Genomic DNA, 72,089 nt, shown 5'->3' on the forward strand with positions numbered 1-72,089 from the left:
TTGTTGTTCTCTTATTTCGTGGCCAGTGTCTGACAGAGGCTTGTCACACTTATTGTCATGTCCCTTTAACCCCAGCTGGGCAACTCCATTATTCCCCCTCCATTGTAATGGTAATGCTGTGTTATCTGTGCAAGGGACAAATATGCAGGGGACAATGGGGATGTAGACATGCATTCAATTTATGCATCCATAATTGCTTTTGATGATGTAGATAATTATGTTGCACTCCGGAGAGTTTTTGCACCAGCCAATGTATAGAAAAACCTTTAAACCTTTGCATTTCCTAATTAAATACCACCATGTACAGTAAATACACTTACAAATATTCTTGAGCTTTAAAACGCTATTTCAATATAATATTTTCAAAACACTGAAAGGAAGTGCATATTCATCCCTATGATACAGTTCATTATGCAACTGCAAATATTAACATATTTTTACCATAATGCTTCCGTTTGAGGAATGTATGGAAGATGATTACTGTAGGGCCGCATTTAAAACCATTTTGAGATCCGACCAAAAGGGACTTTTTTTTGTTCTGAGAAATAAAAGCCATAAAACTCAATACATTTGGACTTTTGGTCAAAACAATGTTTACATGTGGCTTTTATCCTATTCCGTATAAACTTATATAAGGACAAATGTGAACAGTTTTTCTAATAGATGAATTGTTCACCAACTCACATTTTTAAGTAATTGTGATTTAAGGTTTGATTTCTAAACATCAGAACACTATGATATCATTCACAAATCACTGTTATTGAGACTCAAAAATAGTCTTTAAAGTTTATATATTTGTGATAGGTCACTCAAGGCTTAAAACCAATTACCTATAAATAACATAATGCAGATCTTTTAAATACAAATATATATATATATATATATATATATATATATATGCCGTATAATACCGATGATAATCTGATGTCAAAATGTAAATCTTCTTCCCCTTTTCCCTGCTGCCAGTTTCAAACTCGCCATAGAGTGTCTGATTGAAGTTGTTGGAGCAGGTTGCATCCAAAGACCCCCCAATGATTAAAGGGTCACTAAGTCCAGCATCTCCTTCCTTATCCTCTAATCATAGCCTATATAAAACAATCTTAGCACCACTTAACCTGAGCAGGGCTTTGATATGGCTTGGCATGCTCTGTCTCTATTAATCAATCAGCTTCAGGCCTCCATGAGTGCTGCGATGCAAATGTGTGTTAGTGTAGCTGAGGGTCCCATTTCCTTTTTTAGTATCAGCCAGGCCATGCTTGCCTTAAAACACACGACTAATACGGTCAATTGAAGAACATCAGTTTATTGAAGAATTCACAAGGTACCCCTGTGAAACACTAAACATTACCAAATATTCAAATGAGCTTCCAGCTGGCAAAGAATGAATTGACTTGCAGATACATACAACTGTGTGTTTGAGGGTTTATAATCAAATAAGCTTTGCTCTGTTTCTGTGTTCGGCAACATCTTCAGTGAAAATCATCCCGATGTCTCAGTCTGTCAAATCTGTCCCTTCCCCCCCCCCCGTTTTATTGTCAGTGAAGAGGTGCAGGATGATGATACTGACAACACAATTTAGGCAGCAGAACAAACTTGGCTCTTTTGTTTTCCGGTGACAGCTGTGTGCGCTCGCTAATACAGATTTAAATGTTGAGGGAAATTATGAATATGAGAAATTCAATATCGTTCACCTCTGTTGTCAGACAAAAAAACAGGCTTTGATAGTGTCTCACAATCTTTGACAATATAATGTTTCTGGCAGTGTGATGATTAAAAGGAAAATTACGTGTCATGCATCAGCAATGACAGAATGTAACAAAGTACATTTCCCCAAGCGCTGTACTTAAAGGAATAGTTCCACATCTTGAAAGATATGCTTGTTCGCTAACATCTGGAACAATTTGGGACCCTTTTGGACCAGACAATCAGTGGACAACCCTCTGAGCTAGCTACCCATTAGCTGCTACAGTAAATGCTCCAAAGCTAGCTTGTCTGCCTAATGTTTGTAGCTGGTGCTGTGAGAAAAACTCTTTGAAGGAATAATCAACCGAAAAACCTATCATTTGTGCATCAATGACTCACCCCATGTTGCCTTGAATTCATGTAGAAACTCGTTTTTTCTTGCAAGCTGCCTCGATTCGCGATGAATCTGAAAACAGAGAAAGCTCTTGATAAATTAAAGTTATTGGGGTTGTGTTTAACAAAACCAAAATGTAAAATACCTTTGACAAACACTCACACATCTAATGCACGGAGTCACTTTACCAAACACATGCATTTGCACTAAAGCCGTACTATTTCAATAACTCTAATATAAACGCATCTCATACTGCAGTCATGCTACTTGTCTGTGTGAGTCCAAATGAGTTTGTAAGAGTCATTGAGATTCAAATTGATTATAAATACATACATTTCATAAGTAATGTTTAAGTTACATTTTGATATGGACGTTCACCTGTAACCCAGTATATTTACAGTGTAGAATGGCTACTTTAAAAAAATACTTTGCCCAGAACTGTCCATATCATCTGGGCTTGTGGCAATAGATCAAAAGTGAAACATACTGAAAGACTGTGTTCATGTTCAATGGACAATGGTTCTCCTAACATCAGCCAAAGTTTAATATTTTAACATTTTTCGTGCCATTAAACTCAGCAGTTTCCGTGTTGCTCGTTTCCTTTTCAGCCTTGAATGTGCATGTAATGGTTCTACCGAGGGTCGGTTTCATTGTGAGAAACGAGCCACGTTCCACTCTGCGCTCTGAATCTGTAGGCCTTCAGCGAGGAGGAGCGTGTAATGTCCCTCCCTGCTGCTGGGTACAGTCAGGCAGCTGCATCCAATAGCTGCTCCATCGTCTGAGGCTGGCTGGACTGCTTATGAGAGGAACATAAACTACCACGCAATATCCCATTGTCTCTGGCCACTTAGTTCCTCTCATTGTTAGAGGTTATTTTGCCCTTACAAGGGGCAGAAGGTTTTCAGTGTCAGCGGCGGGTGATTAATGACTCGCTGTGGCTCCCTCCTGCTGAAAAGTGCACACTCAGTCTAGACTTAGATTTCCCCAACCGACCAGCTTCTTAGCAAGGAAAACATCCATACACCAGTTGAGGAATTTCTAAATCCCAAAGAGACCTTTGTCGCCCTGAACTTGCTTAACACTTTTGCTCCTCTGACAAAAAAAAAAAGAAGATGTAATTGATTTTTAAGTGGAAAGTCACATTTACATCACTGCATTCCCTCATGGTTAATCAAGTCTAATTAGCTGGAGAAGTGGAGATGTGACGTGTTTGGAATCAGAAGGTGCTCTATGAATTGGTTTTCTTTTACCGTTTATTTCTAAAGTTGCATGACAGCTGAAGAGAAGAGAAGTGCATGGTGTCAGGAACAAACAAAACATTTTTATATACTGTATAGTGGTTGAAAATGAAACACCCACAGCCTCCTGGTTGGCAACTATGACAATCCCTCAAATCTCTTCGTATTTTGAGCAAAGACCAAAGGAAACACTCCTGAATAAAGAAAGAAGCATTCCTCTCATATGAGGCATATTAAAAACCAGAGGAAAATAATGAATACATTTGGTGTTGGGGCGTTTCACAAGTATGCCATGTCCTCCTCTTATGGAAACCATGCAGGAAGCCACCTTTGTTTCCTGACCTTTACCATCAAACACTATTCTTGTTTCCAAATCCCTCTGAGTGCTAGAAACAGCCAGACTCTGCTGGGGCCTATATGACTCAAATTATATCATTTGTCCAATTTGCTATTGTTTCATCCATGTCAGGATAATTTGCTTTGGGTTTCTCTGTAATGTCTGGGGTTTTGTCTACTCCCCCTGAGAGACCTGCTATACAGTGTGTGCCCTAGATAGACTGTTTATCAAGTGCCCTGTGTTCTGTCAAGTTGACTTTCCAACCATGATGCACAGATAAAATGTACAGCTTCATTTCGCCCGGTAATCTCAGGAGGAATGAGCCTGTGACCGCGGCAAGAGCCTGTTTACCTGGGGTATTAATTGGGTCAGAGTTAAAAGCGTGGCGGAGACGGTCTCGCCGAGGATAAAGACGAGGCAGTCATCATTACTCAACACCTACTGTATAATGACAGCTTCATCTCTCCCCCAGCAGCCATCCTCCCTCCTAATTAATCTCATCATCTCTGCTAACAGTTGGACAGTCAGCAGCTAAACAGATTCAACATATGTTACCACCACTACTACCACTCTGAAACCATTTCTCCTGCAAAGTGAATATATGTCTTCCACACACGCCTGCCAAGATTAGATCTGTTCACGTCTATTCTGCAAAAAACCTCCTGATCTATTCCCTTAAAGTGTGTTCATGGAATGTCATTCGTTTCTGCACTCAATTGATTCATCAAAGTATTTAATTTTTTTTTGCCGCGTAAAAAAGAGCTTGAGGCTTCATAATCAGTGTCAGATTTTGACAACTGGTGGCAGCACGCTCATTAATCAACTTGTGAACTCGGTCATTTTCAGTCTCCTGGGTTCAGTAGGCACAGACAGCAGTTTACAGACAGCGACCACCGAACGCAGCGGACTCTCTGACAGCTCCGTCTGGCTCCTCCAGATCACACACACAGCCTTTCCTGTGACGACTGCGTCCGATTCACAGGAAACCGGGAGAAAACAGTGCCATTATTAATATTGAAGTGTTGAAGCATCATCTTCTGCCTCATCTTTTTTTGAAGGCAGGGTGTCATGCTTCTCAAATTAATTGCTTGCTCGCCAAATGTATCTTTGCACATTATCTTGTTCTATCTTTTGATTGCATGTGCTTAATCCTTATCATAATTGGAGTTGCACACTGCCACTGGGCCAGTCATGTCTCATACCAAATTAGGCTTAAGATTGTTTACTGAAAGTGGATGCCGCTCACTTTAGCGATGAATTTAATATCACTGAAACCAATACGCTATTGCATTAAAGATTACGAATGAGAATAAATATCTTGATAAAGTGACATTTAGTGAGGCGATCTATTGTTCCATTTTTTTCTTTCTGACAGGAGATGTGTCCAAGCAGTCCAGGCTTTTAGTATATTTGACACGTTCTTGATAGCACATGATGATTCAAAAACCAAACAAACGAGTCCACTCAACCATCAGAGTACCAGCGCTGGAAGTGTTGTAAGTCTCAGGCAGAGCACAAAGAGCAATGATAATGATAACCATGAATGGGCTACAGGGGTAATAGAGCACCACCTCTATTTCTGAAGGTGTTGTTTTCACACAAGTTGAAAGATGTTAGCACATTGTAAAGGCAGCGAAAGAACAAGACAGCTCCCGTAGTCATTAGCAAAGCTCTAAGATGCATTAATTCAATCAAATGCCCTTTGTTCCATACTATATTCTCACCTGAAGGTACATGTACATGTCTATTTGCTAGTACGCGAGGGAATTGTTGTAGAAATGTGGCCAAATAGAAAAAAGATATACAGTACATGTCAAAAATCTATTTATTGGGGTCTTTAGCCACATCTCCTTTATTTGTCCAACATTTAGTTTATACATTTGTGCTAAATAGATATTAAAAAATGATATTTTGCACACTGTAATAACTAATAGCAACAAGCATTTTAATGGCTGAAAAATGTATTTGAAAACCAATTTTTCCAACCGCCTGTTTTCCCACAAAACAAAACTAACCTGGCTTACTCTTATGATGACAGCAAAGGCCTGTCCCACACTACTCTATCTTTGATTGGCCCAACATATCCTCCAACAAAGACAAATGTTCAAGCCAATCACTGGCTGAGTAGGGTGGGTCACCACAAAGTGCATGGATGGTGTTTTCGGGTTAACAGACTGTAAAATAAATATGCTGGTAGTTTAATTGGAAATGTTTCAAACTATTCGAGTTTTGGATCAAAGATCAATGGGCCTGAACATGTATTTCCTCAATTAGATTCTTCCTATTATGATTAACGAGATCCTACTGTACATGATCACAATATTTTCTTCCAGAATTTGAAGAGTTTATTTATTTTACACGAGGCATTCCTATGTGAGTTCATGTGAATTGACCTGTCCTCAAAAATGTCCCTGTGTTCAGTCCCCTGCCTGTACTGTATATGTGAACGCATGTGTTAGCAGCACATCTCCTTCAGCTACAGTACCGATATGAAGTGTGAATATAGTTTTCATGAGTAAGTAAGTTTGGCCACGAGATGAACTATATTGGATTGAAAAACACACACTTAGCTCCTCTGAGACTTTCCTGTTTATTTTGGCAAAACAAGAGCAGCAAAGAAGAACAGCGATGAAGTAAAGTGAGCAGTTTAACAAGTAAAGAGAAAAAACGCTGATAATATAAGCATTTATATTAGAGCTTTTACTCTGCTGTTGAAGCACTTGCAGGCACTATTGGCTTTTTACTATGCAAACTTCCTCCATGCAGCTTTCATGATCTCATGAACTTTAGTTATGGTGTGTGCACCTTCTCATTGATCTCGATGAATGGTGTTTTGAATTGAAAGCCTCACAGAGGGTTAGTGCCATGTGTCCAGCTGTTGGTCCAGTCTTAAGGCAGTATTGCAGGTTCTTGAGAAAGGTATTTCTTTATCCTCCTCTGTCTCTATGGAGGCATATTGGCAGACGCTGTTTGCTCTGTTAATTACATTTCCTCTTTGCAGCAAATGAGGTCATATTCCACCATTGGTGTAATGTCTCTCTCATGTACAACAAAGGGAATGCAGAGAGTCCAGGAATCTTTACTGAAACAATCAAATACACCACTGTTTGTCTGCGGATCTATATTTTTGAGGAGCATTGCTATGGCGAAATGTGATGCTTCTGCTTGTGGTTTTTATTGCTTCAATTTTACAGACAGTTGGGATTAATGTCATGTCTCTATAGCTCCCAGGAAAAAAATTGGCAATATTGTACGAGCCTTTCCCATTATTCTGAGGCCATACAGGATGAAATCATTTGTTCTTAACTCCGCTTGCAATATTGTTAAGATTGTAACGGCTCGCCATTTAAAATGTCGTTTATCATGATTCATGTCATATTGACTTACTTAGAGATGATCTCCAGGGTAGCTGTTTGTGCCAGGATCATTTTTCTGAGCTATAAATAAGTATACGTTTTATCTTATTGAACATTTTCTTTAGAGATAGGTGCGATTCTGAATGACATATGTGTCTTATAAACCAGGGAAAGTGTGTTCACGAGCACATTTAACAGATATGAGCAGGGTTAAGAAAAGACATTGCTGAGTGTTGTATTTGTTTACACTGCCATCATAACTAAATACCACAGTAAAAGAAACCTTTTTGTACAGAGAAAGAAAGTTTATTTTTTCTAATTGGAAATGGTCGCTTCCAGTGAATGAGTTGGGCTGCAAAGATAAGTTAAGTAAAAGTGGCCATCCAATTAAACAGCCAGGGACATTTCCATTTTGATATCCATTTTCTTTCTTTAGCCATGTCTCTTTTGTTAAGAAACACTCAAGCTGAAATGAAATCAAAGGTTTGTATTTACCTGCTCTCATACAAATCCAGTCCCCTGTATTATTCAGATATGACAATGTAATTTTTGTTAACAATTATTCTCTGAGTGGCTGCCTGTTTTAATTACTTCAAAATGTAGCATGACCGAAAACTATTTGAGATGGCCTAAAAAAGCTTAGACGTCCAGCAAGTATAAACAAAATGAAATAAAAAATGTTTGGAGTTTCAACCAATCAGATTAAATATTATCATAGTTTAAATGGTGTATAAAATTGTTTCTATAACGTTTGGGAAATATTTCTCAGTGATATGTGTGCAGGACTGTCCTAGTTATGGAGCATCTGTGTTCATGTTGTTGTCCAATAATTTACACATTGTTAAAGTAACATATCTAATCTGTGTATATGTTTTACATCATCTGTATAAACAATGCAGCATTTAAAGAAAGGGCCATTATGTCCTTTGCTGCACTGATACATCTCTGACACCAGTGGCAGTGCACCGGTACACAGGCTAGTTCATTAATATGCATTTACATAACAATGTCCCGACTGGAGACTAGTGATGCATATGTGACGGGTGTAGTGGCATTGTTCAGTGGCATTATAAAACAACAAAGGGACTGACAGGGGCAAAACAAATAAGAAAGCCAAGACAATGTCTATTTAGTGTCTGTGAACAAAAGCACAGGAAAAAAAAGACATTTGCACAGGAGAAACACCATGTATGTTTATAGATGCATTTGGACTGATACAAAATAGTATTTGCACAGGATAAATGAGCAAAACAAAATAGTTTACTCCATCTAAATCTAAATCTTATACCTGAAGAATTTGGGACACAATTTATTTTCGTGTAACTGGATGGATCCATAAAAGGCATTTACAAACACATAAAGATATCAAGTTTTGATATAGAGGGCCGAGAACCACCACTAGAACCAAAGTAAAAGGCAAAGGCACACAAACCAAAACAAAAATACAAATGAATGAATCCAGATTCTTTCAAGACTGAGTGACACCATGTTTGACTGACTACACCATCATTGAGTTTCTTAAATGTGCCACAGTACGTCTAAGGAGACTTCAGAACCAAATCCATAATTTCTGCAATAACGTGAAACAAGAGAAGATTTCCCAGAGCCTGTAATCTGTGATGTCATATTGATGTGCCCCTCCATAGAGAATGAAGTTGAACAAATGCCAAAAGGTCACAGAGGGAGCAGCCAGGATAATTTTCTGGTGATCAGAATACATATTATACCATTGGAAAATACAACCACACTGAGCTGTGGCCCATTCATTGAGCCACCCTCAGGCAGCTCTTTGTTTTCTGTCCAAGAGATGTTCAAGTTCAGTATGCTGGATGCACTTTTCATCTCTGATATTGATCGGTTTACATCCAAATGTTACGCAGTTTTTAGTTTTCCAAAATGAAGGACAAGTTCTCCAATTCAAGTACCTTAGGCTGCAAATTCTCTGATGACAACACGGTAGATACGGTAGTTAAAAGAGTTGCTCTGACCTTATACACAGTGTCATTTACCATTTTAAGGCACAGTATGTTCTCATTTAGTTTTCATTGTTTTTATTTTTACTATGCACACATTTAAAATGCTCCATATTTTCCTAATTGAAATTAAAGATTGTATCTGGGAAAAAGCCAAATGCAAATAGAATAGGGTGAAAGGTGAGGATAATATGGGCCCACAGCTGGAGAGGGACCATAAAAATCTTAGCAGGGTGTATGAATTAATTAAGCCGGGCCCAGAGCAATATCCTTTCAAGGATCCCCGAATTCCTAGCTATGGCCCTGCATGATATATGACACTTTAATGAGTAAAGGGAATAGACATATTTTTGCAAATCAACCCAGAGTTGCGCAGCAGCGTGCCAGAGGAGTTCTTGCGTTAGTTTTTAGATGCAATTATTAACCACAACCTATAAAACACAATTCATTAAATTAGGCTGGATTTTTAATTGAATGAGACCTTACTGACTTGAAAAATCATTATTGTCAGTTGCTTGAGTAGTGCAGAGTTGTTGTCTAAAACTACCAAATTTTTGTTTTACTGTTTTTGTGTCTTGGGGCAGACTATTGTAGTAAAATCAGCAATAAGCTACTTCTACAAGTCTGCACGCACGCAAGGCTCTTGGGGCTATGCTTGTGCTCACTGTGAGTCTCCTATCAGCAATGAATGAAGTGTGCTATGCGTCATCTAAATGTTACTTCAGTTTGTCCTGTGGATGAAAACTCATTTTAAATGTAGTCCTAAGTCAAAATCCTTTTTACAGCAGTCAAAAACTGCCAGCATAATCCTTTATGTTGAACTTCATCAATCTCTCAAATCATTGCTTTTTAAAAACCTGAAATGTCTTAAAGAGGACATATTATGCTCAATTTCAGGTTCATATTTGTATTGTGTGCTTCGTGTGACATGTTAACATGCTTAAATGTTCAAAAAGGTCTTTATTTCAGCTGCTTTTCACCCTCTGTCTGAAACCAGAGCCCAGTCTGCTCTGACTGGTGGGATGGTCAGACTGTTATGATTGGTCAACTGCTTAGAGATCTCCCGCCCCTAAGCCTATCATGTACAATGTGTTGGAGCGCTAGCCAATAGAAGCTTCAGTGTTACATAGTGATGTCATGGAGTCCAATCGAGGAATTTCAGGCAAGGGGGGGAGTGTTTGGGAGAGAAACTCCCTCTGGAGGGAACTTTGGGATTTTGGTCCATGCAGACCATTTACATGCACCAAAACCTATTCAACACACTACAGGAAAGAGAAAACTCCAATAAGCATAATAGGGCCCCTTTTATACAAAAATGATCTGAGGGAGATATATAAATTTCAAAAAGAGATCGGATGCAATACTAAGTTAAACACATTAGGCTACAATTAGAAGTTATAATGCCATGTGTAATTAAGTGATTAAATTCCCAATATTAATACCTCACATATTGTTTACTGTTTGTGCTATCATAACATACAAAGTATATTTATATTTAAATATAAGGAACAAAAACCTGCAACAGTTGAATATCTTGTCTGTCATTGGTGAGCATGTTTTTTTGGTTTAGTGTGTTTTCGGGCAGGCTGACACTAAGAACACATGGAAGATTAAAGTGGCCGATAGGAAGTCTCTATTAAATTTGCATTAACACATTGTGTAAATCTGCTGATGATTGCCTCTCAGAGACCCCGCGGTTCGGCGTGCCATCCCCTGCTTCTGTACACTGGCCAGATGGCCACTTCAGAATGAGATTGACACAGTGTTTTAAACTGATTTCATGCTAAGTCTCAGGAGAGGGAGACAGACCATCCGCTCTGTTGGGAATCGGGATTACAAAATAGCCAATTAAAAAGGAAAGTGTTGAAATCTTGGCCTGATAAGGTGGAGATTAAATCGGTTATAGTTTATTAGGCAAAATTACTTATTAGAAACTATTCCTCTCCAAACAGATTTCCATTACCAGCACAACTCCTTTTTATCTGCACTCCTTTATCTGATGGCTGCACTCTGTAATTATGAATCCTCCAAATAGCAATTATGACACCAATTGGACAGCATTTCCTCGAACATTTCATTTACTCTCCATTATGGCTTAGATTTACCCAACATCTTGAAAATACTTCTCGGTAGAGAACAGCTGGGCCTGACCTCGCTTCTCCCTTCAAAAACATCATTTAAATTATCATGAAAATAAATGAAGAAAAAAGGAATCTCATTTCATTTGTTGCTATTGAACCTTAAAAGGAAAAATCATGTCAGATTTCTGTCCTTGTTTCCGCTGCATCCATCATGGGCCCACCCGGTGCCATGTGTAATTACTGCTAGAGAATGGCTGAGCAGATGCGAGGGCTGTGGGTGAGCCTGAACCAGGAGACTGGTCCCAGTGTCCCTGGATAACTGGTGCTCGCTCTGCTACGGAGGCATCTGTGCAGCACCTGTGGACGTAGCAGCGCCCCACCTGCTACCAAACATCAGCTGTCCTGTTTTTCCACCCAAGCCCCAGGCCTCCCCTTCAGCCTCTCCCCTAGGTCATCCAGGTCCATGAGAAAGCCCTTTCTAAGCTTTTCTCACCTTCCACTAGTTCCTCCACATTAAAGAGCTCCTGGGCTAGTCTGAGGTTGATCTGCTACCTGGAACATCCTCTGACCTCCACGCTGCTCCGCCTGCCTCCTTAAACATTGTCAATCTCACACCTGAGAGCTCAGCAGCTATTGGCGCTCTATTATACCTTCCCTCTTTACTCTAACCAAACACCAAGCTCATATCTGAAGGCAGCCGCTGGATCCCTTCATTCTCTTCTAAGGACCTGGAATAGTCGCTGAATCAGATTGATATAGATTGAAATCTTACCCTGCCTATTGTGAACAACCATTTGTATTCATGAAATCAAAGTATTTACCTCTGAGATGAGCATCTACTATGTATCTGTACATATACTGGAAGCTGAAGTGTTGATAACATGAAGCAATAATACCCGATCGCATTTCCATCTCACCTTTCATCTATGAATCTTAAAGCCCTATCCTTTTGTGTGGAGATAACCAATCCTCTGCAATGCAATACACACCACAGTAATTGCAGCGGGTAGATGTGGATTCATTAATTTCTTAGAAAATTACAACAATGCGGTCCTGACTGAATTTAATACCTGTAAACGCTACGGCACATATATGTTTTTTTTATCATCTACTTAGCATGGCTTGCATGCTAGCTGCTTAAAATCATTTCCTTTATACTGAAGAGGCTTATTCAACACTATTTTGGGGATGGAAGCGTTTGAATTTTTTAATTGGCTTTGGTGAAAGACATTTATTGTAGTAAAATAGGAGGAATATATATTTTGATCTTATTGTTGACATTTGTGGTGATCAAGGTTGAACTAAAAAAAATGTTAATGATAAAAAAATGTAAAAGGAGGGCCTCTGTATAGCTCAGATGGTAGAGCCCATATACCCATGCGGAAGACCCCGGTTTGAATCCAGTAATTTACCGTGTGTCATCCCCTTCCCCTTTCAACGATGTCACTTAACAACAATGTCACTTAAATAAAGGTTGTGCAATAAAAAAAAACTACTAAAAAAGTAACATGTTAAAATTTGGCCAACCAATCTGGTGAAATGGCAGCAATGCATTAAATCTAATAAAGAATCACAATATTTTTGACACTTTAGTAGCCTCAGTGCTTTTGAGTCTGACTAGTTACTGTTGGCAGGCCTTTAAAGTTACAGTGCATGCAGTCCATCAGGCTGTTGGCCACACTGTTTTAATCTGTTGTTGCCATATCCAGAAGAAAAAAATGCTTCAGCTGTTCAATCAAATCAACAAAATGGCGTAATGAAAAACTGGCATTGTTTCATTGTACCATCTATGGCATAATAGCATATGTGATGCTGCTGCCTCTGGTCATTTTCATATGCATGCTCATATGTTACTCTATACAGAGAAAATAAAGAGGGGGGGGACTTCAGCTGTTGGAGCTCTCAGTGCAGATATTGCACAAAGCTTTGTGATAAGGGATATTGGGAGACCCTATTTGATTTCATTAGATGGAAAATTAGATGAAAGTCCGCATCTCAGAGGACACTTAGCAGTGCCTCTGGCAAATTGACAGACATAATGCTGTTTGATTTGCAACCAAAACTGAACAGCTGAGGGTTTGGTTAAACAAATAATATTCTCCTTATTGATAAAGAAAACATGAAGAGGAAGATCACATTATAGAAAACAAGCATGGCATAATATTTTATATGCATCTGCGGTATAATGTTTACGAGGCATTTACCAGAATAAAGCGTGTATGACTGTATGACATAAAGATGTTTTTAAAGCACGCCTAAGCGCACTTGATATTCTGTCCATTTAAAAAATGTAGATATCAAAAGTGTGGCCGTGTTCTTTCTGAGGATCTATAATGACTTAATAACTTTTTAAAACATTTTTCAGTCGTAAAGCTATCTTACAAGGACTTTTCATACATGACCTCTAAAATGATCGGACATTAAAAAGATTAATGAACACTTTTGCATGAATAATACAAATTCAATAAGATTCCGTACTTATCGGTGCACTGAAACAATCATTGCGGCTATTCCTGTTCTCCAAATCACTTTGATGTAGTCAATTCTTAAACTAATGGCCCATCCTATGCATAGTGGCCTTTTGATGAGGACAATTGTGGCTTTTTGCACAATTACAGATCACATTTGCCAGCCCCGGCGCACAGATTTGTTTTCACATGGTGTTCTGGGCTGAGTGGCTGTCAGGGTCTTCTTTATTCATCCGTAGCTGACAATCATACTTTATTGAGAATGGAAAAGTGACGGCTAATTGATTTTACAGTGATACCGATGGAGAGACAATGAATGTGCCATCAATTCAATCCGCTATTTAATGGTTCCAATTTAGTCTGTAAATGCTCACTAAACTAATTTCACTGGGTGCAGCAATCTGAAAAGCTATCATATCTCTAATCTCCTCCTATATATTCATAAGGAAAAGGGAATTTAGTCAATTCCAAGGTGTGGAGATGATCTGTTAGCGCAGTGTAAATGTTTAGAACGCGGCAATTGAGTTCATTTATAAGGATATGAAAAGTTTTATTGGCAGGGTCAGTGGAGTGGAACTGTTGGATAATAGGCAGTTACCGAGAAGTGTTTGAAGGCTATGAAGCATAGAGATGTAGGGAATAAAATGCCGGGACATACCGTAATCGGAAGCTAAACTGAAATTCTGAAACGGCACGGCTGTTAGATTCCCACTGATAAAAGGTTCAGTGGCAGAGGCCATTGCTATTCAACCATCTATTTATTTTCCTCTGTGCAAGCTCTTCAATTTTGGCTAAAAGTGGGAAGCAGTGAGCCGCATATGCCAATGTGGTGTGAGATGGTGATGTGGATGCAATGGGCTCTATTTTTCCATCAGAGCGTTTCCCATACCCAATCATCATCGGATATGGCTTTGCCTCACAAAGAGAACAGGATGTTAATATGACTATTCTCTCAATAAAGGGAAAATACACAGAAGTCTTTTTAAAGATGAGTTCATTCAATTCACGACACAATTCACTGCCTATCATTGTGGCCCCAATACTTCTTTCTCTTCGTCTGTCATTTCCCTTTGTTTTAGCCCCATCTCCCTATTTATTTCTCCCTCTTGGCCTTACATGAACAAATGCACACCATGCATACAAACATATCATCTCTCCCTGCTACCCTCCTCCTTTTCTCCAAGGTCTTGCCTTTGTTACATCCCTGCTTTGTTTATAGGTTGCATGCATTTAAGGTCATACAGGTTTTTAAAAATGCAGTTTCCTCTGTGTGGTATGTCATGTCACCTGGATAGTTGTCAGCTGGGACGTCTCTGATCACATCTCGTCACTATGGAGAGATCCCATCCGCAACCCCCTAGAGGGTCCCGCTCTGCTCTGAGCAAAGACCATTCCCATCCCGCTGCTGTTTGTTTACGAGCTGCCGTTTAGACACCCATTTAGGCTATTTGAGCAGTAATGCATGTTAGACTAAATAGAAGGAATCAGGGTTACAGAATTTGCTTGTTATCCAAAATGTAATCCTAAAATGAGATCCCCACTTTGACAAAATCTGCAATGATAATTTGAAATCATAAATGTTAATAAAGTGGTGAAGACATGTAGAGTGATGTCCCGGTGGATGTGCACAGCGCGGCTAACGTTGGCAATTAGTCTAGAAGAGAGTATTCCTCGTTGGGATGCAGAGACGTGAGAGATGTTGGTGTCAGAGCGCCATGATTAGTTTACTGTGATTTCCTTTTGGGGATGGGAGCCCTACATGCATGTATGTTCCCATGAGGACCAAATGTAAATATACTAGATATATTGTCAACACTTCAACCTTTAGCAGGTTTTTTGTCCCTCCCTGAAATATTGATGAAAAGCTTTATTTTCATTGTATCACATGCTCAACCTCCTAAGTCATTCCTTTCTTGACAGATGATGGGTCAACAACTGTTCTTTTTAAAACAAAACACATAAACAAATTGCATTCACAGAGTAATTTGACTTGTTTTGAGTTCAAAGTGTAATCCTATACAACATCTTGCAGCGTGCCTTTGGTAATTTTACCGAGGTGCAAAATCATTTCTTTATTCATAAATTAAAATTGGAATGTAATAGGCTCTTCTTTCTTTTTGAGGGACTTGATTAAAATATCCATTATGAGATCAGCTCTTTAGTTTCTGTGTTGTGGATTACTTTTATCTCGGCAGACATAAATTATGGAACTCTGCTCTTTGAGGTAATTGCCTGAAATATATTCATTGTCCCATTCTTTTCGCACATATCCCGGCAACATTTCTCCCATAGCTCCGATCTCAACCCAGATTTTTCATTTTCTCATGATTTCAACTCGCATCAGGACCGAATAGCCGCCATTAAACTTTAATTTTTTTATTTCTGTCGTTTATTTTTCTCACCGGGGCAATTGGCTGCTCTGATATTTGACCAGCATGATTTGCACAGGTTTGTGAGAGCCAGTGTAACTTGGAAAGGTGCCTTCAGTTTGTTGATGAGAGCAATGGCACCATGACCCGAATTTGGCTGCTGTTGCCAAATAAGGATGCTGCGGCAGAGGCAGGGAAAATACCTTTAATCCCCGACAAACAAGCATCTTTGGCTGCGAGTGGTTTTTGTGTTTGGCGGTGAATCCAATCGAGGGCCAGGGTTAAACGGAGGCCTCTGAGTAGCCAGGCGAGCCCAGCTCAACATAGATAAGGGTGATCATGCTGAAAATGACTCATAGGTAAGACCCCTATCTCTGGATACCCAGCTAGAACAAGCTTTATCAAGCCTCGTCCTGATCTGGATCTTAAAGACCAAACTGCATGAATTCCCCCAGCAGAGAGGTTATGTAGTGCAGAGATGGATGCTTTTGAGATGGAGGGCTTACCTTTAGCCATATGGACCCTAGAATTGCCAGAAGAGGTCATTTTCAACTTACAGATCCAAACAAATTATCAATTTATTTATCTCTTTCCCCAACATTCCCCAAGAGGGATTTGGCAGTAACATTCCCTGGTTGGCCAGGAATTTGGATTTAGCATTTTCCCTAATCTGGCACATATGATAAGGATTGTTTATAACATGATAATGCCATGTTTGTCTGCCCGATAAACAATAAAATAAAAATAATAAAATGCAATGCTATTTCCAAGCGTGGTTGAGATCTGGTTTTAGCCCTGTCTCCTGTAATTTCATTTCAGTTTAAAAAGATGACAGGCGCTGATTGAAGGCTTTTGCTTTCCATTATATCCTTCTGCTTCACCATGAACACATTGTACATCAAAGCAGCCGGCTCAGGTCATCTGAGTGTGTGGTGCTTAAGTGCACAAACCCCATTTTCAAATTTATTTCAATAGTGGAGAGGAGATAACAGTGTTTCGGCGATTCAAGAGTATTCCCTTTCAAATCACATCATCCAAGTCCCAACACACTTGACTCTGGATTAGAAGAACCAGATTAAAAACCTCAATTTAATTAGAGTGAATGGATAGATCCACCACTTGAAGGAGCAATAAGTAAGGTCCCACTTATAGAGAGATATCTGCCGGCAAACTGAGGTCTACACACCCCAGGTAAAATTGAAGATGTAATCTTTCCAGTGCAAGAATAAACTCCTCTGGCTGCCAGCCGGGGATACACAAAGCCTCATGATGTGCCCCGCTTTCCAATCACAGGCTGAAGCCTTGTTGCCCTAATGTAGATCAATTATAGGGCAGAAGAGTCACTGTCACATGTGATTCACAATATCAATTTCATGCTCTTGGAAACAGTTTGGCAAGTGTTCCCTCTTTTTACATCTGCTAACCAATCGGAAGGCAACATGTCAACGTGAAAGTCAATTTAATGGTGTGACAGTTAACCAGTGAGTGCAATGTAGAGGAGATTTTCCCAGCAGTCTTTGTCTGTCATGGCCTGATATTTATTTATTTGCAGCATAACCCCGCACAAATAAAATGTCACATCTCATTTACACATCCCACCCTTTTGTGATGCAAAGATTCGCTTTAAATGCTAACTGTGGGGACCGCTCGGGCTGATTAAAGAACCCTTGAAGCATGCTGAATAATATACTGGATGTTTAGAGAGGAACAGCGGACATGTTGGAGAGCTGAACATCCCCAAATATTCGTTCTAAATGAATAACAGAAAATAGTAACCAATCACTCATGGCTCACACTGATGCTGGTGGTTGATGGCAAGAAGAAGAAAAAGATCATTGTTATTACGGGCTTGACGTTAAGATCAAATGTTCACGTTATATATATATTTAATCCATACACAAAGCCATGGGTTAAAGAAACAACTCAACATTTTATGGGGGGTTATTTCGCGAAAGGAAGTAACTTCTCCCTACACAAACCTGCATAAAACGCTGAAATGCCGAATTTGGTTTTAGTACACATCAAACAAACATCATGTCATTGTGTCTTCATAATTCAGACACAACAGTGATATCAATTGTATGATCTAATGTATGTCTTCAAAGCAAATAAGCGAAGTTTGAGCATTGTGGGTTTAAAGAACAAATATAGGCAAACAGAAATTAGGCTACCTCAAACAGTATGACATTATAACACCTTGACTATCAAACATATAATGTATTATCTCGGGAGGCCCACTGAGCAAAAACAAGATGTAACAGTATTCCTCAGTGTCCATGTCCTCCCAGAATCACATAGACAACAGAGGCTGCTGATTTCTATGTGTCCGTATGAGACCAAGCTGTGGTGCTCTCAAGAAAAGGACAAGATGCTCTCCTCATCCTCGGAGGCACAGGTTTTGAAAATAAACATGCAGCGGTGCCAAAGCCATTTCACATTCTGAAAAGGCGACAGTCCACTAATCTATGAATAGGGCGCCGAGGAACCCCGGTGACAAATGTTATCTCAGCGTGGCATAGAGGGTTCAAACCCATTCAGCCCCCAACTCACAGGCCACTGCTAAGATTATGTCACCATAATCCCCAAGCAGGCTTTTTTGTTGCCGAGATGGGCAGGTGATTCTATGTGTGAGCAAAACAGCAGTGCAAGGGCAGCAAGGAGAAATTATTATTTATTCTTGGCATGACAATAGAGGTTTGGATAGTCAGAGTGTTGTCACATTGTATGTACACATTTGAGGTTTGGGGAGATGTAATTCCAAAGGTATAAAAAATACTGTAGAAGATTGTGTTTTCATATCAGACCTTACTTTTTTGCCTTTTATCAGTTAGGGGGTATATGGGAAGAGGGAACTAACGTTTTTGGGTTTATTGATAAAGTCTGTGTTTTTTTTCGTATTGGTGTTCAAACATGTTTGCATTGTTCGGACGTAAAAAGCAATTGGACACGTGGGGGATGGGAAGAGGTCATCGTAAATGGCAAAAAGTGCTTTCTGATCCCAAAGGAGACACAACTTCCTGTTAAAAGGCCGTTTTAATTGATTGCTATGGAACTATTGACAACCTTAAAGCAGATGGGTATTATAATAACCTTTCTGCTCACACACAGGAGACATACAGTTAAAGAAAATTCCCCAGTTCACTAGCACCTTTGTGGGAAATACAAAACAGCCTTTCAGCTACTGATGAATTCACCAGCCTAACGTGATTTAATTGGGTTTGTATTGCCTTTAATATAAATGATGATGCGGCCTTGGATGAGGTCACTCACAGGGTTGTGATTCGATGCAAAGTAATTGAAGTTCCCTCATTTGGAGAAGGTTTGGGGAATTAATCGCTGGACGCTCAAGGACACTGAACCAAGATGTCCAGAAATAAGACAGGATTAATTGAAAATCTTAATTACTTTCTAAGGGCATAAACATCTCAATATCAATTAAAATGTGTTTCCACTGCACTTAGAGGATATGAGGTGCTGCAGTTAATTAGATGTGGAGACTGACGGGTGAGCTCACCGGTTTTCAATGTAAGCCCTTCAATTGAACTGCTATGATTTAAGGGCATAAATAATGCATGTGAGGCTTTACTTTCAGTCTTTTTTGAGCATTTTTATACCTGTTATGTGAAAATGTTCAGAGTCACTAATTCAAAGTTGAACAAAGTTGAAGGTTAGATAGATAATATAAAGCAAGGCGTATTCGGGTTATAATTCGAGTTTCTTAAATTATAGAGTGCATATTAAGCAGAGTTATATGACTGGGGCCAACAGGGAAATAATATCCTCCAGCCGCTTCGCTAGTGCTGCGCGGTTGACTGAGCAGATAAAAGCTTGGGTGGAAATGGCTAGTGGATGAGGAAATGTTTTGGAGGTGTAACAGTGATTGTTATTCAAGGGACACCCTTCTACCAGAGCCGGCAGGGTGGCCTTGAGGCCTGTCTGTCATCTCACTGAATTTCACACTTCCTATTTCTTCCTCGTATTTATTCATTTATCTATCATTCTTCCTAATTCCAGTTTATCTTTTGGGAATTGTTCAAGGCCCCTTTTGTTTCACTGTATGTTTTTCCGCCCATCCTCCTCCAGTAGCCACTGCTTTTCTGCTTCAGCTGAGAAAGAGGACCAGTCATGAGCCATTTAACCATGGGAAAGCAGGAGGCCCCTCTAAACTGGTATTTCTGAACCAATCTAGGTAGTGTATACGAATTGCAGAGTAACAAATGGACAGTGGAAGGGGTTTGTAATGGTGATTAGAGTCTGAAATTGGTTCAGATTTACAGTGTCAGTCAGAGATGGAGAGAGAGGAATAAGCAGTCTAAGCGGTCTAATGGATCCATCAGCTTGCTTCGGCTGCTCAGTGGGCCGAGTGGGGTCACCAGCCATCCGCAGGCACCACAAAAGCACTTCAATTTTGTTAGGAAATGTATCAATTTAACTGACTCGAGCGGCACACTGAAAACCTAATGAATCTGGACTCAATTTTCCAGCACACTGCCTCTGTGAACCAGAGGAAACAATGTTGGTGGTGAAGGGGTGAAGTCAGGCCGTCCTGATTGGCTGGCTGTGACTTCCCAGCCCTCGCCACGACCAGTCAGGAAAACAGGGGCAGGCCTCCGTTTATCTAGCGATAGTGGCAACACTGACTGCTGTCACTCATCTAACAATCACGTCATTAAAGGTAAATTGGCTTCTATTTCACCAGGATGATAATGCTAATTGAGTGGCAAAACATAATACCAGGAACTGTTGTGTGCCGTTAAGGGGAGGAGGGGGACAGATTAAATGGCCATACAATAGTGGGCGTCAGGCATGGCAGATGTTGCTTTGTGCTCAGGACTGCATTGACATATCTCTTGCTTGTCAGGCCGGGGCTTTAGAAGAGACTTACAGGACAGGGGACCAGATGGTCTCATACAGAGGCTGAATAAAGCAGTTAAACAGCGGCACAGTTTAAAGACAAGTCAGATACCAGGAATGGGCTAGTTGGTAAATAAAAAAAGAAAGAGTGGGACTGCTTTATCGATCCAACTACCTCCAGCCAGACCTGACTGCTGGCTAATGAAGGGACTCTGGTCCGTGGTTAGGAATTTTTTTTAGCACCGGCCCTCCTCGCCGCTCACTCTCTCTTTAGTGGAGCTGTCAAGCTGCTTTCTCCTATTGGCTGCAGAACCACAGAATTAGGGGCCAGCTCATAGCCGGGGTCAAGGAATATGGTTAAATGGCTTGCATTCTCTTCACGGGAGTTTATTCCTGTAATAGATAGAATCTAATGTTGCATAAGTAGATTAACTGACGCCCATGTGGCGGATTACGTTGACACTATTTTAATGATATGGCACACCTTGGCTGTGTGTCAAGTGCATCTGTAGTTTGTAATGTGTAGAACTGTGCACGTCTATACTTACAGAGCATAATATAATGCTCGCTGTCAGGCTGTTATGGAGTTGAGAGGCTGCCCCTCCACTTGACCTCACCATTATGGTGAGCACTGATCTCATTTGACAAGGCCGGCTGGAGCAGCCCTCAATGTCTGACAAGTCTTTGGAGAAAATCCTCCTCAATGCAGTATTAATATTAAATGGAAAGAGAGTGGAGGTCCAGTGGTAATCACTGAGCATCAGATCCACAGTATCAGACTTATGCTGAAGGAAGAAAATACATGTATTAGAGCTGGTTATAATCATTGCATGTGTTCCAGGGAGGAAACTGCATTTTCCTGACTCCTTCTTACAGCAAAATAAATCCTGATAAATATAACACCATATTGACCAAGAAAAAAGATCCTCTATAAATTGTGTCACATGTAAACTGTCCACGTCAAGGGGATTTATCTTCAAATCTTCTAAGACAGTATATTATTCAGTCAATGTTTCCCTTGTTGTATTTGACTGGCTATTATTTATAAGACTGTTACCGCCCAAATCAAACTGAGATTGCTACTAAAGAAAGAAGAAATCATGGTTTAGACTATGCAATCTCTTTTGATAAGCGGGACATTTAGATTACTTATGATCTTGCCAAAGTGTGATGTGGGACTACTGGATATTTCGCTGTCGTTTCTATTTTTCCTCAATGAGATCAGAACGGGGGCTTTGTTTATTTCAGCAGGAACAAACATAAACAGACAGATAGATTTGTGTCGAAGCCCCACGGAAAAGAGAAGTTAGAGATGCTATTTTACAGGTTCGCACTGACTATTTTATTTTTTCTCTCCTGTCCATCCCCTAGGTGTTTGACTGTGAGACATTTAATCGAGGGACTAGCAGTTTCATGTCAGTAACAAAAATCAAATAATGCAGGATGATTTACTCCCCCTAGCAACTAGGGAGCATACTCTTAGCAACCAGCCAAGCCCCGGGCTTCGGTGTAATCAGCTTGAAAATATTTCAATTATTGTGTTGATTTTAGTGGATTTGAGAGGCGGCTGGTGTGCGCCTTAGTACATTCAGCCCATGACCTGCAGAGGAAGGCATTGATTTAAACAGGTGTCAGAAAGGAAATGTAGAGGCAATTTAAATGGGAATAGGATAGCAAAGTCATTGAGCATTGTTCAGTGCATGTGTGACATCCACCCGATGCTGCCAAATCAATGCAGCTCAGCTGAACTCAAAAATCTACCTGGAGGAATCATCTATCTGCCATGGGCCACTGGAGCAAAAGGATTGCTTTTCTCTTCCTGCGTAGCCATGTCTCCTCTGTTGTTTGTACAACATAAAATGAGACTCTTTAGCACATTCAAATGATTGAAGACTAATTGATTCTGTCACTATAATGGTTCACAGTGTAAAACAGTGGGTATATCTTTCAGTAAGATGAAGGGTAACAGGCCATCCACATGTCTTTCAATGTGAAAATACTTAGTGGTAATATAACACACTGTAAAACCCAATGAGTTCACAGTACTCATAACTTATGTGGAAAAATATTACATCAATATATTTAAGTCAACTAACTTGTTTTGTTTTTTATAAATACTTTTTTTTAAATAAAAGTACTTAAAGTTAAAAGCTTACATTATTTATTTTATGTACTTAAGTAAACCTTTTTTTTTAATATGGATTAACATATGTAACCAATGTAATCCATAATCAATTATTTTGAAGCAAACTCAAAATATATATATTTGTAAATTACTGTAAATGATATTTTTGTATTATTATGTATTTATTCAGTCTTAAATTGTTAATCCAGTTATGTATTGGGACATTTGCAGATATATTGAATACAATGTGGGTAAGGCCTCAAATAAAGACGAGGTATATTATTACATGCATTGGTTTTTAAACTTTATCGCAGCTACACTTCATTTAAAGACAAATATAGCCTTTTTATTTATAATATTAATCTTATAGCCATCCTTTTTACCCAATCGGCTGTATGAATCAAAGGTTAATAAAACAATTTTAAGTGATTTCTCTCACATTGCAAAGTAAATCATTGTTTGTCTGTATAGTTCAAATGTCAAAGTTTAATGCTATAAAGTAATTGTATGTGAAGAACTTTATTGCTTTTCACGTTATTTTTTTCTCTGAGGCTGTCGTGATATTTTCATCTTTGAGGGGGCTTTATTTAAATAACAGAAATTGTACCATACCATACAGCAATTAAATGTGTTGCACTTGTTTTGTGCTGCCACTGAGTATCTTGGATTTACTGCTTGATTCAAGCCTCATGTCGATAACAAAGCACCCGCTGTTACAATGTGGGCACGATGAGTAGGTGTTATTTGTTATGTGAGCGTGTGTACTGTGTTTCAAGCTCGACTCATTTGGAATATAGGAATTACTATACTGTGGCACAAAGTTCAACATTTATTGAAAAAACTGAAAATGTAAAAGCATGTCTTTGAATTTAATAAGTATTTAGTTGATAATATACAACCTCATTTGCAATTTCTCAAGTAGAGTCATTTGTTTATTAAATCTTAAAACATTTTTTTTAAATTTAATTTATTAAAGTCAATACTTTTGTAGACAAAAGAAGAACAGAGAAACCAGTGTTCCACCATAGAACAGGGCTAACAAAAAGGTAACCAGTTTGTTAATACTCTTTTTTTAAAGACTCTTTTTAATGATGATATCAATTAAATCAATTGAGGTGACATAATTAATATAATTCCACTTGTTCCCAGAGCAGAGTCGGTTCCAAAAGCAGAAGGGAAATAGCGTGTCTAGGGTTATAAACATCATCTTTGAGTGCTAGCATGGATAGCATGCATACAACCGCAGACACGTTATAAAAGATGCATCCCTTATAAAACATTACTTTCATTAACCTTTGTATATGTCATGGCTCACTACAGACAATTTTTCCTGAATGAGAGTTCAATCCTACACTGTAAAAACTGTTGCTTTGGTAAAAATTCAAAAAAGTGTCAACCGTTTCCAAGCAATTTTAAGAGTTTAGTCAACTTTTGCATTTTTTGAATTGGTGAAACTTCCTTTTTTAGTTTTCCTCTACTCAAGAACGTGTTACTTTGCTAAAACTTAATGTGTCAACAGTTTCCAAGCAATTTTAGGAGTTGGGTAAACTCACTAATGTGATTTTTTTCTGCATGTGAAAAGATGAGTTGAGCCTACAATTAAAAGCCAAGACATGAAGTGTAACCAATGCAAATAACAATCTGCTAAGAACCAAATAAGACAAGAATAAATAAAAAATATTATAAAACACAATTGAGTTGTCGGAATCTATCACAAACTCTTCCTGATTTCAATCCAACCTTTTAAATATTTGATAGCATTGCAACATTGCAGATTAAACAGATTTAAAAAAGGGAACGTTATGGACATGTTAATACATTTTATTAAAATGTGATTATTTCAAAACAGTTTTCATAAAACAGTAACAAGTTTGTTTAAAAGCACAACACATAAACATACATGGAGACAAATGGTTATTACTTGATGGTTATTCCAACTGCATCTGGCTCGTGGGCAGCGTATAACTTGCTGTGCATCACAAGCCTGTTGCACTTCAGCCTCGGCTGTTCCCTGTATATAGAAACGAAACACTAAATTGAGTACAAATCAGGACACACCATGTGTTCTCCTCAACAAAAATCTAATCCGTCTTGAAATCAAAACGAGTACAGCCAGTTTACATTAGCTGTTAACAGGCGGTAACAGAGGTGCTATTGACATACACAAGGGGTTTAAGTCATCAAAAAAAAGGCTGGTTTGCAAGTAAATGAACCACATGGACATGTTATGAACTATATCAAGACTAACTACTTATTTTTAACCCCATCTCATGCTCAGAGATTTACATAAAGTGGCACATGGGTCCTAGAATAAATAAGAACAGACGATTATTTCAACTTTTATCTTGATAAGTGAGAGTGCAGGCCAGTCTACATGAACGAAGGGCAAGGCACGTTTCTGTCCAAAGGTTCCATGATGGAGTCGATAAAGTTTTAAAATATCACTTTGAGTGGTGACACTACACTGAAAAAAAGGGGAAAGTGGGGTTGTTCAATTTGCAAATATGCATTGAATATATGAAACATAATTTATTCATGTTTCTCGTCGAAACATGAATCAATCATGTATAACTATTTTAATCTTGAGGGGTGTGCATTCTATAAGTCTCAATCATGTTAAGAAATAAGAAAAAAGTTTGTTTAGCTCTGTAACTACGCCCACTGAGCACATATGTCAGCAGCTTGCTCTGCAGCTGATTACTCAGCTTCTAATTATTATTTACAAATATTTTATTCACAAATTAATATGGTCGGACTCAAACCCGTGCTTTAATAGTTTCGTAATTGAACCTGAACAATATGGCTCTTTAATGGACAAGATGTAAAGCAGAAAAAAATTGCAAAATAGATTTATTTTTTAAAATGTGAAGCTTTTTCTTTTTTAAACAACGGAGGGGGGGAGGGGTTCTACCATTTTTTCTTCCCGCATCGGAGGAGTAAGCTGGTTCTGTCCCGAGAACATCTCTACAAGGTAAAAGCTATTTAAAGTTATTTAATGTCATCAAATGTTCGTCATAGTTACAGGTTATCACAAGACGCATTGTTTGCAAAAAGCAGAGTTCACATTTGCTGTTACAACGAGCAACGTAAATATAGCTGTCAATTTGTAAACATTGTCATTCACTGGTGTTAGCTAGGATAAAGCCATGAAAATCATAAGGTGAGTTTATATTGATTGACTTGTGTTTAGCGTGTTTTTTTATACTGTGACTATTTGTAGAGCGTAAGTCCGGCAGTTGCTTGATTTACAATATTTAAAACTATTAACCTTGCCCAAGGTTACGCACATTAAACCGGGCTCAGTGGGGAGGGGGAGTCATCCCAGCTAGAAATTTTTGATTCTAAAAACATTCTGAGAATGTTACATTCATTGTTCTAAGAATGTTTTCAGCGGGAAGTTTTCTTTTGGTTCTCAGAACGTTCTTCTGAAAGGTAGGATAACCTTCTCTAAAAACATTCTTAAAATATTTGGTGATAACATTGTTAGAACATTATGCCCTACTATTCTTAAAACGTTTTCAGCGGGAAGTTTTTGTTTGGTTCCCAGAATGTTCTTCTGAAAAGTAGGAAAACGTTCTCTAAAAACATTCTTAAAATGTTTGGTGATAACCTTCTTAAAATGTTTTTGATAACATTGGTAGAACATTATGCCCTACTATTCTTAAAACGTTTTCAGCAGAAGCTTTTATTTTGGTTCCCAGAATGTTCTTCTGAAAGGTACCATAACATAAAGACATAATATTCATGTAATTGTTCAACTCAAAATTCCTGGGTAAGTGGACTGACCACTGTGGTCATTAGGATGATTTTGATAGTTTACTTAACTATTGGAATTTGACTCTTAACACATGTAAAAGGATGACTCGGAATCAACTGGTGAAAGTAACATTTGTTTATTAGAAAAGGGGAGCTGGGAGTGGAGGTTGGTTATGGCAGCAGTGGGAAACAGTTGTTCCAGGGTGGAGAGGCCTGGCTGGTCTTGGGAGTGTGGAAGGCCTTGGATTTGTCCTGAGAGAGACATACAAATGAGTGTGAGGCAAAAGCAGGCAAAATTGTCAAAGAATATGCTGGTAAAAAGCTAGAGCGGCACGCAACAAACCGTTCACGGCAACAATCTGGCAGGGAATGAGTGCAGGCTGCAGGCTTTCATAGTGTGGCTGATGAGCAGGTTGCAGGTGTGGTTGATTGGAGATTGCTCCCAGCCGTGTAGAGCAGACCAGCCGGCAGAGAGAGAGACACACAGTAGAAACAAACACATACAAACACTAACAGGGCTTTCAGGGACGGGCAGTGACAGTCGGTCCGTCCCTCTATATGTCTTTCGGTCTCAAATCTAAAGGGTGCAATAACGATTTTTATCCAATATGCATAAACAGCGGACACTGTTTATATGCAGCCCTCACAAAGCACACACGGCCAGATAGCTTATCCAACAGTTAGAACCTAGTGTGATTATTTTCGGATATTTTACATATATGATATTATGAATACTGTGGGCCTACATACCTTGGTGTGATTATAAGCGCATGTGAGTGAATATTGGCATGCATAAATTTGTTTGTATGCGTCCTATTCATTGTCTCAATGCGCTTATACATCTTAAGAAAGTTATCACCAAAAATGTTAAGAATGTTTTTAGAGAACGTTATCCTACCTTTCAGAAGAACATTCTGGGAACCAAAATAAAACGTCCCGCTGAAAACATCCCTAGAACAACGAATGGTAACAAACATTTCTAGCTGGGAACTCACACATGCCACTGCAAACATGTAATATCTGCTTACAGCTTATCATAAATTACGTGTTTGTTTGTTTTTTTCAAAAGGAAAATATGGTGACATCAGATTTTTTTTAAAACATTCTTTTCAAACAAATGCAACAAGTTTGTTTTTTAAAGCGCTCTAGAAATAAATCTGACGTTGACCATGACCATGTTAATATTTACCATAACAGGAACGTTTTATAAAAAAAGAATAACATCCTGAAAACATTTTCAGAATGTTTCTTGGAGAATGTTCTTCATTTGTTATCATGTAACATTAAAGGAACGTTTTATAAAGAACATCTTTAATGTGTTACCCAACAACGTCCAAAACACATCCTTAGATTGTTGCAGGCAAAACGTTCCACCTTTGTTAACATATCACATTAAAGGAACATTTAAAAAAACACTTTCTGTCATCTCAGGCCTCAATAATATCCTGAAAACATTTTCAGAATGATGCTTGGAGAATGTTCTTCATTTGTTATCATGTAACATTAAAGGAACGTTTTATAAAGAACATCTTTAATGTTTTACCCAACAACGTCCAAAACACATACTTAGATTGTTGCAGGCAAAACATTCCACCTTTGTTAACATATCACATGAAAGGAACATTTTCTAAAACACTTTCTGTCATCTCAGGTCTCAATAATATCCTGAAAACATTTTCAGAATGATGCTTGGGGCTGAACATCCGACTGTGAAGAATGTGGTACTGCACATTGGAACAAATGATGTTGTGAAACAACAGTCAGAAATGCTGAAAAAAGACTTTAAATGTCTGTTGGAAACTGTCAGCTCTCTAAATGCAGAGGTGTTCATCAGTGGCCCTCTACCGCCAGTCAGAAGAGGAGTGGAGAGATTCAGCACACTGTTTGCACTGAACACCTGGCTTTCAACTGCCTATACTGACCATTCTGTCTATTTTATTGACAATTTTAACTTTTTCTGGGATCGCAGACATCTTTATAAGGCAAATGGAGTTTGCCTGAACAAGTCAGGAGTGAAATTGTTTATCTCTAACATATTCAACTGCCTGCGTCATCAATCTGTTCCCTCTGCCAAGGACAAGCGGCATGAGGAACAGGAGAAAGACAAAACACATTGTGCAGAAAACCTTGAAGAATTATAACTGCACCCGCCTGAGGAATGTTCTGATTATGGGAGACCTATGACACAAATGGAGGAGTCTCCACTGCCCGTCACCCCCCCTGTCAACGCCTTTGAGGATACTCTTCATTTATCCCCCAGCTCTCTCTACTCTCCGCTCACCCTTTCACCCTCGTCCTCCCCCCTGGAGTTCAATGACCGCATGAAGGCAATACGCAGGGTTGGCAGAATGTCCTTTACCCCCGCCCCTCAACGACGCCCACCAAAATCACTGAAGCAGAGACGCGCACCATCTCCCCTGGCTTCATCACCATGCCTACCACAATCATCCAAACCAAAACAATACAAGGAAGATGGAAGCAGATTTCCAAACCTCCCTTCCTACAGTGTAGACCTCACCCTGCCCTCCTATGATGAGAGGAGCAGGGTGGTGGGTCCTCCCTCCCCTTCAAAGCCTGATCGGGATGTGTGTGTACAAAACGCTGCAAACTGATATTTGCTGGGTCCAGGCTCAAGGGCGTATGGCACTCAACTTTTTCCAGGACATGCCAGGGGCCTGCCTGCCTGTAGCTTTGCCGATATCTGTGTTGATAGGTAATAGATTAAGAGCAGTGAATCATCTTAGATACAGGAAGCGCTCAATATTTGTGTGGGTTTATCAAATTTAGCAGTGATTCCATGTCAGCCACAGCTTGTTACAAAAAACCTGACTGATAGTGTGTTTAACGAACTTAAACTAGCTTTATTACATGTCAGGTCTTTGGCAGGAAAAACATTTTTAATCAATGATTTTATCACTGAGCACAATCTTGATTTTATGTTTTTAACAAACTTGGATTGAACAAAATAACAGTGCAGCTGTTGTTATTGAATCAACCCCTCCCAACTTTAGTTTTATGAGTCAGGAAAGAATACATAAGAAAGGGGGTGGAGTTGCTATTCTGTTCAATGATTCCCTTCAATGCAGGAAGATATCTTATGGGAACTTTGCTTCTTTTGAATATGTGGCCCTTCAGCTGAAATGCTCCTCTTGAGCTCTGTTCCTAAATATCTATAGACCACCCAAATACTGTGCAAGCTTTTTTGATGATTTTACCGAGTTGCTGTCCATAGTGTGTATTGACTTTGACCGTCTAGTCATTGTTGGTGATTTTAACATCTATGTTGACAACCCCCAGGACAGAGGGGCTAAAGAAATGTTTTGTGTTCTTGATAGCTATGGACTGACTCAGCATGTGACGGAGCCCACGCACAATAAGGGGCACACTCTGGACTTAATTATCTTAAAGGGTCTGAATATCTCTAATGTTGTGGTGACTGATGTTGCACTCTCTGACCATTCCTGTGTTTTCTTTGAGAGCTCTATTTCTGTTCACAAATTTTTTCAAAAAGAGGTAACCACAAAGCGATATTTAACTGAAAATAAATACTAGGGAAATGTTTACTCAGAATTGTTCTTCCGCACTCGCCCCTGCTAACATCTCAGTAAATGAGCTAGTAGATCATTTTAATTCAAAAATTCAAAATGTTATAGGTGCCATTGCTCCAACTAAGGTAAAGGAAGTGACTGGCAAGAAAATATCTCAATGGAGAAAGGCCATGACCGTGAAAACAGAGAAAAGAGAATGTTGAAAAGCTGAACACAGGTGGCGAAAAACAAATCTCCAGGTTCACTTTGAAATCTATAAAGAGAGACTTGGCCTTTATAATTTGGAATTGAAAAATGCACGACAGTCTTTCTTCTCTTACATCATTACCAAAAACAACGCACGTGCCTTGTTTGCTACCGTCGACAGACTAACTAACCCCCCAGTGTCAGTAGCCTCTGAATTTTTATCCAACAGGGCGTGCAATGATTTTGCCTGCTTCTTCACTGACAAAATTCAGAAAATCAGACAAGCAGTCAGTGCCTCTGCATCAGGTACAGCAAATGTGTTGTCCCTATGTCCACCTAATATCAATTCAGACATCATGACACAATTCCATCAAATTAATGATAAAAACCTAGAGGACATTATTCAACTTCTGAAATCCTCCTCCTGCTGCCTTGATATTATTCCAACAGGATTTTTCAAAGATGTTTTTGCTTGCATGGCCTCAGATCTACTTCATATAGAAAACAAATCTCTTCACTCAGGTATTTTTCCACAGGACCTGAAAACTGCAGTCATTAAACCGCTCTTAAAAAAGAATAATCTAGATGCTTCAGTAATGAACAATTACAGGCCCATAGCAAACCTGCCATTTCTAGGTAAAATCATTGAAAAAGTTGTTTTTCAACAGTTGAGTAACTTCTTGAATTTAAATAACTGTTTCGATGTGTTCCAGTCAGGCTTTCGTCCAAACCACAGCACTGAGACTGCTCTTGTAAAGGTCTTCAATGACATCCACTTAAACACAGACAGTGGCAGAACTTCAGTGTTAGTATTATTAGATCTCAGTGCTGCGTTTGACACTGTTGACCACAACATATTACTAGACCGACTAGAAAACTGGGTGGGACTTTCGGAAACAGTTCTACATTGGTTTGAATCCTACTTAAAGGACAGAAACAACTTTGTTTCTATAGGTAACTACACTTCTGAGTTGACAAATATGACATGTGGGGTACCTCAAGGCTCCATCTTGGGGCCTCTTCTCTTTAACGTCTACATGCTACCACTGGCTAAGATAATGAAGAACAACAAAATAAGTTACCATAGCTATGCAGATGACACACAAATTTACGTAACAATTTCACCAGGAGTGCATTGAACAAATCAATGACTGGATGTGTCAGAACTTTCTCCAATTAAACAAAGACAAAACTGAGTTAATGGTTTTTGGAGCCATGGCAGAACGTATAAAAGTTAGCGCTGAGCTTCAGTCTGCAATGTTCAAAACAACAGATAAAGCCAGAAATCTAGGTGTAGTCATGGACTCTGACCGGAGTTTCAACAGTCCCATTAAAACAGTTACTAAATCAGCTTACTATCACCTAAAGAACATATCTAGGATTAAAAGCCTTATGTCACAGCAGGATTTGGAAAAACTTGTCCATGCATTTATCTTCAGTAGACTGGACTACTGCAATGGTGTCTTCACAGGTCTCACTAAAAAATCTATTAGAAAGCTGCAGCTGATTCAGAACGCCGCTGCTCGAGTCCTCACTAACACTAAGAAAGTGGATCACATCACTCCTGTTCTGAAGTCTTTACACTGGCTTCCTGTGTGTCAAATAATAGATTTCAAAATACTGCTGCTGGTTTATAAAGCACTGAATGGTTTAGGCCCAAAATACACTTCTGACCTCCTGCTAAATTATGAACCATCCAGATCTCTCAGGTCTTCAGGGACGGGTCAGCTTTCTGTCCCCAGAGTCAGAACTAAACATGGTAAAGCAGCGTTCAGTTATTATGCTCCAAATATCTGGAACAAACTCCCAGAAACCTGCAGGTCCGCTGCAACTCTTACTACTTTTAATTCCAGGCTGAAGACATTTCTTTTTGTCGCTGCTTTTAATTGAACTATTCATATCTTAGACTGCACTGTAACTTTTATCCATGTATTTTTTCTTTTAATGTTTGTTTTATAACTTTTCTTTTTAATGACTGATTTTAAATGCCATTTTCTTAATGTCTTTCATTTTTTTGTAAAGCACTTTGAATTGCCTTGTGTTGAAAAGTGCTATATGAATAAACTTGCCTTGCCTTGCCTTGCCTTGCCTTGCCTTGCCTTGCCTGGCCTGGCCTGGCGAATGTTCTTCATTTGTTATCATGTAACATTGAGGGAACGTTTTATAAAGAACATCCTTAATGTGTTACCCAACAACGTCCAAAACACATCCTTAGAATGTTGCAGGCAAAATGTTCCACCGTTGTTAACATATCACATTAAAGGAACATATTATAAAACACTTTCTGTCATCTCAGGCCTCAATAACATCCTGAAAACATTTTCAGAATGTTGCTTGGAGAATGTTCTTCATTTGTTATCATGTAACATTAAAGGAACATTTTATAAAACCCTTTCTCTCATCTCAGGCCTCAATAACATCCTGAAAACATTTTCAGAATGTTGCTTTGAAAATGTTCTTCATTTGTTATCATGTAACATTGAGGGAACGTTTTATAAAGAACATTTTTAATGTGTTACCAAACAACGTTGCAGGATGTTGCAGGCCTTAATAACATCCTCAAAACATCCTCTGAATGTTGCAGTTAAAAACGTTATGTCTTAGTTAACCTTAAACCTTATAGAAACATTATTTGAACAAATAAACATCCTAAAAAGGTTCTTTGAACATCAGATTAAAACGTTTCTTTAAAACCTTATTAGAACCAATAGGTAACGTTAGCCAAAGTTGTGAGAACCTTCCCCGCTAGCTGGGATATCTGATGGATGAGCTTGCGTTATGTTTGCATGTCTATAGGCTACGTCTTGTTTTAAATTATTGTTTCATGTCTGCTGTCAGGCGGTGTAGAACTTTACTGCGTCGGTCTGGCTCTGCATGTCTACTCTTGTGCCGACTTTTAAGGGCGCTGATGCAGGTTGTAGGCCTACCTTACGTTAAGCGACCATCTTTACCCATTTAAGGTGTTGATTGTTAAAGATACAATATTGTCTGTGGGACCGCAGTGTTTTCCCTATAAAACTGTGTTTATGTCTCTGCTTTGATCCGCTCTGTGTTCATGTAAATACCGTAAATACACACAGATCAAAACAGAGACACAATATTGTGTGTGGGGGTGTGAAAGCGACACTTGATACTGGAAAGTGGAGGATATTAATGATTGTGTTTTAGCAGCGGTGCACATACCATGAATATGGGGGACATGCCGGACAGATCAAATAAGGGTTACGATCCACCCACTGTGAAATGAACTTGTCTTCCATATTTACCGTACACTTGTGTTTACAGAAGTTGAGATGTTTCTCGGTTATGATTGGTTGTTCCTCGTCACATGACGAGCGGTGCGCGCTGCTGCAGTGCACGTCTCCATTGAAACCAATGGAAATGAGCTCGCAACGCTGATGTGTATGGCTCCGTACAAAGTTGTACTCATTGCATTAGTATTGGCGGCTACTGTAGCTTTTTACACTGGAGGCGCCCATCTTGGCCGAAGTCTGTTCATATTAACCTAAAGGTACATAATTAAAATGGTAAATGTCGCCTTTAAGGAGCAGAACATTTTTGTTTTATTTGTGTGTGAATAATGAAATAATTTCAAATATGTTTTTCTGTGATAAGTAATTGGTGTGGAGAAGATTGACCTCAGCCTTGCTTTGAACATTTTTCCAAAGGCTCTGTAGTAAATGGTGAGTATTCAAATGTTTTGTGTGATTTACTTGACTAACTTAAACTTGATCTTTAACTAATTGAAAACTGGTATTAGTCTGACAATTTCTGAATATTTATTCATAACATTTACATACTGCAAACATTGCAGGGATATACACATTTTCTGATTTATTAGGCAAAAGTTATTCAGAAAGTGAGAGGCAAAAGCCAAACATTCTGCGATAAAGCCTCCTTCACAAAAGTGATAATGTTTTGTTTGTTGAAATGGCTATGAGGGTGTTTCTTATGTAGTCTTATATTGCAGTAATACTTATTTTAAGTCGCTTTGGAAAAAAACGTAAGCTAAATGAAATGTAATGTAGTCTAAACTGGTTGTTCGTACTTGATATAAAAAGTTATTCTCACTATAGAGCCAAAACAGGAGTAATGTGGTCCCTTTTTCGTGCTCTGGTCAATACATTTTGAATCAGCTGAAGCAACTTAACTGAGTTTTTGGTACACCCTGATAATAAAGAGTTACAATAAGCTAGCCTTGAAGTAATACATGCATGGACTAGTTTTTCTGCATCGTTTTGAGGCAAGCACACAACTACAATCATAACATCATTAAATGAAATTATTTCATGATTTTTATGACTGTGATATTTTGTTTTCTTTGATAAATACGGATTTTAAGCGCATAACAATCCTGCCCCTCCAATCAAGATTTCTCTCTCAGCTGGATCTGCTATCTGACAAAATTCTGAAGGTTTTTGAGAATAGAGGAGGACAGATAGGCCAGCGTCTGAACTGTATTATGTCAAACATGACTCAAGTAAGAATTAATTTTAAGGAAATTATACATCGAGTCAATAGTGTACACATTTCATTGAGCAAAATAGATTCTTTCTTTTCTTATTCCCCTTCACTTAGGTTGATGATGTCGATTTAGGCTGGAATTGTCTTCTCAAGGGGATGTGTGTGCACCTCAATCAGAGAGTTTGTGGTTAGTAGAAGTAATATTTGACCTTTTGATTTTTTTGTTGGGCTTTAAAATATGTATTTATTGAAACACCACATAGTATATAGCCTAAACCCTAAAGTATGTGAAGATCCCTGTTTTTTGTTTAATAGCCAGACTACACTGAAAAGCTGGAGGGCTTTTAATTTAAAACGGATACAGGAAATGAAACATTTTTTATCAGGTCAGACAGGAGTATATCAGATAACAAGGAGGCTGAAATCTGACCAAATGTACTTGTTAAACACAGGGATTCAGTAATGGCTATATATATATATGTATTGATTTGTTAGATCTCACTCTGTTCCTTTTGTGACTGTGCACTCTGCAGGCAGAAGATGAAGACATCATTCTGCGGTCCATTCAGGGGATTACAGTGGGACTTTATGTTGTCAAACACAATTCCACCATGAGACCAGATGACAGATGAGACCAGAGGACAGATTGTCCTGGAAGGCCAACAGGTAGTCTACTAACTGATGTGGACAACATTGCATTAGCTGCTACCATGCTGTTTGGACTAATGTATGCAATAAACCTGAACTACCCCCCTAAACTGAAGTGCTCGTTTGAAGTGATCCAGCAAATGTTAATGGAGCTAGACGGCAACATGCTCTCCAAGAAAGCCCAAGCGTTTAAAAAAAAACTGTTTGAGTGAGCTGTTGCCATGGACCATTGTGCACTTTTACAGCATTCATACTGGACTTTCATCGATACAACTGTCGTGCACTTCCTTTGCTCATGTATTTGCATGTTTCAGAAATGTGAGTTTTTCCTGGGGTCATGTGTTTTCAGAATGTACCACTTGTCATGTGTTTCAGAATGTACTAATTGCGCTACTTCAAAATGTCAGTTCTTGTTTTTATTTGTAATACTTTCTTTAGAGCATATGTGGTGAGAAACCAGGCCATTTTTATACTTTCATGTATTTTTCCAAAGCAATGCCATTGCTTTTTTGCATTAAAGTGCCCTTTCATATTAGCCGGTTACTATTTAAATAATGGATTTGGAAGAACATTTCCTTTTTTCGGCTAGGCGTTGACATTTTCTGTTAATTGTTTACTATGAATGAGTTACAAAAATAAGCCTTTCTTTGCCATTTGGCCCAATAAACCTTTATTTTGGTCGGGAGAATAGTTTCCTTTAAGCTTCCTTAAATAATGTATATGTACATGCATCACAAACTTTTTCTATTTCTTCTATTTCTTTATTTTCAATGTATTTGTTAATTCTCCTGGGGCTGCATGATGGAAAAACCAAAAGCTCATCTGGATGTGTAGTGGTTGTTAATATTGTTTTATTTTTTGAGAAAAATACATGAATGTTGTTCAAAGAAATGTGTTTGTCTTTATTGACTATTTGTTTTAAAATGTTATGATAAATGATGTAGCTATAAGAGATTAGGATGGATCCTGTAGAAGAATGTACGACATGCCTCTATTCACATGAAATAAATAATCTTATGTACCCCTTTAGCACTAGGTAGATTAAACAGAAAACTATAGCATGTAGTTTAAACAAAACATTAATGGGCTTTAACAGGTACAAATGAAATATACTGAGTATATTAAAAGCCTAAAATGAACATTAAAAGTCATGTTGGTTAAACATAGGGTAAATGAATATATCTATATTAAAGGAAATATTCACATTAACATAACAATTTCATGTTTCTTTGACATAACATAGTTGTGTGTCTCTAACATAATGGAATAGTTTTGAGTACACATGATTTTGATATGTGCAACCGATCTCCATGTTTTGTATTACTTAAGTCCAACAGAATTTTTACAGTGAAGCTTAAATTGCTTTAACAGGTACAAGTTAAATATACTGAGCATATTAAAAGCCTAAAATGAACATAAAAAAGTCATGTTGGTTAAACATAGGGTAAATGAATATACCTATATTAAAGGAAATATTCAAATGAACATAACAATTTCTTGTTTCTTTGACATAACATAGTTGTGTGTCTTTAACATAATGGAATAGTTTTGAGTAGACATGTGTTTAATGTTTGCAACCGGTTTCCATATTAAAATCATGTTAATCCAACTGCCTTTTTTTTCAGTGTAGTGCTGCATAGTTTACATCTCCATCCCATCTGTGATTCAAAAAATAGAAATGGGTATGTTTACCTGATGCTCATTATATTAGAATGTAAACATAGCACGTCTTGAATTAACCTCTGAAACATCAACTTTAGTCTGACACACTCAAGGGCTTACCTAATGTGAACCTGAAGTCGATGCTAAATGTCTTCAAGAGGAGGTGTGACTGTTTTCTGAGGAGGCAAATAAAAGAACAAAATAGTTACATGATGACATGTAACAATCATTTCAGTAGAATTCATTAAAATTCAATGAATGGAATCAAACATAATTAAAACATAAGCATCATTTAAAATGGTATTGTATTTATATACATTTAAAAAGGATGGCATTTATTAAGCATGGTATTGTTAGATACCAGTAAAATTCCATCTACACGGCGGATCCTAATTACTTCAATATAGGCTACACTCATTTATCTCGTTTGCATACTGTCTAATATCTACTTTATGTTGTTGTAAAACATCTCCTCAAAAGGTGGGGTATGTAATTTATTTCAGAAACACTTTTTGTTATATTTCATGGAATGCTCTTAACATCCCGATAGCAATGAATATATTAAATGCTTTCGCAATAAAAACATAAAATAATTTCATCTGTGGAAGCCGTAGTAGGCCTACTGTAAAAAGCACGACCAATCATTTTAGCTGGCCCGGCTAAAATAACTGGATGGCCTACCTGCCTGTCAGCCTTCCATCTGTGCACAAACTTATCTCGTGCCCTCATTGGTCATTTGCGCGCTTGTGTGTGTTGGAGGAGGGGCTCTGTAAGGAAGTGACATTTTTTTTTCGCCACCTTTAATACAACTATATTTATTGATATTTCTCGCTAAAGACTGCATTTTACTGGACTACTTTGAACACATCTTGCTGACGTTATAAATGCATCCTCGCCCAATACACACTTTTACTGAATTGCGCCTGAATGCACCTTAACTGACATCACCTCTGTCACTGGCTACTGAGAGCTAACTTAACTATAGGTTACTTACGTAACCCCAGTTCTCAGAGTAACATGAAGTGAGATGTCTCACTATGGGATGCGCCTCATCGCGGAGCAAACAGAAGCATCAATCTCACATACGCCGATCCTGATTGGCAGGTGATCTTGACGTCAGCGTCAGGGAATCCACCCCCCATAAGTAGCTTGCGCTACGTCGCATGCGTCATTCAAAATAAGCACCTCTTCTCGCTTCACCATAGCAAGGAGGGCCGTCTGGTGAGACATCTCACTTCATGTTACTCTGAGAACTGGGGTTACGTAAGTAACCTATAGTTCTCATTCATAACAATCCGTTCGATGTCTCACTATGGGAAATCGTAACTTCCGTATTGCCAGACGAGCTTATCTCGAAAGTCACCAAGAACAACCAGAACCTTACAGTTAAATCTCTAACTCAGCAGGGGGCCCAGCACTGCTCGAGCCACACTGGGAGTAGAGACGTCTAGCCGGTAAAAGCGGACAAAAGTGAGCGGCGAGGACCAGCTCGCTGCTGCACAAATGTCTTGAATGGAAACACCCTTGAACAAAGCCCTGGATGTAGCCATACCACGAGTCGAGTGAGCACGCAAACCCGAAGGTGCCTGCAAACCCTGACTCGTATAGGCCAAAGCAATTGCCTCCACAATCCAGTGGGAGAGCCGTTGCTTGGTAACAGGCCTGCCCTTCTGAGGGTTAGCCAAGGACACAAAGAGTTGTTCATTATGACGAAACTTCTTTGATCTGTCCATATAAGTGCGTAAAGCACGGACTGGACACAGCAAATTCGGCTGCTGTTCCCCGGAGGGACACAGCGGCATCCAGGTAGGTTGCCAGGCGAATACCCTGTTGTCTCAACGGGGCTATCGCGGCTCCCGTACATCGTACAAACACTCTGGGACTGAGAGACAGTCCGAAAGGGAGTACTCTGTATTCGTAACATACCCCCTGAAATGCGAATCTCAGATATTTCCTGTGTGGGTAATATACTGGGATGTGGAAATACGCATCTTTCAGGTCGACTGATGTAAACCAGTCGTTTTGTCGCACGAGACGCAGCAGAGATGTGTGAGTGAGCATTCTGAATTTGTATCTTCTTAGATATGCACTCAGAGCCCTCAAGTCTAGTATTGGCCGAATTCCGTTCCCTCCCCGTTAGGGAACGAGGAAATACTTGACATAAAAGCCGCTCTGACTCTACTCTGCGGGTATTATAGATATAGCTCTCTTTTCTAGAAGTGAGAGGATCTCCCTTTCTAGAATGAGGGCTGACTCCCCTCGGGCCTGTGAATATACGATGCCCGAGAAGCGAGGGGGGGACAGCGAATTGGAGGCTGTAGCTCTGTGTAACTGTTTTTAACACCCAAGCAGACGTTGTGAGCATCTTCCACTGTTCGATCCTTAGAGTCAGTGGAGATGACACGTCTCCTGCACCCTGAGTCTCTATTTGTTGTGTTATAGGGCCCTCTAGTGTCTGAACACGGTGGTACCCTGATTTGACGATTCCTACCGACACTGTGCATGCGCGAGACGGAGGCGTCATCACAACCCCCACCGGCACTGCGTCTGCACGTGACGGTGGCGGCCTCGTGGCCCAAGTCGTCACTGCGCATGCGCGAGGCAGTGGTGCCTTCACAGACCCGTTTATTGTCCGTCTTTTGAGAGAGCTCGTAGCTGCTCTCAAAAGGGGAACAAATGGCGGGCTGTTTATTGTTTTTATTGTTTTTATTGTTTTTTCTTTCATTTTTTCGAGCTGCGCCCTTTGCCTGAGGCCTGGATGCGTCAGCGGAAAATGCTTTATAAGAGAAAACGGAACAATATTGTGACAACATGTGTATTGGTGCACTTGAGGATGGCGTTGAGGCATCTCTCGAAGTAGCGGGAACACATCTGGAGCTGGGGAACCGTGGACTTCCAGCTCTGTCACGGGGGGGAGAGGGAGGGGGCTGTCAGACCAGCCGCTTCTTCTTCCTCACCTGCTGGCCGAAATTCTGGGTTGGCTGTGCCTGGGCTGCAGCCGGAACCGGAGATTTTCTGGGCCTGTTTGTCCTCGTCTCCTACCTGGGCTGGGGACTCTGGGCGGACTGTGACCTCTGCTGCTTGGGTATCTTGAACCGAGCTGCTGGGGCGGCCTGGGTGAAGGACTGCCGCCGTGGAGGGAGCGGCTGGACCCGTCGAGGGAGACAAAGGTGGAGGGCCTCGTCTTCCTTCTTTTTGGACTCGCATCTCTTCTGCATGGAAGCTAGCGCAGATCCAACAATTCCCTCGGGAACGCACATCCTCTCATTGCCGGTCTGTGAGGTTGGTGAGGTTGAGCCATCTAGCTCTTTCCTGCACCACCATAATTCCCATAGCCTTGACCGTGGCCTGGACGGCACAGCGTTGAACACGGAATCAGATGTCTGTGATCGCGGCTATCTCGTCCAGTACTGCCGGTCCAGGGTTGCTTGACATTTCCTTGCACAGCTCCGCTTGGTATGCGGTTAGCAGCGAGGAAATGTTCAATGCCCTGGCGGACAACGCTGCGGCTTTGCAGGACCGTTCAGTCATGGTTGACTGGAACCGGTCCGCCTTCGCCGGCAGCGTGGGGTTCCTGCTCGGTGCAGACACCGTCCTCGGGAGGAGGTGAGCTGCCACCAGTGGTTCCATTGGTGGCATGCGGAGTAGGCCGAGCTCCTCCATGCCGTTGCAGTCTAGGGAGGAGGCAACCTGGATCGGGGTCTTGTTGCTGAAGGGCCGGTCTCTCCACGAGACCGACACTTCTTCCAACATCTCCGGAAAGACTGGTAGGAGTTGCGTCTTTGTCCTCGTTGTTTGGGGCAAATTCTTGCCCTCGTAACGGGATCTGGAGGTCTCCTTGGCCATTTCAGTCCATGGGATGTCCAGTCTGGCTGCGGCACGCTGACACACGGCCTGCAGGTCCATACTTAGACAGGGCGAAGCTGGTGTGCTATCGCCCCTGCGAACAGTCATCGCTCCTGGCGTCGCAGCCTGAGCCGATGACATGAAGACGTTGTCTTCCTGCTCGTCAGATTCGGACAGGAGGAATCCCGAGGCGTCCTCGTCATCCTCTGTATAATCCAACTCTAGGACATATTCTGCGGGCTGGACCATGGTGAGGTCCAGCCGGGAGCTCCAGCTTGGTATAGCGTGGGGCTCCGCTCGCGCGTCCCTCGCTGCTACCGAGACCCAGCCTGACACGACGCGGGACTCCGGTTCTGCAGCGGCTACCACTGATGAGCCCCAGACTGACACAGTGCGGGGCTCCATCTCTGTGGAGGACGCCCTCATGTCATGATTTCCATCCGGTAAATCAGGGGACATGAGGGGGTCCAGACTCGACAGGCTAGCTTGGCGAGCTAGCCGTCGGCGGAGGCACCTCGTGGTGAAACGAGCACAATGCCCGCATGAGCCGGGGTTGTCGATAGCCTCCTGGGCATGTTGCAACCCGAGGCAGGACGAGCAAACCTGGTGTGCGTCTGTGTCCGAAATCTTTGACCCACAGCCGCAAAGCCGAGCCTCCGGTTCCCTGGCTCCTCTGGTGTGATGGAGAGACGTGTCCATCTTGTTCGCCATTATGGCGACATAGGAAGGACGCTCTCTTAGCAGGTGCGTTAGAAAAAATCCTCTCCAACCTGTCGTTAATCCAGGGAAAAGACGAGGGTGTAGGATTTGTTCCCGAAGAATATTAACTGCTGTGTTAATATTCTTACTTAATCCTATTCTTCTCTGGTGGAGAAGAAAGAAAAAAAGCGTCCTCGCTAGCGTGGTGTCGGTAGCAAGGAGGGTAAGCTAGCAACAGGTGTGCTGCTAGCTTAAATCAAAACCTTAGCTTTTCGATTTCCGAATAAAAAATATAAAAGGGTGAGGTTAAATGCGGCACTAACTGGTGTGTTAGTACCTACAATCTTCTCTTCGAAGAATATCTAAGGGTAGCTCGCGAGCGTCCGTCGACCGAATTTAGCTTGGATAGCTTGGTTCCGTCTGTGGACAGTTAAGCTGCGCGGCTGCCGATAAAGAGATGTGCTCTGAAGTGACAAGAGGTGTTTGAATGACGCATGCGACTTAGCGCAAGCTATTTATAGGGGGTGGATTCCCTGACGCTGACGTCAAGATCACCTGCCAATCAGGATTGGCGTATGTGAGATTGATGCTTCTGTTTGCTCCGCGATGAGGCGCATCCCAGTGTTATGAATGAGAACTCTCCTGCTGATTCAAACCATGGATGTATTCAAACCATTCAAACATGGATTTGCGTCATGGATGAGAGGCAAATTCCCTCCCCATCCAGGGACCTCCATGGGACCTTATTTCGGAAAAAGTATGTATTGAATTCTGATTGAAGTCAATGGAGAGAGAAAACGTATCTCTCGATCCCGTTTGAATTGTGCCACAAATTACACATATGATGTTTGTCAATCTTAAAAAAAATTCAATGTAAAAAAAAGCCACAGTTTGTCGTAAAACTGTTGAAATATAAGACTATGAAAAATATGCAACTGACTACAAATCCCAGAATCCCTGTCCCGCATGCTGGCTCTTACGGAACCGACTAACTCCCCTTTAGTGTATGTACAGCTCTCAACATGCCCAGACTTGTAGTGATTTTCACCTCTTTTAATACTTTTCGCCTCATTCTGAAAGAAGGAAGTGAAATGTGCCAACGTGACGGCCGTCTTGGTGTGTGGTGCGAGACGGGAGATGTAGTTAATTGAGCGGTTTTACACAAAAAAAAGTGTTACTTCACAGTTTTACGACACATTTCTTTTTTTTTTACTTGCAAAATTATCTTTTAAATTGACAAACATCATAGGTGTAATTTGTGGCACAATTCAAACTTTTTCCGAAATAAGGTCCCATGGAGATCCCCCGGAAAGGGAGGGACTTTGCCTCTCTATACATGACCAGCTGTGACCAGTGTGTGGGAAGATGGCGCCTGTGTCGGCTCGCCGCTCCCTCAGCTCTCTACCTTTAGCTATCGTGTTTTTGTTTTATGTTTGTCAGAATGTCTCTGCTCTGCTCGTCTACAATCGCCAAACTCTCCTCCACCTCAGACCCTCACTGGTGTTGATATTGCTGCCCAAACCTACATCTGGCAACCATAAATCCCCCCCCCCCCCCCTACTGTTGGATATTCCCACCAACCTGCGCCGGTTGCCCTGCATGCTGCCTCGCCGAAAGCGCTTTAGACGACGGGGAAAGCGTGGTGGTGCACTGGTCCATCTTAAGGCATACCTGACGGCTTATTCTGGGACTTATCCACCTCTCGGATGCCATGGCCCTCCCGCTGCACGCCATGTGAGGCATCGGTGGATTTGCCCTGTTTTTCCGGAGCTGCGGCCTCTTCTGGGCCCGCTGACAGCTCCTCCTGCCCGACTGACTGCTCCCGGCCCGCGCAGCGTTCAACACGCACATCTTCGTCAGCTGAGACGCACTTCACCTTCGGCAAGCCCGGAGCGAAAACTTTGCTTTGCTAAATGCTAGGTCGATAGCAAACAAAACGTTCATGCTAAATGACTTCTTAATCTCTCGTGAACTGGATTTTATGTTTCTGACGGAGACCTGGGTCCACGCTGGTGAGTATACACCGTTCTCTGAACTTCTTCCTCCTGACTGTACATTCTTCAGCTCCCCCCGTGCCACCGGCCATGGTGGGGGCATAGCATCAGTGTTTAGAGCTAGCCTCCAATGCCGATTGCTTCACCCTGTAACTAGCTATGCTAGCTTTGAGTTGCAGCTTTTTGAACTGAACCCATCCTCGCCTATACTCTGCGCAGTCGTGTATCGTCCGCCAAAGTGCAATAAGGATTTCATAAATTACTTTTCTGACTTTCTGTCCGGGATCATGGTGAAATATGATCGTGTTTTGATCTCTGGAGACTTCAATATCCATGTGTGTTGCGAATCCAAACCTCTGGTTAGGGACTTTTTAAATCTCCTTGATTCTTTTGGTCTCGTTCAGTCCGTGGCTGGCCCAACACACAAAAAAGGACACACTTTGGACTTAGTATTATCGTTTGGACTGTCTGTATCTGTGGATGAAATCTGTGCAGCAACGCGTATCTCAGACCATTTACCGGTTCTGTTTACAACCTCGTTCCCTTCCGCAGGAGTCGAATCACGTGCCCCTGCGCGTCGTCTGCTTTCAATTAACCCCTTGACTGCCTCACAGTTCTCTGATGTTTTTAATGCTTCTCCGATCTGTAAATTAGAGGTGAACTGTGTTTTTAGTGCTGATGAGCTTATCTCCATGTTTGACTAATACCCTAATACTGGATTCTGTTGCTCCTTTTACGCTTAGAAGCACCGAAGTTCTCTCAGAGCCGTGGCTCAATGACTGTACCCGTGCTCTCAGACGCGCTTGCAGGTGTGCAGAGAGAAAATGGAAAAAGGATAAACTCCATGTCTCCTTAGAAATCCTTTGTGCGTGCCTTTCCGACTACCAGACGGCAGTCAAAGCAGCCAAAACGGAGCACATTTCTCTGTTATCTCCAAAAACAGCGATAAACCTCAGGTTCTTTTTAATGTCCTCAACTCGATCATTAATCCCTGTGATGTTTCTCCAATTGTGCCATCGACTATTCTCTGTGATAAGTTTCTTAAATTTTTTATTGAAAAAGTATCTGCTCTTAGGCTAGCCCACACTAGTGCTACCCCAGATTCTGCTCCTTTTCTGTGCCCTGCTGTCCTCGACCACTTTGAGCCTGTATCCCTCTCTTCTCTCTCGGATGTAGTCATGCACCTGCAGCCGACAAACTGCACCTCAGACAACATTCCCTCTCGCCTTCTCAGAGATGTTTTCAAATCAGTTGGAGCAAGTATTTTATTACTTATAAATACCTCTCTTAGCTCAGGATGTGTCCCAGCTGCCTTCAAACATGTCGTGGTCAAGCCACTACTTAAAAAGAAAGATCTCGACCCCTCCATTCTCGCAAATTTTAGGCCCATCTCCCAGCTACCTTTTTTATCTAAAGCCCTGGAGCGAGTAGTCTACGCCCAGCTGCAGTTTTTTTTAACCATGCATGGCATCCATGAAAAGTTTCAGTCTGGCTTCAAACCCATTCACAGCACTGAAACAGCCCTTTTAAGAGTTTTTAATGATCTGCTCCTAGCCGCCGACTCACGTAGCCCAGCTGTCCTGGTGCTGTTAGACCTGACAGCTGCCTTCGACACTTTGGACCATAGGATCCTGTTGTCACGGCTTCAACAGTCCGCTGGCATCACAGGCTCTGCCCTTGCATGGTTCAGGTCCTACCTGACAGACCGTAGCTTCTCAGAGCAGCTAGGTGCCTTCTCCTCTGCCAAAGCCCCTCTTACCTGTGGGGGTCCCCAAGGCTCGATTCTGGGCCCCATCCTTTTTCTACTGTACTGCCCCTAGGTTCAATTCTCACAAAACACAACATCCCCTTCCACTGCTACGCAGACGATGTACAGATCTATCTGCCACTCAATTCAAATGTCAACTCATTACAGCTATTGATATACTGCTTAGCAGAGATCAAATCCTGGCAGAGCCAAAAATTCCTCAACCTCAATGAGAGCAAGACTGACGTTATCTGTTTTGGACCCCAACCTCCAGCCTCCCAGGTTGATATTCTGGGCTCCCTCAAAAATAATATCCTCCCCTCTGTCACAAACCTTGAAGTGACCTTCAATAGCGCTTTTAAATTTGATAAGCAGGTCAGCAGCGTAGTCAAAACCTGCTTTTTTTTTTTTTAAATACGACTATTGGCCAAGACCAAGTCATTTTGATCTTTTAAAGACCTGGAAAGGGTTATTAACGTCTTTGTTACCTCGAGGTTGGACTACTGCAACGCTCTGTACTCGGGTATGGACCAGGTGTCAATTAAACGCCTGCAGCTAGTGCAGAACGCAGCTGCACGTCTACTCACTGGCCACAAAAAGCGTGACGACATCACCCCAATTCTGGCCTCACTGCACTGGCTTCCAATTCGGTTCCGAATTGATTTTAAACTCCTTTTATTTATTTTTAAAGCACTAAATGGGCTGGCTCCGGCCTATATAGCTGAACTCCTCCAGCGCTACACCCCAGCCAGAGCTTTAAGGTCTGCTGACCAGCTGCAGCTGATAGTGCCCAAGACCGGGCTCAAAACCCGAGGGCACCGAGCCTTCGCAGCAGCTGGCCCTAGGCTTTTGGAACACTCTGCCCCTCCATGTGAGGTCGGCCCAGACCCAAGGGGTTTTTAAATCTACTCTTAAAACACACTTCTTCTCCCTGGCCTTTTAGTCAGAGCGGAGCACGACTCATGACTTTTCCGTGTGTTTTTTATATATCTGATGTAATTTATTGTCTTTTATTGTGATTGTAGTAATGTGTTTTTATGTGATTGTATTTATGTACAGCACTTTGGTCCGACCAAAAATCGCTTTTAAATGTGCTTTATAAATAAACTTTGATTTGATTTGAGCAACAAATGCGTCACTTAAGGGCAAAAACAACGCTGTAATTTCAGTGCCCTGTGGGCCATCTAAGCTAATTTACAGATGGCCCTGAGCCCATACTTGCCAACATTGAGACCTCAGAAATCGGGAGCATTTCAAAATGGGGGGGGGGTGCTAGTGGATCGCCGGAGCTGTTAGATTAACACTAACATGCTTATTGTAGTTCTAAGTGCACTGCCTTGCGGCCTGTATCACCATCCTTGATGGAGCATATGTGTGGGCAGGAAAGGAGTGAGCAGAGAGTAGAGTAGTTGTCGATTCTGCCTCAACCTCTCAGACGTTCAGTTGCGCACGCTACTAAAGAGACGTATGGTGTAGCTGTATTAAAGTCCGAGTGGAAACAGTCCTGAGTAAATCGGATTTTGTCAGAAATCGGGAGAAATGCGGGAGAAATATGACCCCGGGAGGAAACCGGGAGAGGGCAATGAAATCGGGAGTATCCCGCAAAAATCTGGAGGGTTGACAAGTATGCTTGATCCCAATAGAGATTGCCCTGAAAAATGCGCGCGGACAAAATGGCACGAAGGGTTTGAGGGGCCTCCCCCTAGAAAATTTAGATTTTTGCAGGTCTTAGATGCTTTCTGGTGCATTCTCTCGACTGAATTGTAAGATGAACCACCACAATATTATATTGTATAATTTCAATTGTATTCTTCATTTCATTTGTTTGTTTGTTCTTGTTTGCTCGCTTGCATGCCCTGCATAGCTATAAGAAATACTTAAGTTGTTGGTCAAGACACTTTCCATCGGATGAATGCAAATGCCTTCCCAGATGTCAAAAAAGTAGAAAACATTACATTATATTCAGTTTTAACTGCCAAAACAAACATTATTTACACTATTATGGCCCCTGTTAAAAATGTTTGTAATGTTATCTACTGTAAGTTGGTCGAACGAATGCCTCCTCATCCGGAAGCTGACCGAGCAGACCCGAGCAGCAGTCGAGAGGAGCCGAGCGCATCCGCGAATAACACAAAACGGCGACGTCAGAGTTCCCGTTAGCCAGTAAATCTAAATCTCTTCGGTCAAAATAATTTCCCTTTAGTGCAATACCGCTTCAGTTGCGCCACTTACAGTATGTGACAGACAAGAAGAGTATGTGACAGACAAGAATAGTCAATTCTAATGTCTAACACTTAATGTGGAGAAAGAGATGTCCTGTATAGGTTGATTGTGCGTTGATCTGTTGGTAATGCCTCGGGGTTCCAGTGGGCATGTAAACAAATGCATAATGCTGCGCTATACTTTGTGGCCTCACCCAGTTGCATAGCGACACTTATTGTTTAGGTGTCTTTTAATAAGCAGGTAGTCATATCATTAGCTAGAACTAGCTGGATCTGATATGGACATAAACGCGAGTAAAGTCTAATCTGGCGGGAGAGAGAGATCAGCTGCTGCTGACAAGTCGACACTCAGCTCTGCATGATCATATGCAGCGGTAAGCGGACAAAACACACACTTCAGGTTAGAATATCACACGTAGCTATTTTAATTACCTCTCAAACTACCTAAACTAGTTATAGATATGTTTAGTTTTACTGTCGGGTCACTCATTACTGGATCCGCGAGCTGCATGGCAACCAGCAGGTGAGGCTTCATTGCCCGAGCTAAATACTAGATGGCCCCGGGCCATCGGGCAGTCCTTAATGTCGAGCCCTGAATTTGAATGGCGGTCAATACAAATTCTGAAATATTTGCCAATCCGATCAGAAATTTAAGGAAACCGTGGATTTTTGGATCTTCAAAGAGCCCGATTACAACTGCTAGACAGGTACAAAAATTACATTAAGACATTAGAAATAGACGATCTGGCTCGATATATGGTTAAATATAGCAGTAGGCTATCAATTTTCATAGATGAGAGGACACATCTATGTCACTTTACGGCCCCGCCCACTTTTGGGGGAAACAACGCTGTCATTTGAATGGCGATCAAGCCTGAAGCCACAGAGCTCTTCTGTTACTGTCCTTTCTTCTTAGAGGAAGTACAGAAACACTGAACTCTGGATTTTTTTTAATGTTTGAGGTGCAATAAACGACACAGCAGCTTTTTACCATGTTAAAACTATTATTTTCCACCTCGCTCATGAGAGTAACAGCTGGAGAAATTACAGCCTCGTCTACTGATTTTAATTTAACCATATATCGAGAGAGACCGATCGTCGATTTCAAATGATTTAATGTCATTGTTTGCCTGACTGGCCATCGTAATCGAGCTCTCTGAAGATCCAAAATTCCACGGTTTTCAAAATGTTTTGATCAGATTGGCAAAAACTTCAGAATTTGTATTGACCGCCATTCATATGACAGCGTTGTTTTCCCCCTAAAGTGGGTGGGGCCGTAATTTTTTGAAGTGATGTAGGTGTTAATCTCATTTTGCGTTGCATAAGCATGACAAATATAGTTTGCACTTCATATTGTATAATAACAACTCGATGCTCTAACTGCAGACTATGAGTTTAAATTGGGTAGGGCCTACACATCTAGATTGTATAAATATAATAAATTGCTCACAGTAAAACAAACTGTGAAATACATACAGAGGAATTAATATCAAATAGGCGCATTAGTAGCTTACTCATACATAACCGCTGGGTTATAAAGTAGTAAGGAATAGTTTTAGCGGAGGTATTTTACCGCACAACATGCACGGCAGGAGAGCCTCTGAGTCCCGCCCCCGCGGCCGCATCACGGTGCTCGGCCAATGCTTAGAGCGGTACAGTGGAACAGTTTGCAGAGTTGATTCTTAATACGTAGGCCTACTCTTAACTTAACCACTTTTAACAGAATTGTGTCGGTAAGCACTTGATGCAAACTTTGCCCAACACCATTTGTGCGAAAAAAATAGACTACATGAGCATGACAGGGCTGAGTCTAACTTTAACAGCAGTATTGGCGCTGGCATGCATTCAAATGTCGATGTTCCGTTCGAAACAGTACAATACAAGAAAAGTAAATAACACTTGCTAGTTAAAAAGCAGTAATTAATAACTCAGGTGGTATTGCTTACTTGTTTTACGATGATTTTAAGTAGTTCAGAAGCAGGCACATGTACAGCTGCCGCAGAATCGCTTTAAAGAGGAACCGGAAGTCTCACACAAATGTGACTATTCATTTATAAATTAATGAGTTCTTAAAACATGTTCTCATTGTTACTTAACTGTTACTTATATAAACGCACATTGAGAAAAAAATCAATTTAGGGCAAATAAATTACATTAGAAAATAGAGTTTTATTGACTTCACCATCGGAACCGTTTTTACAGTGTACCCCTTTTCTCACACTAGCTGACATTTCAATCAGGAGAGACTTCATTTTTGTTTAAAGAACATTTATTGACACATGCCATATGATAAATGTTAAGTCTTTGGCGATTAGGGTGGCATGGATTCTGCTGAGACATGATTGAGAATTAGACAGGGAATTAGAGACTAGAACTGGCGAATATACATGCCTCAGGGTGAGGCAGAGAAGTAGTCGCATTGAGCTCAATGCGGAGAAGCTAAGAGCTTGACCGGTTTCTGCCGGTAATTGTTAGACAGTAAAGCTCCGGCCCGCCGATCTTTCAGCTCTCTCCTCCGGAGAATTACTATTCTTAATACTTGCAATTAGACCCCATGTGTTTCGATGACTTAAAAGAGGAGGAGATGGCTAGGAAAGGTGAACCCCCTCGGAATAGTAAATGTTGATAATAAGATGATGCGAGAAAATACATTAGTAGAGGTAAGCGAGTTGCTTACCGGGAGTGGAACAAGCCTTGTAAATGAACGTAGGACCTTACCTAGGTGATGGCAAGGGAATCTGATGAAGGAATTAATCGAGTTAGACAGAGATGTGTGCAGTGAGGCAGAAAAGTATATAAATGATATAAGGAGCCTGACTGCGGCCGGGTATGAAGGTAGCTGCTGGACATTAGATGACGAAGAAGTTCCCTGATTCTAGGCTATAATGATTCATGTTTGCGTGAAGTGGACTCCAGTTAGCTTGTACTGTCTGACGACAGCTGGAGACATGTGAATGAGGGTGTGAGAGACGTTCTTCCTGAAGAGCTTGCACTGACTTAATTAATCAGAGAGACTTAGTTCGTAGAGTGATAACATATTTGTTGCCGTGTGGACGAGGGGCAATATATACGTTGGCGATAACCCCATCGTGCTGTGACGGATTTAGGGGGAGGAGAAGCCGACTAGGAAACGAGAAACCCCCAACAACGAATGATGCGATGCAATGAATCATTACAATAATATCCGAGAGTGATATGATAGTAGCGCTGCGCTGAATGTGGGCATGTACTTACCTTACATGATGCGACGAGACTAAACTGGGAAACAAGCAAGGGTTAGACAGGAATGGGCAGGGAGAGAAAAGCAAGGTTTGACGGAAAGGGAGAGAGAAGAAAAATAGATAGGGTGAGCTGCTCTCCCTGTGATACTGACTACAAGACTTCTGATGGCTCAGGCAGTCTGCTGGCTATTGCAAGACTTCTGATGGCTCAGGCAGTCTGCTGCTATTGCAAGACTTCTGATGGCTCAGGCTGGCTATTACAAGACTTCTGATGGCTCAGGCAGTCTGCTGGCTATTGCAAGACTTCTGATGGCTCAGGTAGTCTGCTGCTATTGGGAGACTTCTGATGGCTCAGGAAGTCTGCTGCTATTGCAAGACTTCTGATGGCTCAGGTAGTCTGCTGCTATTGCAAGACTTCTGATGGCTCAGGCAGTCTGCTGGCTATTGCAAGACTTCTGATGGCTCTGGAAGTCTGCTGCTATTGGAAGACTTCTGATGGCTCAGGAAGTCTGCTGCTATTGCAAGACTTCTGATGGCTCAGGTAGTCTGCTGCTATTGCAAGACTTCTGATGGCTCAGGTAGTCTGCTGCTATTGGAAGACTTCTGATGGCTCAGGAAGTCTGCTGCTATTGCAAGACTTCTGATGGCTCAGGTAGTCTGCTGCTATTGCAAGACTTCTGATCGTTCAGGAAGTCTGCTGCTATTGCAAGACTTCTGATCGCTCAGGCAGTCTGCTGCTATTGAAAGACTTCTGATCGCTCAGGCAGGCTATTGCAAGACTTCTGATCGCTCAGACAGTCTGCTGGCTATTGCAAGACTTCTGATGGCTCAGGCAGGCTATTGCAAGACTTCTGATCGCTCAGGTAGTCTGCTGCTATTACAAGACTTCTGATGGCTCAGGCAGTCTGCTGGCTATTGGAAGACTTCTGATGGCTCAGGAAGTCTGCTGCTATTGCAAGACTTCTGATGGCTCGGGCAGTCTGCTGGCTATTGCAAGACTTCTGATGGCTCAGGTAGTCTGCTGCTATTGGAAGACTTCTGATGGCTCAGGTAGTCTGCTGCTATTGGAAGACTTCTGATGGCTCAGGAAGTCTGCTGCTATTGCAAGACTTCTGATGGCTCAGGTAGTCTGCTGCTATTGCAAGACTTCTGATGGCTCAGGAAGTCTGCTGCTATTGCAAGACTTCTGATGGCTCAGGTAGTCTGCTGCTATTGCAAGACTTCTGATGGCTCAGGAAGGCTGCTGCTATTGCAAGACTTCTGATGGCTCAGGTAGTCTGCTGCTATTGCAAGACTTCTGATGGCTCAGGAAGGCTGCTGCTATTGCAAGACTTCTGATGGCTCAGGCAGTCTGCTGCTATTGCAAGACTTCTGATCGCTCAGGCAGTCTGCTGCTATTGAAAGACTTCTGATCGCTCAGTCAGGCTATTGCAAGACTTCTGATCGCTCAGACAGTCTGCTGGCTATTGCAAGACTTCTGATGGCTCAGGCAGGCTATTGCAAGACTTCTGATCGCTCAGGTAGTCTGCTGCTATTACAAAACTTCTGATGGCTCAGGTAGTCTGCTGCTATTGCAAGACTTCTGATGGCTGAGGTAGTCTGCTGCTATTGCAAGACTTCTGATGGCTCAGGTAGTCTGCTGCTATTGCAAGACTTCTGATGGCTCAGGCAGTCTGCTGCTATTGCAAGACTTCTGATTGCTCAGGCAGTGTTCTGCTATTGCGAGACTTCTGATCGCTCAGGCAGCCTGCTGGGAAAAGTGAGAGAGGCAAAGCATGTGGAAACCAATAGCTGAGAAAGATGTGATACACCATGCACCACCAGTTATGCAAAGCTTACCTGAGTTTAGTGTTGTTGTAGGTTAACAGAAAGCCCGTGATGAGCTGATTATAAGCAGCTGCAGAGTGAATGTATACCAGTCTTCCTGAAAGAATTTACGCTGAGCTTCATTTGACAGATGCAACTGCAGTTCACTCTAATGTTGTATTGGTCTCAAATATTAAAATGCATTGGTCATGTTTTGCTTTGAAAATATAATCCTAATGCCAAAAAAATAATGTATTATATGCCTTAAGATTTGCAGCTGAATTGCAACCTAAAATAAATATCAGCTGGTGCTGTGGACTGGCAATCTATTAATGTGGTGTAGTTATAAGGTATTGGATGGGTTACACATTCAAATATACATGGTCAAAACTCCCCTCCATCATTTGATTGAAAGCTCCTTCAACCTCTCAGAGGGGGGGCGCTGCTCTAGGCGTCTATTTCCTGCTGTTGAAAGTCTTAATTTGGGGCACAGGTAGTGGGTCTCATGAAAATGCAGTGAGTATTCTTAATAAGACCCCGAGGTGAAGGGTACTGTTAAGGTGATACTCTACTGTTATACAATAACAGGTTGAGGGGGGACATCTTGTCAGGGCATGCAGGTTTTTTGAGTAGCACCCCTGCTTGTAAAACATTGTAAGCTTCTTTACCTTTCTTAAGAAAAAAATCATTACCAGCCACAGCATGTTTGAAAAAAAAGCCTATAATTAGAGGTTATATTTAATGGAAACCCTTGGCACCATGGAGTAAACTGAAATACGTATGCTCCTGTTCTATGCTTAAGATGTTAGAACGTTTTCTTATTTGATTTATGTTTATCAATCATCAAATTCAGTTAGCTTACAATCATATAACTTGTCCCATTATATAATATACATATTATATTATGGTCTTAATAGCATCCTTAGAAAGATAAATGTCCTGTCCGGGGCAACACCTGTCCCTCCATCCACACCTGCTTGCAAAGAGGTTTTAGACAGCTGACATTAACTGAGAGGTTGGACGCACCATAGGGCTGGCAGAAAGTCAATTTTAGAATCACCAATTAACCTACAATGTATGGTTTATATTTTTTTGGAGGAAACCCGAGCACCAAGAGGAAGCATGTTAACTCCATGCAAAGATGGGGAAATGCTAACACACAGCTGGCTAGCAGGCTCAAACTCAGAAACACTGCTATTCACAGCAACTTATCTTACAAAAAAAACTACAATTATGAAAACAATCAAAGGCTTGTCTGATATTTATCTATTGATATTCAATGTTTCTTGTGCCAACTAAGCTTTTTCTCTAATGATTCCACGCAAACCTAAGAAGCTTTTCCTTGTGCTTTAGTATTTCTTAAAAATATATATATATCAGAATCAGAAACAGGTTTATTACCAGGTATGTTGACACGTACGAGGAATTTGACTTGGTGTCGTGGTGCATACATAAAAGTAAAACAAACATTTAGAACACTGATAGAGAACTATTTTAAGAAAACTATAATAACATAAAAAAATTATAAAAAATATAGTAATACTATGAATAAGTTAAGCTTTCCCAATATAAGATTCTTAGATAGATCGATAGAGTTGGTGTGAAAGCACAGTGATTGCCCAGTAGGAACAGAAAGACATGGCTACTTCTGCCCATAAGCAATTGGCTACCTCCTAAGGATTTGCTCTTGTAAAACGAGAAAATTACATAATAGATACAACATGAAGACATGTTGTTGTTTTTTCTTTAAGCTCCAACTATACATTTTTTATACACATGTATCCTTATCTTTATCAAGACAAGAAAAACCATCAAGAAATGTTAAGTAAGAAAGGTGCTAATGTGTGTGATCACATTAATCGTCTGATAGGATCTCACTTTCAGTGGTTAGACCATTATGATTCACACTGATGTGAGGTCTACATGTCAGGTGTCATAATTTAATTGTGTTGTTTTCTATTTCTCTGGGATACTTCAGGGACCAGAAAGCAGAGTAATGTAGCAGAATCCACCTCCGCTCTCTCCCTCTCTCTTCTTAATTGGAGACACTGGGGGTTCACATCACTTTTCACTTTAATCTTGACCTTAGAAGATAAACCACTGATAAAGATGAGAATCATTATCTGCTCAGAGAATTCAAGGAATCATTTTCTCATCCCATGTTCTGTTCATTAATGGGAAAGCACTTTTTGTAGGAGAGGATATCTTTAATTTGCACACATGCTGGAAGATCTATGACAGAACGGACAATTATTTTTCAAAATAAACTGTGCTTTTAATGATACTCGGAAATTACATTTGCCAAGTAATTTAACTTCTAAACAGTTGTTTAGAAGTGACACAGCAGGTATCTTGACTAAAACAATATTGAAAATAGCTTGAAACATGACTCCGTTGAGAACTCAATCTGATGAGGATGTGAAACTATCGTTGCTCACCCCCATGAGAAATACAAGTCAATTACTCAACAGAGTAATATGATTTATGTTCCAGTAAGGCTACACAAACAATGATACTGCTTACATTTTATGACTAAATTATGCATGTTTATTCTCTGAGGAGGAACAAGAGATGAAAACTCTCTCAACCTTTTAATTGACCATGTATACGCCCCGCCCCCTGAGTTACAGTAGCTACACCTGTCAGTTTATTTATTCTTTCTGTTAAGTCTTAGTCATTTTCAAAACAATAATCATGGATCTTAGAGATAGACAAAAGCAGGTGTATCATTTCCTGCCAGTAACTGTGGATGTTGTCAATTGAAATAACAACTGCTTGGCAAGCATGGTTTAGCAGTTCTAACTAACTAACTGAGTAGGCTAACGTTGGCCTCATTAAAGAAGGTGTCAAAGAAGCTTGCTGACTTTCTAATGTATCAAGTGGACTTGATTTAAAACTAGAGTCTTGTAAAAGTGGTATAAATAAGCGCTTAGGGTATTTTGCTAAAGCTTGACGGTATTTTGCTGAAAGCATTATAAAAAAAAACATGTAAATAAAGAAGCAGCCTTGTTATTATAGTAGTGCAGACCTACTTTTACCTGAAAGGAGAAAGGGGTTCTAGATTTAAGACAGGTGTCTGGCAATGCTACATTTAGCATTACTTGAATAACATTTGCTTGGGTTTTAATGTTAACATGCCAAATACAGAGAGGCTAAAGTTAGCCTACTCTCTAACATAGTAAGCTGGACATGCTAACATGCAGCTAATATTAGATAACACAGACAACACTATTTAATCTATTCCTTAACCAAGAAACACCACCCAAGCTATTTATATATGGAGTATAGCTCTTATTAAAGTCCCATGTAACTCTTAATATATTTTGGGGGATGGGTTATTTGGCATAATGTTAGTTATACCAGGAGTTGGTTTGTCCAGATATGATAACATCTTATAATTTTACATAGCGTACATAATACAAACAATAATATTCCTGTCTATTTAAAAATATATATATATCCTCAAACCCCATACTCTATTTCAGCTTGCCTGATTTCCAGCAGGAAAACTAGTGTTGTGCTGAGGCGGCCACTGACTGCCTTCCATCAAGGACAGAGTCACCTCTCTCCGGAGGAGAAACCGTCCTCTGAGGCACACTGAGTCTACGGCTGGAACTAGGTCAGCTCACCTCTTTGCTGGAAGTTATACTATTATTTCCTTAATATCATCTCGCTCCCAGTGTGTGACTTTTCTTGTGATTGACTTGTTTGGTGTATTCTCCAGTCGCTGCTGACGACAGACTACCAACACACATTTGTGGTATGGTCAAAATCGAAATTCACCAGCCACAGGTAGCGGTTAGCTTTTGTGACAGACAGACAGACAGACAGACAGACAGACAGACAGACAGACAGACAGACAGACAGACAGACAGACAGACAGACAGACAGACAGAGCTGTAATGATTGCTACTGTCTTTATTATATGCAAAGAGGTTCTTAACTGTAACGTGATATTGATTTTAGTGATGGAGGACAAAATCCGCAGACAGATGTTTCAGTCATCTTCATTTTAATTTTAGGGATCATCGATATGAGAACTGGATACTGTTTCACTCACTTACTTAGACATCGTTTTTGTAAGCAATCACCAGTATGGACAGGAAGGCTGGACACATGTGAGCCCATCCTTCAAGTGTTGATTTTGTTTACAGCACACAGCCTTTTCTGAACCTCTGTTAAATCCTCCAAAGTCTCTTACTCTGTCGATATGGGCCAACTAATTTCCTCTCTGAAGTACAACTATAACGTACTACAAGTTAGGTCAGTTTCAGTCATACAGCCCAATACATAGACACACTGCAGTTATTGTCCCTCCACTGAGGAATGAAAGACTGCTCTCTGGGATGCAATATGAAGTCTCTTAAAGGAACATTTACCCTCTAATGACAGAATGGATGGTTCCCATTGAAGAATCACTAATTGTTCACACTTAGCATTGAATGAAATTCATCCTCTGGCTCATCTCGTTAAAATATATCTAGAAATATATCACCGGATAGGTGTTGGACTAATGGTGTTGAAGGGTTTTTTATTACCATGACTTGTTAATTCAAAGAACCAGTCAAACATCCCATTTGATGATCATTTGATTGTCACAATGTCGTCATTAGAAGCAATTTCAACGTACAGTTATAAATTATATAATTTAAATTGCCAAAACTAAGATCTAATGAACACAATATCATCTGTCATTCTTGAAAATGGTGCTTCTATTTTGTATCTAATGTTTGAAGTAAATGTGTTCCAAGAAAGAACCAGACCTACAAACATGTTGGTGTCTTACTTGTTGTGCACAAAGAGAGGACCTGATAACGTGCTGTAGATAATGCCTTTAAAGAAAAGGATTGGATGTATGCACTTCTCTAAACTGCCTATACATCCTGCTTAAGAAGCTGTGGGTAGTGCTTTAATTATATCGTCCCTTCTTAATCACTTATTTTCAAAGCCTGTCTATTCATCGATAATAGAGAAATTAATGTTATGTCTTAAAATGTTCTTTCCACAGGTTCTCCTCAAACTGTCAATACCGAGTTGGGGAGGAGGGATCCTCGGCCATCCTCACTGCTGCTGATGGATATGCTCACACCTCAAGAGGTAAACAGCATTGATTCTGTCCCACTATCACCTCTAATTTGCTTCCAGCCTCTGCACAATAACCCCTTTATGACTAATCACACCCATTTACAGGATTGACACAAGGCACTTTTTTTTCAGAAGTGTGCCTGAAGCTCTCAGACACAGTGTGTCAGTATTGAAATGTTTCTGGTCTGTCACATCTCGCCACTTCCTCAGCCCTAATGTGATCGATTGGGCCAGCTACAGAGCCACAACATGCTCCTCTACAGAACACTTTTATAGTAACATTTCAGGCCCAGTTGATCCCCGCCTCCCCTGGGCCATTAAATGAAAAACTGGACCTCAAGTGGATCTCTGAGTCTGGTCCATCCCTGAGCTTACAGGCGCGTTAATGACAGAAAAATGTACATGTCAGTACTACAAGAGAGAGCCCAAGGATTAAATAATGTGCATGTAATAGTGGGATCTGAGGTCTTGGCCTTGATGTGCGAAGAACATTTGCAATACCAATTTAATGAAGAAAGGAAGGAGCCGGGTCTGAGACTCTTGCCTGAGAGGACATGTCAGGCCTTTCATGAGAACTATTTTAATTGCAACCAAAAATGTCTATTAGGGAAATCTCCCTTAGGCACATATTGTATCCATTATAGAGGTCATACTGTTAGGTTGAAATACATCATTCAAAAATATATATGTCTAAATCATAGGTCTAAATGTATTAATATTATTAGTAGATGAATCCTTAGGTAGTGAAATGCAAGATTACTGTTAATATAAGTGTTAAATGCAGTTATTTTTTTAAATGCCAAATTAGCTATATTAGCTAAATTAGTATTAATTGTTTACATTCTCATTTGTATCTTTAAATATGGGATTTTTTTGTAAATCCTATAACCATTTATTGATAGAGTTATTGACAGTTTATCATCATTTACACAGCATCATATTAATATTACTCAGCCACCATATCTGTTTATGAAGTGTTAAATGCCTTTATCTGACGGTAAGACTGACATTTAGCTGACAGTTAATCTTCATCACTGTCATTTACAGTCGCAACAAACTTGTGCTCGAATCCAAAATAAAAAATACAGATGGTGTTTACCTTGTTAAATCTTTCAATGTTAGTAATGTTATTCACATTGCACAGTGAAACAAATGCCAGTAAATTCCATGAATATAATTCCAATTCTCACTCAGATCCTGTTAATATACCCATTTTTGTGGATCGACTGGAACACATAAGATGGCATTAGCCCCAAAAAGGTAGCAGATGGCCCATGGGGCATGTTTGGCAGATGTAAGACTTATAAAGAACTGACACACACAAATAAATGTGGACAGTGTAGCTTTAACATCTGAGAACACTATTTAACTCATCCCATCTCAGGAAGTTTTCACACTTCACACTTCATTAACCTCTGGGGCACAGATTCCCTGGGAAGTCATGGAAAGAAAACGCTTGTCTTTTTTTATAAATCACCACCAAGCGGTAAGCCCCCGATGACAACATTTACATGCTCCCAGTATTCCAGATAATGGCTGATATACCGGTTTAGGTGCGATTCAGTAAATGCCGTTTATATGCACCTTCACGTCTGCATCACAAATATCCATGTACAAATGCATAAACAGATTCTTCCAAACTCTATTGTGTGAAACTGTGCACCACTTATCGCAAAAAGAAACAACAATAATTGGGATAAGATGAGGTAACACTCCCAGTTAAATGTATTTTCATTTATACCTTACATACGACATTTTCATTTTTTTCAATGTGAATCCATTTTTCAGACAAAAAACACTGAATTGTGTTATGTTGTGTTACTGTATACAAATATGGGGTTTACATGTTCCAACCCAGGAACAGAATGAGTACCATATTTCACTATGAATCCTCAAATCATGTCAGAATCATGTCACAAGAATTTTATTTTTCATTAGATACCTTCTATGCACCATACACCATTAACTCCTATTGTACAAATGATAGTCAAAGTAATTATATTTATCTTTTTAGAGTGTGTTGTGTAACCTGTGCATTACAAAATAAGGTTTAATTGCTTTTTACGAGGTGATAATTAAAATGCACGATCAGAGATCTAGCCGTGGATGGTTAAGATATTTAATTAAAACAAATAATTAGACAATAAGGTGCTAATTTCAGGGTCATTTCGGTAATGTTGATTCATTATCAGCCACAATAGTAAATATATAAAATTGTCTAAAAACTAAAACACAGTGTAACTGATTTCCAATAAGAATTGAAGGTATGATATTGAAAACATTTTGTTTTCTACACTGATTATCATTATGGTATGGCAGAATAATCAGTTTGATGCAATTAACTATTGCACTATTCCGTTTGGTCACGGACACAATTCTCTAAATGGGATAAACTAAAATATCAAATATTTATTATTTTTAATTAAAGGGGCCCTTTTATATGCTTATTTTCACGGTCATATTTGTATTTTGTGCCTCTACTACGACATGTGACTGTGTTTACATGCTTTAATGTTCAAAAAGAGCTTTATGTTTCTATCCAATAGCTAGCCAATAGAAGTGGGAGTGTTACAAAGTGATGACACTTCGTTATAGAAGCAAACAACTTTGGGAATGTAGCCGTTGCAGAGCATGCATATACGCAAAAACCTAAATAACACACTACAGGAAAGAGAAAGCACTACAAAGCATTATAGGGCCACTTTGACAATTTTTACGACAAACATTACTTTGGTAAGCAGAACTTCTAAAGAAAAACGTCACTGTAGCATAAGTGAAACACTTTAACTCATTAACTTTTACTTCTAATATAGACATATTTTTACATGATAGTGGGCTTTTACTTTTTAAATAAATTACCATTCACTCATCTCAGTTTGTGAGGCTGTTTCATCAGCTTTTGGATTCAACTCTCTTTCTCTTTTCACCCTAAAAGAGACAAATACCCAAACAAAACAAGCATTATAAAAACAAGACTTACTTTTAGTGGTTTCAAAGCAGCGGGCAAAACAACAAATACATTTCTATATCAATTTGCTGTGGTTACTAACATTTAACCACAGTCTAGTGCGGTGTAGTCTTGTGTCTAGGTGACTATATTGCTGTGAATATACAGTAGAAAGTTAATTAGCCAACCACAAAGCGTTCTCAGCTCTGATAGTGGGCTGAGGTACATTTTGAAATAAAAATGTGTGAGCTTTCACATACACAAACAAGCAAAAATATCCCTATTGAATCTGAATGCATCTTCTGGGCAACAGCTTACTAAACTTTGGCCAACTTCAAACAGCTCCTTTTCTCAACTTTTGCCCAACTGTAGTCGATATGAAGGCCTCTGAGAATGTGTTCCTAACTCAACCATCTGCTGCCAGTCTCACTGTTTTGAGGAGTCCACATGGGACTGCATTGTGTCCTCTTCTTCTAGGATCACAGAAATGTCTTGCCTTGGATGATGCTTCTGCAGGCCTTCGGGATTCGGTTATTGAACAAAAGATAGATTTCACCCTCACGAAGCTTTCAGGCAACAGCTGAGGATGTTCTCCAGGGTTCCTCTTCTGAGCTGTAGACATTGGTGGTGATTCACACCGATCCAAGCAGGAACGGTTCAAGGAAATCATAGTCCTATTGAACTATGAAATCCTACATGGCACCTCAAGCACAGAGGTCACCTGGCTGCACTAATTTGCCCAACACTGCTACAACTAGTTTCTCCTTGGACAGATGAATGGCACGAGCAGAAAAACACTTTTCTCTTCCAATCACCAGGATCTTGGTTGTGTATGATAGATTACTTAACGCTGAATGTGAAAACAGGATTAGTCAGAGTATCCTATATTAATAACGGAAGCAGGTCTTAGAAGCCTTAGAAGGATACAGTAAAAAAAACTAACTGCCGTGCCCAAATGAAATAAAAACTCAGATAAAGCCGTTTGTCAATCTGGCAGCAAATAGATTTCAAAGAACAAAACGTTTATTAAAAATGTCTTCCCATATCTTGTTGAGTACAAAGTCTTTACATTGTGGCTATGCACAGACCTAATGGCCCCTATGGTCTCTATGTCTACTCCATCATTGTGCACAAAAAATAAATCCCTCTAAAGGTCTAGTCAGCAATATACAAATACCTGATGCAAAAAGTTCTTGGGATTGGAGTAAAGTTTTATAGTGTATGAATGTATGTTTATATCTTGTATTGAGTTGTTTTTATTAAACGTGTATATGGGTCTGCATGAGGTGTCCACTCATGCAGACTTCACTTCAACACGTACACCACTACTGGATTTCCAACTGCACATACATGGTGAGACCAGAACATGATGACCCAACCGTCCAAACAGATAAAGAGTCAATAAGCAAATGGTGTAAGGTTATGTAATATTTGTGACTATATCAACAGATTGCATTATATGTCTGATTCCTTTCTTGCAAGTAAATGCCTCCAATCACTTTCTTGAAATATCCAGAAATTATTAAAAAAAACAGTCTAAGTTATTATCTATCCGCATGATGCGTTACGGAGATGACCACTTGCCTTTTTTGTAGGATGTAAACTGTAAAGTATGTGTTACCCAAAGGGTTGTTTCATAAACACAAGCAACCTGTTTCTTAGTGAAGTTCCTTTTCATCGTTATCGTTTCATCTCCTATCCTTCATGTTTCCTTCACTTGGTCTTCTGCCTTCTTGGACTTCTGTTTCAAGGGCCTAAGCTCCTGCCTCAGCGGGATAATCACAGCCACTGGTCATCACGTACCAAATCAAACCTTTTAGAAGCACGGCGGATTGCTCTTACTGCCTGGAGTTTTCTGTCAGTGTCACCTTGGCTCTTGGATCAAGTATTGCTTTCAAGTTCTCCTTAAAGCCACTCCCGACCGACAGCCTTACTCCACCTACAAGTTGTACTCCAGCACATGAGTTGTTCCTGTGTGATTCATCCGCGAGCTCACCAGGCATTTAATGCAGGCCTGACAGCTTATTGCCAGTCATTTTCTACATATACGCAACACAGTCTCCTACTAATGTTCCCACAAGTGTGGCCCAACTCAGCATTAAACCATGACCGCATTATCTCCTCTTAACTAAGTGCTTATAGTTGCTCAAGAAAATAGCCATAACTTAATGTTTTAACTGCCATTAGCAGATAGAATGTTTTCGAAGTTATCTTGCAGGACTGCATGTTGATGTTGACCATTTTGACTTGGTTAAAATAAAACTGTCAAGCCTACATCTTTTTTCGCCAACACCGTAGAGTTGCATTTGAACTTTAAGATAAACTATATCGATAAATCCATTGTTGAAATGTATTGTATATACTTTTGCCTACATTTAGGTTTGCATTTTAAGATTGATGAAAAAAACTGGTGTTTACCATCACATTTTAAACCGTAACGTAGTGTTTGCTCAATAAGATTGAATAGGACATACAAAGAATATGAAGGCTCAGAATACTTAATGTACACATGGGCAACAGTCTGCCAAACAGCCTACACATGTATGAGATTGGGGCCAAATGAAGACTATGAAATGTATTATTTATTTTTGTTAAAACCATTGTTTTTTTATAAATAGGACCACTATAGAAGGTGATAATTGATGTACTGTATAGATATTTCGCCATATTGTCTTATGGTATTTCTTAATTTGGAACAATAACTACGTGTTAATACATTAATGCTGAACATTAATTTTCACATAACTGATGTGGAGACATCCTGATAGAGTGATTTACCATTGAGACTTTAAGAACTATAAGTTAATGCTTATTATGCTCCGGCCTGTTAGACAAAAATAAGCAGCTAGTTAGAGTTATAGTGTTGTAAATATTTGTGTTACCTTTGCTCATGTGCTGCTTTGTCTTTGTTTGGCGGTCATGTGGTAAGTATAGAATTTAAAGAATAGTCGCTTATTCATGCATTAAAGATCATACCAGCTCATGGGAAAAAAGACAACATCGTTTCAAATCAAATCTGAACTTCAATTAATGTACAGCCTTTACTCAACAAGTTATACCAACTGTACCTATAAAGCACCAAGATGACCAGAACAAGGAGTCGACACTCACAGAAAAACAGTTTGAATTTCTACTTATCATGTCTCATGACTATCATATACTATCATATATCATGACTCATGTTAAACTCACCAAGAGGTCAAGTCGGTGTCAATCTCAGATCCATTACTGAAGTACTTTTATATGATCTCCAAATAATTTATAGTAATTTTGGATGCTGTGGTAGAACGTCAGAGTGAGAGATGCCAATCATTTTTGGTTTACGTATTAAAGACAATGAGGTGTCAGAAAGCTAATTTGCTGTGAAATGTCCAACAATTTGTGCCAGTAGCTCTCAATCTTACACTTTTGAACACATGTTCTGCCAAGTTTACTTAAATATATTTTTTTCCTATGAAATGTTAGGTTGTGTAATCCCAAAAGAACAATATATGATACTTCAGATAATGAGGCCAGAGAGATAGTAACAGGTGTGACTATTGTGGAATACATCCAGTCACCTCTCACATCATCATCATGGATGCAAGTGCTCTTATTGTGAAGAGGAGTCTAATATCTAATCCTTCCCTAAAGCTATTCCAAGACATTATGGAGCCGGCATAATGCACAAATGTGCAATATTTAATGAGAAAGATCTTCTTCTTTTTTTTTTTAAAGGAAGAGGGAAATGGTGTGTTATTGCTCTTCAGAAAACTGACAGCACCTTCTCATTCCTCTCCACTGTGCTACTTCAAAGTAAAAAGACGATTATATTTGTTTGATTGGCCACTGAGGGAGATATTAAATTGCATTATTATCATGAGTTTTTTATAGACGTCGTTCTCATTTTTTACAATAGTATCTAGAGTGTCAGCATCTTAACTGAGTTCAAAAGACGTGTGTCCCTTTGCAAATATTAGTCTTTTTAAACATGTTTCTCCAATTGTTGGCTCATTACTATTATTTTCTATTTTGTCTTTTATGTCACTTTTCTCATGACAAATTATGTGATTGCCATATTTTATGGTCCAGCTTTTCAGCCCCCATGTTGTGGGAATGCACTTGTTTTGATATTTTTTGAAAAAGATATATTACAGAAAGCTGACATCTATCTTGACATGAAATGTAGCATATCATCTCATTCCTTTTTTATCGTTAGCTTAATGCACACCAACATCTCTTTATATTTATCAAAATAGTACATCTTCTGCTTTTAATGTTGCCCCATTTACATTGAATATGCTGTGATTCTTTTCATGACTTCGAGTTTTGCAAGTTTATTGAAATTATAACTTATTGTCTTATGTGCAAGTCATAAACTTTTTCTTTTTTTTTAAACAGGATTTTGTTGGGAAATTTAAAGGAAATCATAAAATAAAAAATGTAAATCTTTATTTTTCAACATAAATTATATTTAGCAAATAATATGTACAATTTAAATGAATTATTAAATTTGCCTAAATATAAGCTATGTTTTTTGGCCTTAAGAGGACACCGAAAACTGAGCTGCGAGTGTTTAAGTGTTATAACTACATTTTGATAAGAGGGATTTCTCGTGAAATACTCCAAGATAATTACAATTATTTTAAGGATCGTTCAGAAATCAATGCAGATGGTAATGTCAGGCTTATCCCAGGTATGCATGGCAAAGATAAGAATGATTAAATCCACCGGCGCATTAATGAGTATGTAGATGTAAAATAATCCTAAAAGGCATGCAGGGTTGTAGGAGAAGCCAAATGTCAAGTGGCATTTTATTTTCTGGAGGATCCTTTTTAAAAAGGGACACGGTTCTTTCTTATCCAAACTGAGCCCTCAGAGCCTCTCAGATCTCATGCAGCAACACAAAGCGCACAAGAGGAGCTGTGCACAGAGACGGGATTTGAGGCGAGAACACAGGATGCCCATTTGAAAAAAAACCTTCTCTGTCATAGTTATTGGAGAATTCATTCAATTGTGGCAAATTAGATGTAGAGCAATAAAGTAAAAACTAAAATTGATACACGTGATAAAATGATAAAACATGTTTTCGCTGTGTTGTGTAAGGAATTAGGCTACTTTACGTTGTGTGTTTTTAGATTATTATTATTTTATTAAACTAAGCTAAATAATCGGTTACAATGTGAAAATACCAGATTTGCGTATTCCAGTCATCCGGCGCAGTACAGTCAATCTATTTATAACTAATCTGATTTAGTTTACTTGGATATAATATGGCAAATAAACGGATATAATGTCTGTGATGGAGGCTGGTGGAAAAGACATGTGGTTAGTCATTTGGCTTGGAAATGAGAGGCTTATTTCTGAAGACGGTGATTTAAGCAGCAGCTCGAATGCTGTAAATGAGACCCTTAATATCATGGCCATAATTAATTGCGCAAATTTGTTTCTATTAAATAAAACTAACACATACTGAGAAAACTCTATTAGCCTTAATTAAGCTTGATATCCTAATTTAGGAAATGTGTGGTTGAAAACAAGGCGTTTTGGTAGATTTTTTCCCTGTCTTTCTCCGATAGTGAAAGCCTACCAGCTTTCTGCCTTTGGGCTGCTTTGCCTCCTTTGAGAGTTGGAAATGAGAAATGAAAATGGAAATACCAGGAGGTGCTAAATTAGCTGCCTGATCTGCACTTATTGCCGCATACAGGCCCCTATTACTTTGCCAATCTGTGCCTCTCTTTTAGCATTCCGGGCATGGAGAAGCTTCGAGATAGCAGATTTATCAAATGGGAAAATGAATGCATGATGATCAGTTAAATTGAAAATCAGCGTCTGCATGACAGCCCGACCTGACACCTCCGTAATTAGAAAGAAAAATGATGGCGTCCGATGCATAATAGAGCAAAAACAATTTACACTCTCCCATAATGATCCGGCGTTCAAATTGAAAATTTCTCCGGGTATAAATTGAATTCATAAAGTATGATTCATGGACGACACATCTCCTGGAGGCTGCCTGGGCATATCGATTGATAGTTTGTCTTGAATCATGCAGCGTGCAGCTCTCAGGCAAGAAAAGCTTAACTACTTAAGCAAATCGCTAATTTCACCTTAAGGCCACCAATGTGCAGCCAGCGATACTCCTATTCAGTGTGCTAATGAATTATGGATGAACTGGGCATACGTCCCAAATAGCCAAGACTAGCATGGAGAAACACACACCGAAAAATCTTAGGGGTTGTTTCACATTGGCTCCGGTTATGCCACAATTGAAAAAAAATCCATGAGTTTGTATGATTTTAAAGAATTAAAAAGCAATGGATTTACCCATTTCAGCTTTGCATTTTGTCTGAATATTGGTAATGGAATAATGGAAACAATTCGAATATTCAAACCCTTAGAATACAATGTATAACAACATTGCAAGTCCCTTAAATACTTGGTTAAAATATCACTTATATAAATAGTAATGTGATGCCATGGACAATTTAAAACCCCTACAATAAGGTCTCTATAAGCAGCATCAGACAGAGGATACACCTCTAACCCTTAGCAGGCCTAATCCTCTGCATGCTCCCTGTGTGCCATGTTGGCTGGGTCTCTCCCCCCTCCCCCCCCCCCCCCAACCAAGACATTGCTTCCTAGAGCAAACAGCTGCATGGGTTGAAATTTATGTAAATATTTTGAAAGGGACACTGGCTCAGAAATTCATTTGCGCCGGCTCAAACGTAAAGTTCACCCCTCCGATTAGTTTCAATGTATTTGCAAATCAAGAGACTAAACACTAAAGTGCTTGTGGATTTTAACAGCAATGTGAGCATGTTTGGAAATAAATCTTTTGTTTTAAGATTTTTTATTTATTTATTCCCTACATTTGTTCCTTGGGTCGACGTGATATTGTGGTCATCAGTGTTAATATTGCAATAGGGGGGAGCAGATGTCCCAGATCCCGCGTGGCTTCCCTGGGGACCCCCAGCCCTATTAGAACAAAATGTGTTCAGCTATTGTAAATAGGCACGTTTGCCTCAGCCCGTCCTATTACAGCCAACGCATGATCAATAGGCTGATAACACAGAAACATCAATGTAAAGCGACAGAACAATGAGGGATATCATCGAACATCTATCTTAATATTACCCTGCTACAAGGGGCCCTGACAAAGTGGAGAGAGAAGGAGAAGAAAAAAAGCTCATGAAAATGCCTCCCCACGAATCCCCATCTCCTATCCAATATGCACAAACACACACACTCCCAGCTGCCGGGGCTATTATTTTCCTATTTCAATTTGACACCCAGGCCTTTTCATGCTAATTCTATTATTCTTGGAAGTTTATGTGATTTCATATCACTAGAAATCGGTAATGTATTATAACCCCCTTTGAGCTAAAATAAACTGAATCCCCCTGCAGTAGCCACCGGGAAAATAATTACTTTCATATCAAAACTCTGCAGGAGTCGAGCGGGTCCTTTTCGCCTCAGGCTCGTAACCTCATTTCAGTGGGGGCTTATAGATGAATAAATTTGTTAAGGCAATATACAAAGTACAACATGAGATTTCTTAAGAAAACCCCTTCCTACTGTACAGTGGTCCTGCACTGACTGTATGTGCTGCTATTTAAGGTCTCACACGGTTTGAGGTGCTTGTATACAATAGATTTATTTAAGAAAAACCTTACATATATAAATAGTATAATACCTTTGTACAGCTCTTGAGGATTTGTGTTGGTCTTTTCTTTTGACAAGTTATCACACATTATCTAGAGACTCCTGACTCACACACACATACACACTCGCAGGGAGAGAAAGAGAGAGCACACCATTGTCAAAATATCAGCAAAGTGTGTGTGTGTGGGGGGGGGGGGGCAAGATACGAAGATGTAGCCTAGTTAAGCTTTGGCCTAATGGAAGGTGTCGTTTGGAGGCTATATCAGTATGATTTATTTTCTTTTTTTTTTACCCCAATGATTTATTCCATGTCGACATCTTCTTTAGAGTTTGTCTTTGTTTCAGCTGAACTGTCACTCTGGACACACTCGGCGGGGTCATGGTGGTCCTTAATCTCTAAAAGCTCTTTTCTGTCTGCATCGACAGGCGTAATTGGACTGTGTTCGTGGGCGAAAGTCGAATCGCTGCAAATAACAGAGGTCTGAGTACTTTTGCCAGTGGGAAAGGTAGCCCTCGGTGGGCTGGTTTGCGGTGATCGTGTCTTTTCCTCCGAGCCCACCTGTCCCTTCGGTGCCGGGTCTGCAGAGGCCGGGGAGTTGCTTCTACACCCCGCAGAGCCCGCAGACGTCACGCTGCAGCGACTCTGGTTCCTCTCCGTGTGGCTGTCAGAGTTCAGCGTCTTCAGAGCAGTTTGGGGAACGATGAATCCAAGCGGCTGTGTGATGGGATAGAGCAGGAAGTGTCCCTTCCCTATCAAAGGCCGTGAGGGGGGTAAGGCCGCGGGGCTGCGCCTCGGCCTGGAGTCCGAGAGGAGGCTCTCCACGCTAAAAGGGTTCAGTTTCTGCACGCTGGACGCGCTGCTGTTGGCGCACAGTGACCGGAGGCTGCTGGCGTCCGGCGAGTCCGGCTCGGATCCGCGAGCATCCCGCTCCAAAAGTCTTTGGTTATGGTTGTGGATAGACTGAGGTGTCGGGTCGCAGCCCGCTGTGCTTCCCTCCATGGAGTCAAAAGGCGGGCCCGTGTGGTCGCTGTCGGTCACATGCGACACCCCGCTGTCGCTGTCTGATCCCGGGGTGTGAAATAAATCCCCAGCAGCGAGCCTGTTCTGGGACTTGAGCAGCCGGCGCTCCTGCTTTCGTTTCTTCTTCTCCATGCGGTCCACCTCTCTGCGGCGGATCTCCTCGGGGTCCATGGGCTCTCCGCTGCAGGTGGTGGGGTGGGCGTTGTGCGCAGGTCGACCCGGACCCTTCTTTGTGTTCTCCTTTTTCCTCCATTTGGCTCTGCGGTTCTGGAACCATACCTGCAGAGGAGAGGAAAAATCAGTGAAAACACGTGTAAAGTTATGTCAATGCAAAGGGGGGGGGGGGGGGGGGGGGGGGGGGAATTAATGAGGCAAAATATTGTCAGTGTTTTATTAATATGGTAATTAAGCAAACAGTGATATTGCACCTTTCTATGCAGGCTTTTAATTAGGCATTTGATTAATAAAAACAAATGTGTACATGACAAAAAAAAGTTGGTAATAGAGGCATAACAAAATAAGATTCATTTTAACATAGGCCAGTTAAAGTTTATGTCAGGATTGCATGTTTTTCTAATTATTATTTCCTATGCTAACTCTACAATTAAACTTAGCAAGCTTTCACAATTATATTATAGTATAATAAAATAAAGCATATTTTCTTATGCAAATAATCTAATAAAGTAGACTGGTTTTATTGTTTGCTATTTTTCTTTATCCAAGATTGCCAATACGTTTGACAATACAACGCCATATTTCTGGTACACATAATAATATAAAAAAGATCAGCTGGCATTAAAAATCCTACTTCATTAGTTTTCAAACTAAAGGTGCAATTAAAATTGATTTATTGGACTGACATAAGCCATGAAAGGTCTAACAGCCCACATCCATCTCGTGTGCCCTTGTCATTATTATTATTTTTGTATGAATATGAGTTGTATAATGTGAACTAAAATCAACCAATACAACAGAATATTTATTTTGCTTGTATTTCACAGCAGTTTGGGTCAATAAACACATTGAGTCTTTGTCATGAATGAATAATAAACAAAGGAATAACACACACAAGCTTCAAATAATTACTTGAAAAATATAGGTAAAAATGAATATTTACCTGAACCCTTGATTCTATCAAGTCCAATCGAAGAGCCAGTGCCTCTCTCATGAAAACGTCCGGATAGTGGCTCTCATTAAAAGCCTTTTCTAATTCCTCCAGCTGCCAACCAGTGAAATTTGTGCGAGTTCTCCGTCTCTTGCAACCAGGGCTATCTTTGTCTGGGTCCCCCGAGTCTGACAGCAGAATGAGAATAAATGTAAACAAAAGAGAAAAAATACACAGATATAATTCAAATACAACATTTTCATACAATTCTAACGAGCGTGGTTTCATGCATATGCGAGGATTTCTGCAAACTTCAGAGCTGAAGAAAGGGATTAGATTTGAGATGTATTTTTTGCAGTCTAACATGCTATCTGAATAGAGGAATCCTTCACATGTTAACACGGGCATATCCTTGCTCTAGTATCTCCTGACTGACAGGAACATTGTTTTTGCTCGGCAGCATCTTCAGTTTTCAGGGATGAAAATGAAGTAGGAGGCGAATTATTCTCCTCTCTGCCTGTATGTGTGTGGCTCGGCTTGCCCTTTAACACACACCAAGAGGATAACTTAACGCAATATCCTGTCTTTGTTTCTTTCCGTTTCTGACTGTGCGCTACCATGCAACCGACCTAGAGCAGATGTTATTGTGTGTATAACGGGGCTTACCTGACAGTTTGTACTGCTGATTATCTACATTCATCCCGCAGCCCGAAGACAAGAGGTGGCTGGAATTGCCCACTGAAGCCGTGCAGGAGCCATTAAGTAATCCGTCTATAGAGAAGGGAACCGCGGACGCAGATTGAAGTTGATGCCCGGCTAATTCGTAAACGTGATGGTGGCTCAGATGGTACGGGAAGCCCACCATCCCGCCGAGAGAGCCTCCGAACTGGGCGTGAGGAGCATCAAGTATCCTGCTGTCCATCATCCCGCAGGCAAAAGGAAACGGTCTGGAGGCCGGTGGTGGGAATTTAAAAAGCATGCAGTGAGTGTGGCCAACGAGTAGGGGACATGATGTGAAGGGAGGGATGAGCTGTACTTTATCCACATGAACCTCCCAATAATTAGCCCAGGCTCTGGGAATATGAGACCCAATGAGAAGCGGTAATGGACGCTGACGTCAGAGGCGCGCTCTGCAAACGCTCCCCGTATCGATTGCTAATTAAAGCTGACATCCACCTCAATAAACAATATCAGAGCTGTCACAACAAGACAGGAGGGCTTTGATAAGAACTACATCGCAACTACACGGGGGACCCACCGGGAGGAAGGGCTCCACTGATCCCGGGAAGGAAGGGCTACAGGCGGACGTGTTAGGCCAGCGGCTCCCGGACTTTTTGTTCAGCGGAGGGGCTGCAAATAGGTGGATATTAGACCAGATTAGAACTAAATGATCATTATTTTATACATATTAATTAACATTTTTTAGTGTTTTCACATTTTGCAAATGCACTTCTTTTCAGGAGCTAGCAGAACAAAACTTTAAAATTTGAAAAGTACAATACTAACTGATGAACTGAAAAATATTATTTTATAGGGATACATGGGACCCTTTCCGGTCCATGAGCTTCACATTGGAAGACACTGAGTTAAAATACCCCCCATCCCCATGT

At 40.4% G+C, this 72,089-nt stretch overlaps 1 protein-coding gene and 2 long non-coding RNA genes across 4 annotated transcripts; 1 reads left to right on the forward strand and 2 right to left on the reverse strand.

The window, feature by feature from the left end:
- Positions 1–26,754: 26,754 nt before the first annotated feature.
- Positions 26,755–49,644, reverse strand: LOC307015773. Its single transcript, XR_013801634.1, has 3 exons — positions 49,597–49,644; positions 26,978–37,318; positions 26,755–26,886 (listed from the first exon to the last, which is right to left on the reverse strand). It is a non-coding gene; the product is annotated as an uncharacterized lncRNA (long non-coding RNA).
- Positions 43,026–59,378, forward strand: LOC307015772. Of its 2 annotated transcripts, XR_013801632.1 has the most exons (4): positions 43,026–43,699; positions 56,163–56,296; positions 57,686–57,774; positions 57,895–59,378. It is a non-coding gene; the product is annotated as an uncharacterized lncRNA (long non-coding RNA). The 2 variants fall into 2 exon arrangements; XR_013801633.1 differs by lacking the exon at positions 56,163–56,296 and having other exon boundaries at positions 43,031–43,699.
- Positions 59,379–68,391: 9,013 nt separating this feature from the next.
- uncx (UNC homeobox) lies at positions 68,392–71,719 on the reverse strand. The gene is made up of 3 exons (XM_079644596.1): positions 71,146–71,719; positions 70,492–70,667; positions 68,392–69,653 (listed from the first exon to the last, which is right to left on the reverse strand). The coding sequence occupies exons 1-3, from the start codon at positions 71,456–71,458 to the stop codon at positions 68,655–68,657; spliced, it is 1,488 nt and encodes a 495-aa protein (XP_079500722.1). The 5' UTR covers positions 71,459–71,719; the 3' UTR covers positions 68,392–68,654.
- Between the last annotated feature and the right edge of the window lie 370 nt (positions 71,720–72,089).

This window comes from Notothenia rossii (assembly GCF_949606895.1).
Source record: "Notothenia rossii genome assembly, chromosome: 8".
In the NCBI taxonomy this organism is placed as follows: Eukaryota; Metazoa; Chordata; class Actinopteri; order Perciformes; family Nototheniidae; genus Notothenia; species Notothenia rossii.

Coding starts and splice junctions, on each gene's coding strand:
- uncx (XM_079644596.1), bottom strand. CDS start 71,458: ATGCTTTTTAAATTCCCACCACCGGCCTCCAGACCGTTTCCTTTTGCC. Junction 70,668..71,145: donor TCAGCAGTACAAACTGTCAG/GTAAGCCCCGTT, acceptor TTCTGCTGTCAG/ACTCGGGGGACCCAGACAAA. Junction 69,654..70,491: donor TGATAGAATCAAGGGTTCAG/GTAAATATTCAT, acceptor TCTCCTCTGCAG/GTATGGTTCCAGAACCGCAG.